Source organism: Sorex fumeus, unplaced genomic scaffold (assembly GCF_029834395.1).
Source record: "Sorex fumeus unplaced genomic scaffold, SorFum_2.1 ptg000017l, whole genome shotgun sequence".
Lineage (NCBI taxonomy): Eukaryota > Metazoa > Chordata > Mammalia > Eulipotyphla > Soricidae > Sorex > Sorex fumeus.
In genome coordinates, this window is record NW_026606074.1 from 1,080,135 (window position 1) to 1,151,911 (window position 71,777).

The 71,777-nt window shown below is 42.5% G+C and overlaps 5 protein-coding genes across 5 annotated transcripts; 2 read left to right on the forward strand and 3 right to left on the reverse strand.

Moving 5' to 3' along the window:
• Positions 1-4,947: 4,947 nt before the first annotated feature.
• LOC130021522 (olfactory receptor 1019-like) lies at positions 4,948-5,874 on the reverse strand. The gene has a single exon (XM_056112281.1). It carries the CDS (start codon positions 5,872-5,874, stop codon positions 4,948-4,950), a length of 927 nt encoding a protein of 308 aa, XP_055968256.1.
• A 13,209-nt stretch (positions 5,875-19,083) lies between these two features.
• Positions 19,084-20,010, reverse strand: LOC130021523 (olfactory receptor 1019-like). Its single transcript, XM_056112282.1, has one exon. It carries the CDS (start codon positions 20,008-20,010, stop codon positions 19,084-19,086), a length of 927 nt encoding a protein of 308 aa, XP_055968257.1.
• Positions 20,011-33,540: 13,530 nt separating this feature from the next.
• Positions 33,541-34,467, reverse strand: LOC130021524 (olfactory receptor 5A2-like). The gene has a single exon (XM_056112283.1). The coding sequence runs from the start codon at positions 34,465-34,467 to the stop codon at positions 33,541-33,543; it is 927 nt and encodes a 308-aa protein (XP_055968258.1).
• A 2,373-nt stretch (positions 34,468-36,840) lies between these two features.
• Positions 36,841-49,415, forward strand: LOC130021570 (olfactory receptor 1052-like). The gene is made up of 4 exons (XM_056112326.1): positions 36,841-36,861; positions 44,318-44,436; positions 46,655-46,715; positions 48,483-49,415. Exons 1-4 carry the CDS (start codon positions 36,841-36,843, stop codon positions 49,413-49,415), a joined length of 1,134 nt encoding a protein of 377 aa, XP_055968301.1.
• An 18,088-nt stretch (positions 49,416-67,503) lies between these two features.
• On the forward strand, positions 67,504-70,603 carry LOC130021571 (olfactory receptor 14A16-like). The gene is made up of 2 exons (XM_056112327.1): positions 67,504-68,129; positions 70,288-70,603. The coding sequence occupies exons 1-2, from the start codon at positions 67,507-67,509 to the stop codon at positions 70,601-70,603; spliced, it is 939 nt and encodes a 312-aa protein (XP_055968302.1). The 5' UTR covers positions 67,504-67,506.
• Positions 70,604-71,777: the final 1,174 nt, after the last annotated feature.

The window sequence follows — 71,777 nt, forward strand, 5'->3', positions numbered from 1 at the left end:
TGTGTAGATGTACCAGAGTTATTTTTTAACCAGTTATCTGTTCTCGGACACTCAGTTTTTTCCAGATTCTGGCTATTTCAAATAGTGCTGCAATAAACATACAAGTGCAGATATCATTTCTACTGAACTTTTTTGCATCTCCAGGATATATTCCCAGAAGTGGTATTGCTGGGTCAAATTGGAGCTCAAGTTCTAATTTTTTTTAGAAACATCCATATTGTTTTCCAAAAGGACTGAACCAGTCAACATTCCCACCAGCAGTGAAGGAGGGTCCCTTTTCTCTCCACATCCACGCCAACACTGGTTGCCTTTGTTCTTTTGGATGTGTGCCAGTCTCTGTGGTGTGAGAGGATATCTCATTGTTGTTTTGTTATGCATCTCCCTGATGATTAGTGATGAAGAACATTTTCTCATGTGCCTTTTGGCCAATCAGATTTCTTCTTTGAGAAACTTTCTGTTCATTTCATGGCCTCATTTTCTGATGGGATTGGATGTTTTCTTTTTGTGCATTGTATATCCTTGATATTAACTTGTTGTCAGAGGGGTACTGGGTGAATATCCTTTCTCATTTAGACTGTCTTTGTATTTTGGTCACTGTATCTTTTGAGGTGCAGAAGCTTCTTAAAATAAGATAGTCCGATTTGTTTATCTCTGGTTGGTCAATGGAGTGTCGTCTTTGAAGATACCATTAGCCTCAATATCGGGGAGGGTTTTGCAGACCTTGTGTTCAATGTACCTTATGGATTCTGATCTTATGTTGAAGCCTTTAATCCATTTTAAACTGACTTTTGTTCATGGTATTAAGTAGAGGCCTGAGCCCATTTTATTTTTGCATGTACCTGTCCAGTTTTGCCAGCACCATTTGTTAAAGAGGCTCTCCTTGCCCCACTTCACATTTCTTGTTCCCATACAAAGATTAGATGATCATATGTTGTGGGTGTGTGTCAGTATATTCAACCCTGTTCCATTGGTCTGTGGCTCTGCCTTTTTTCCAGTACCATGCTGTTTTAATTATTGCTGCTTTGTAGTAGAGTTTGAGGTTGGGAAAGGTGATGCCTCCCATCTTCTTTTCCCCAAGAATTGCTTTAGATATTCATGGGAGTTAGTTGTTCCATATGAATTTCAGGAGTGTTAGATCCATTTCTTTGAAGATTTTAATAGGTATCCTTATAGGGATCGCATTGAATCTATATAATGCTTTCGGGAGTATTGCCATTTTGACAGTGTTAATTCTCTCAATCCATGAGCAAAGGACGTGTTTCCATTTCCTCATGCCCTCTTTTATTTCTTAAAGTAGTGTTTTGTATTTTCTTTTTAAATTTTTATTACTGAAACACCATGAGGTACAGTTGTAGACTTACAAATTTTTGTGCTTGGGTTTCAGTTATACAATGATTGAGTACCTAGCCCGCCACCAGTGCCCATTCTCCACCACGACGAATCCCCGTATCCTTCCCACCCCCATCAAGTCCTTTACCTCCTTAATTAAGGTGATTCCAAGGTATTTGATTTTATGAGGCATGATTGTGAACAGGATTGCTTTCTTTTCATGTCACTTTCTTCTTTCATTATTTGCATATAGGAAAGTCATGGACTTTTGCATATTTATTTTATAGCCTGCAACTTGACTATACATGTCTATTGTTTCTAGGAGCTTCTTCGTAGAGACTTTATGGTTCTCTAAATATAGTATCATGTCATCTGTAAATAGCGAGAGCTTGATTTCTTCCTTTCCTATATGGATTCCCTTCATATATTTTTTGCCTTACCACTATTGCCAGTACTTCCAGTCCTATATTGAATAGATGTGGTGAGAGTGTCCTGTCCCTGATCTTAAAGTTAAGGCTCTTGGTTTTTCCACATTGAGGATAATGCTTGCCATAGGCTTCTGGTAGATGGCTTTGACTATATTGAGGAAAGTTCCTTCAATACCGATTTTGGTGAAGGTTTTCATCATAAACGGGTGCTGGATCTTGTAAAATGCTTTCTCTGCATCTGTTGATAAAAGGATTATATTTTAAGGGCATGTTTAAGGATCCACAAAAGGAAATTACAGCTTGCTACTTTGACAGTTTTGAAGAGAACAGCTAGAAGGGAAGTAATAGGTGACATTTTTTGCATAGCAGGGATTCTGTGCAATAGAATATTTTTAATTTTTGTTTATTTTTGTTTTCTTTGTATCTGATCTTGGAGTTGAATCAGTGAAGACTTTGATCAGCTGCTGCTGGGGAAGGCATTGCTGGTCAGATCAGAGGAGGGAAACATGCTTTAGCATTGATACCCTTGCCTTCCTCTTTAGCTACCTGTCTAGTTATATATGGAGGGCTTCAATGTCAAAGTTGGTTGGGTAAAGAGTTCTTTCAAGAAAAAAAGTGAACTTGGAAATCAACAACTGGACAATTATTCTACTTCACCTAATAAAAGATGTCACAAAACCTCAGACTAAGAAGAGACATCATGTAGATTCAGTAATAGAGTAAGGTATAAATAAGAACCTGGTGAGCATTAATATTGAGAAGGAAAAAGATATAATGCCTATCATTTTTCACAGAGGCATAACCATTCTACATTTGCTTATTGAAACAGGATTCTTTTTTCACCACATTCCTGCCAACACTGGTTATTTTTAGGTTTTTTTCATATGCCATATTCAGTAGTTTGATATCTCACAATCATTTTTATTTCTGTTTGCCAAGTAACAAGTGATGATGAATATTTTTTCATACGCCTATAAGCAGAAAGCATGTCATCTTCAGGGTAGTGTCTATTCATATCCTTTCACAATTTTTTAAAATGATATTGAGGCTTAACTTATATACCACCTCTTTATCTGATGTTTAGTGTGCAAAATTTCTCCCATTCAGTAGCGTGTCTTTTCATTTTAGCCAGTATTTATTTTGCCATGTAAAACACTCTTATTTGAGGTAATACCACTTGTTTGTTTTTATTTTCATTGTCTCTGGTAATGGAGTTGAATCACTGAAGACATCTCTGAGATTGGTATCCTGGAGAGGTCTGCCTGTGTTTTCCTTGATGTATTTCATGGAGTCTGATCTGATCTTTAGGCCCTTAACCTTCTTGAATTAACTTTGTATGTGGTGTAAGATATGTATCCAATTTCAATTTTTACACGTGGTTATCCAATTTCCCACTACCATTTGTTGAAGAGACATTCCTTGTTCCACTTTGTGTACCCAGTTGCTTTATCATAGATTAAATGTACATATATATATATGTATATGGGATATAAGTTCAGTTTCTTTGCGCTGAGATTCTTTTCTTATTCTAGTACTACACTGTTTTGATTTCTACATTTCTATAGTATAATTTAAAATCAGGCAATGTAGTGGCTTCTTTAACAATTAAGAACTTTCTTATGACTCAGAGATTCTGTTTCTTGGCATCTGTCCTAAGGATACAAAACCATTATTTTGAAAAGATGTGTGAACACCAGTGTTCATTGCAGTGGACATAGACACAATCCAAATGTCTAACAACAAATTATCTGATAAATAATTTGTGGTATGGGAAAGGGTCAGGGTAGGGACGATGGCATAATGGTAGAAGGTGTTAAAGTACTGGTGGGGAATTGGAGTAGTAGCTGCGCAACTGTAAAAGAGTGACTTAAAATAGTATTGTAGACGATGGTGCCGTAGTGAAATAAAAATAATACAAAGTACTGCCCCTACAGAAGAAAAAGCTATGGTGTCTGTGTGAGTTTGTGTGTACACAAACTGCGGAATACTCTGAATCTTGCCGATTTCTATACTTGGGTGGAACTGGAGGGCATCATGTTAAGTCAGAGGGAGAAGAACAAATGCCATATGATCTCATTCATTCAGTATCACTGTAGCACTGTAGAACTGTCCTCCCATTGTTCATCGATCCGCTTGAGAAGTTCCAGTAATGTCTCCATTGTGAGACTTGCTGTTGCTGTGTTTGGCATATGAACTACGTCATGTGTAGCTTGCCAGGCTTTGTGGTGCAGGCGAGACACACTCAGTAGCTTGCTGGGCTTTCAGAGAGGGGCAGAGAAATCGAACTCCGGTCGGTCAGGTTGGCCTCATACAAGGTAAACGTGCTACCCGCTGTGCTATCACTCTTGGAAAAAGAGGGCTCTGAAAAAATTAAGAACTGGACAATATTTAGGGAGGACAGACTCTTGAATTTTGAACGCATAACTGGGATCACCAAGTAGTGTGGGGTGGAAAAAGAGGCAATCTAGGACTGACAAAAAGATAGTAGTGGAGGGTCTTTGGCACTTTGGTGGTGGTGATGGTGGAGTAACATTCACCAAACCATGGAAGTTAACACTACTGTAACCATGATAACCTAAACTACTAATTTAAAAAGTTAAAGAAATGGAGGGCCAGGCCATGTGTAGTGAAATGCAAATGAAAACCATATCATAGTAGGGGCAGTGTTGGAAATTTAGCAGTAGGGGGCATTGCACAAGGATGATGATGAACACTTGAGAATTAAAACAGTAACAAGTGAATTCTTCCACATACATTAAAAGGTAAAGGCCCTCCCGTTGATCGTCGATTTGCTCGAGCGGGCCCAGTAACGTCTCCATTGGAGACTTTGTTGTTACTGTGTCTGGCATATCGAATACTCTCGGTAGCTTGCCGGGCTCTCCGAGAGGGGCGGAGGAATCGAACTCGGGTCGGCCATGTTGGCCGCTTGTAAGGCAAACGCCCTACCCGCTGTGCTATCGCTCCACATACATTAAATAGATGAAATGAATAGCATAAAAAAGTTGTGCTGCATTATGAGAATCCATAAGTGCTGAAGGAGAATCTTCTGGATGGAGGGACCTGCAGCTTTGCAGCTGTGGGAGCAAGCCCTGTGATCCCTGGTCAGTAGTGGGGGGAGGAAGGAAGTGCTTTGATTCTGTAAGCTTTCCTTTGGCTTGGTGAAAAAGCCACCCATTGGACCTCTCAGCCCTCAGTGTTTTCTTGGGCAGTATACTCTCTGCAGGGCAGCCTTCATCTCTTTGTTCCTCAGACAGTAGATAATAGGGTTCAAGGTCGGGGTAAGGACAGAGTAAAAGATAGATGCCAGACGTCCCTGGGTTGGGGAATATCGGGAGGCTGGCCTCAGGTACATGAAACTTCCTGTTCCATAAAACAAGAGAACTGTGGTCAGATGAGAGCAGCAGGTGGAGAAGGCCTTCCACCTTCCGTCCACAGAGGGGATCTGTACAATGGTGGAGATGATCCTGGCATAGGAGAGGACTGTGAGGGCAAAGGAGCTCATGATGGTGCAGCTGCTGACAGCAAAGCCCACGACCTCATGGAGGTGGTAGTCAGTACAGGAGAGTCTCATGACAGGAGGACTGTCACAGAAAAAGTGTTCGATGATGTTTGGCCCACTGAGAGGGAGGGAGAAGGTGTTGGCTGTGTGGAAAGCTGAGTAGATGGCACCACTCACCCAGGCCATGACAACCAGCTCACAGCAAAGTTGGTGGTCCATCGTGGCACCATAGAGCAGAGGTCTGTAGATGGCCAAGCAGCGGTCATAGGCCATTGCAGTAAGTAGGAAGCACTCGGCCGAAGCAAGCGTAATGAATATGTAGAGCTGAGCTACACACTCGAGGTAGGAAATGACCCCAGAGCCCATGAGAGATGTGACCAGGGCCTTGGGAATAGTGACTGAGGTATAGCATGTGTCCAGGAAAGACAGATTCTTTAGGAAGAAGTACATGGGCGTGTGGAGACGGCCTTCAGAAATCACAGCTATGATAATGGAAAGGTTTCCCAGGAGGCCAAACAGGTAGACAAACAAGAAAAAGATGACAGACACAATTCTCAGTGCAGGGTCATCTGAAAAGCCTCTGAGGATGAACTGAGTCACACTGGTCTGATTGGACATCTTTGCTGTTTCGAAGTCTCATACAGGTGCAGGAGCTGCAGAGAGCTAAGAAGAAGCAGTTTGAGACATGTCTGTGCAGGCCCCTTGTTTACGAAAGCCCATCTCCTGACCACAGAAAAGGGGTGCCCCTCAAGCATATTTTTAAAATAATAATGCTTCTGTGATTCAGAGCCATGTTCAGCAGCCAGTTTCCATTCATTTCAGGGGGCTGGTATGACCACATTTTTTTCTAAGTGTATTTCTTAGGAAAGAGAGGGACAGGGACAGCAAGAGAGAAAAAGGACCTGCTACAGGATATTTCTTGCTTTCCCTCCTCTTGCTCCTGCCTCTCACCTTCTCCCCAGCCTCTCATCTGTAAATATCGGTGTCTATTCCCTCGCCTTCTTAAAAGCTGACACTGGGAGGGAACTCTCCTTGATAAGTATACTATGGAGAAAAAACATTTTATGAAGGAATATATATATATATGTATATATAACCTAAACCACCTGATTGCTAGAAATGTCTACCCAGTCACTTTTTTTTCTTTTAATCTTCTGTATATTCAAGTGTACAAAATATCATTTGTCTCTTTTTCTTAACATAGTTATTTTTTTCCCCATACACAGTTATTAGCTTTAATTCCTTCTCTTGGGACTTGTCTGCTTACTGATCAGGTCTGCAGATCTTCCCACTCAACATTCATTAGACTGCCATCTCTGTCCCAGTGTTCATAACCCTTGTGTGTTTCCTGACATGCAAACTGCACCCTTCCTCTGCACCCAGTTCTCTCCAGTCCCCACACTTTTTCTTAGATAGTTCCTTCAGTTAACACCCACCACCGCTTTCCTGTGTGTTCTCACAGTCATTGGTGCCAATGTCAAACCAAAGACATTCTGCGAGCTTTCCTGCCAGAGGTGAGGAAATTGCCTCTTTGAACCATTTTGATGCCCGGTTTTCCCCTCCTCACTCCTGACACATCGGGGCCACTCTTTAGATATATTCCAGCTTTTAAAGATACAATGACAGTGTCCCCACTCCTAGATAACATAATGACACATTTTGCCATCCAGCTGCTTTGTTATTTCTGTGTCCATGCCTTTTTGAGCATGAACAGTGCTTTGTGTTTTCTCTCAATGGGCTGTCAGTGGCTCTGTGCACTCAATAGTGAATAAACAGAGGAGTCCAACAGAAAGTGTTAAGTGGTGCTCACACTGTGATGTTCACCTTCAGATATTAATTAGGCCTTGGGAATGATTCTTTCTGAGAGAGGTTCTTAGTCATGCTTTTTTTTTCTTTTTGGGTCACATCTGGCGATTCACAGTGGTTACTCCTGGCTCTGTACTGAGGAATTATTCCTGGCAGTGTTCGGGGAACCATATGGGATGCTGGGAATCAAACCCGGGTAGCCACATGCAAGGCAAACATCCTACCCTCTGTACTGTTGCTTCAGCCCCGGTTCTAGTCATGCTTGCTACCAGCAAGCAGCCTTAAACCATTTCAGCCATCACTGAAACCATCCTGTGTGGTACATTTATGGAAATCTCTTTGTGGTTGAACAAACTGCTCTGAGAACTTCCTGATTGTATCTGCTACTGCAGAGCAGTATCTGCCAACTCAAAACTGCGTCTGCTACCTCGCAGTTGCGGGGCTGGAGAATCAAGCATCACCTATTTCCTAAATGGGATGGAGCTGAGGAGGAGCCCCTTCCTGTGGAGGAGAACAGATTCAGCTGGTCCCAGATACTCCCGGAGTCACCAGGACAGGTGTAGCCCAGACAGACCTGGCCGCTCAGTCCTGCAGCAGTTAGACTGCTGCTTTCACTGTTGAGAGAGCTGGAGAAGGTGACTGGTGGGTGATTATGGTCTCCCATGGTGTTTGGGACTGAAGTCATCTGCAGGATGGGCAGACCTGTTACCAAGGTTACTTACGTAAGTTTATTAACATAGGTTTACCTGTTATAATTTTACTTCCCCAGAGAAATGGCTATTAGAGATACTTGCTGAGATTCTGGTGGTGAATTTATAAATATTTTGATGTAGGCTTGTGAATACTAAACCTTCTAAGAAGAGGTTCTCAAACGTATTTAGTCTGCTACTCCCTTTTCAGAAAATAATTTTGCAACATCCCTGGAAATCCACGTTCTTTGTTTCCTGCTATTTTTTTGCCCCCCACACATGGTGGTGCTTGGCATCTATTCCTCATTTGTGCTAGGGACCCTTCTATGTGCAAGGCAAGCACTTTAACTTTGTACTCTATCTGTGTCCTGGAAATGTACCTTCAAGTGAGAGGACAGAGAGCACTTCTCAATTACACCCAATGATGCAACCCCTGGGTCTGTTCAAAATACCTCCAGGAGCCTGACTGCTCAGGTTAGGAAATTCTAAACAGTGAATGCCACTTCAATAGAAATGTTTGTTGACATTAGCATTTACTAGGTCCCCTCGCAGAAGATCTGTTTAAGGCCAGAGGTATAAAGAATGCCAGGTGTACTCTGAATATTATACTGAAAATGAAAGAAAACCTAGGAATTTGAAAAGTCGAAAGAAAGCCAAATCATTTGGGTAAGCAGGCTGACACTCTTATTTTCTTATTTTCCAAATCTATATAGCATATTACAAGTACATGATGCAAAAGAGGTTTAACCATAAAAATTAATCATGGCACCAAATATGAAAGATGTTCAAATCTTTGGCTGACTGCATAGCTCACAGAAGTAAAAACACCAAGAATGTAACAAATATTCTGTTACACACCTTACTGTGATCTTTAAAGAATCCTCTGGAAGAAAATATGAATAAATGAAGCTGGTGACAGCTGTCCCTGTGTGAGGGTATGTACTTTCAGAGTACAACCCAGTCTCTACCTTGTAGCTTTAATAATTGCCGTAAGTATTTCTAACAAATTATGATATTAGTTTTGTCTGGAAGAAAGCAGACAGAACTGAAAGTCAGTGGGTATTGACAACTGTTCTTTATCACAGATTAACAGATGAAGTGATTCTGAAGTTCCTTACCCCATAAAGAAACCATCTGCCTTTAAAGCAACCTAAAACCAATAAACCAATGAAATAAAATGCTGTTGCTTTATTTTGATTCTGTGTGAAAGGCCATGGTAGATCTTTGATTTCTTCTCTAATAAAATTATTTTAGTGGACTGAAAGTATACCATAAAAAAGTACCAAAATGAGTAGGTATTCTTAAGTTATCTCAGAATGTGTTCACAGCAATACACATAAAATGGAAGGTAGCAGAGGAGAAAACTTTGACTATGAACATTGTAAAGTAGTAGTTGCTTTCAAAAATGCTTAAAATCAATCACCAATGGAAACTCTAACTTCCTCAGATATGATTTTCTTAAAGGCATGTTGTTCAATATACTTAATACTAATTGGATGATTATATTCAATATATTTAACAAACATATTTATCAAAGAAGTTGGAACCCCAGCTGGAGAAATAAACTGTCTTACTCCCTTAATCCAGATGAACCATTTCCCGGGAGAACTGAGGCTCTTCACAGAGCCATGAAGTTCTTTGGCCATGCACTCTCCTGGAGATGGCAGCTGCAAGCTCTGCTTGGATGTCCAGACTCTTCCTCCCTCATTTAACCCTCTATTTTCTGGGCCAGTGACCTGAACCCCTATTACCCACGGATCTCATGTTCAAATTCTCAGAGAAAGTGTCTTTGAGAGGCACACTTTTTGTGTGGTTTGTTTTACTTCATTGTCTTGGAATTATAATGCTGTTAATTATACTTTTCATGCATACCTTATTCCCCAAATACACTCATCACTAGGGTGCCCACTTCCCTCCAGCAGTGACCTAATTTCCTTTCCCATGAAAGCTCAGTTCAGTAGACAAGATTTCCAGTTACAGTCACTTTGGGAAAGAAAGATTTTGTTTTGAATGTTCCTTTTTATTAAGTACAAAAATGTAGTTTCAGTCTCTGGATGCTGGATATGGTGGAACCATTCTTATGTTCAAACAGAAAGAAGATTCTGGCTAGGGATAGATATAGAAAGATTATATTCATCTGGGGAACATAAAGTAACAAAATAGGAGACTAACACCCAAGAATGGCCGAGATAAGTACCAGGAATTTTACTCCATGGCTTCGAGGCCAGACACATGCTAGGGGAAAGGGGAGCTCAGATAGAGAAGGGAGCATCAAATAAAGGGTGTTGGGAGGATCCTCCCAGGATGGGAGAAGCATGCTGAAAGTAGACTATAGACCAAACATGATTGTCACCCAATGCCTCTTTTGCAAACCACAACCCAATAAGAGAGAACAAAAGGGAATGCCCTGCCACAGAGTCAGGGTGGGATGGGAGGGATAAGGGGTGGGAAGTATACTGGGATTCGTGGTGGTGGGAAGTGGGCACTGGTGGAAGGATGGGTATTTGATCATTGTATAATTGAAACCCAAGAACAAAAATTTGTAACTCTATAACTGTATCTCATGGTGTCTCACTAATAAAAATTTTTAAAAAAAGAAAAAAAGAATGTTTTCTTCTTTAAATGGAATAAAAACACCCATTTTATCTGACTAATTCCTGGCCCTGCAAATATTTTAAAATAAACGGAGATGGGACAAGGTAAACATGAGACTTAGAAATAGCTGTTTTATCTCTGTGAACCAGGCAGACTAATCGGCCTGGTAGTCACTCACTCACTTTTTGCATGCAAGCTGGTCCAATGATCAGATGGGAAGAAACCCTCCTTTATTAAGTCACAGGGTCAGCAGCCTGCTGGGAAGGAAAAAGGCAGAGATGTGCATGGTTCTAGCTGATTCTCGACATCTCTAATAAATAGTCTGCTTTGTAGAACGTGGAAGTCCACTGGGGAGAATAGAGCAGTGTGTGCTGCCTCTCTCTCTCTCTCTCTCTCTCTCTCTCTCTCTCTCTCTCTCTCTCTCGCTTGCCCAGGGAATATTTCTTGTACCTGCCACAGGAGAATTTTAGGGGCATTTCTGGATTATTTAAAGAGGCTCTCTAGGGGCCGTAAAAAATGAAAATAATGCCCACAGACAAGACTTACAATACAGAATACTTAGATGCTGCTGTATAAGAGTTCATGGAAGAACTTGGCAGACTGCAGATGTGTTCATCTGGAGGGATTTCAGAAATTCACACACGCACAACACATACACACTCAGGTGACTAATACATATTTGCTTAAATTTTAAGTGAGGTTTCAATTTCTATGCAAGTATGTGTGTGCACAAATGAGAGACTTTAGAACTCAAGAAAGTTTTATGGTATAAAGATGTTCCTGAAACAATGACCCTAATGAAGATAAAGAACAGGAGAGGTTACTTGTGTTCCTCAGTCCTCCTCAGCCCCTTATTCACTGCCCCCAGGAAAACCCTTATCCCCATAGCTATAAATGCATTTTTATCTGCTGCTTTCTTTTTTGACTCACATTTTATATGTGAGATTCATTCCTGTTGTTGTGTGTGTTGTATTTGTACCTTTTTTCTTTATAGAAGTAGCACTGTCCTCCTGTTGTTCATCGATTTGCTTGAGGGGGCACCAGTAATGTCTCACAACAAACCCAGTGTTTTGTTTGTTTGTTTGTTTGTTTGCTTTTTGGGTCTTCTCACCCAGCAATGCAGAGGAGTTACTCCTGGCTCATGCACTCCGGAATTACTCCTGGTGGTCCTCAGGGGATCATATGGGATGCTGGGAATCAAATCCAGGTCACCCGTGTGAAAGTAAGTACCCTGCCTGCTGTGCTATTGCTCCAGCCCCAGAAGTCAGATATTGTTAATAATTTATTGAAATAAGATCCCTCAATTTATGTGCCCATTTTCATGAAATTTTCCCACTTTGAGCTTGTGTGTGGTTAGGAATGTTCTCAAGCCTCTTTTTGTGGTCATATATGCATTCTGTGGGTGGGATATGGAAGAATGTAATTAATAAGTCATGGTAGGTGCTAGATGTGTGTGCTCAGTTTTCGACACACAGTGACATAATTTTCAGTGAAATGGTTGCTGAAAAAGAAGAAGTAGTATATTGTTGAAAACATAAGAGAGCTCATAGTATCATTTAGTTGCTGCAACTTCCCAAACTGTAAAATCTTGGACTTGAAATGATTTTATTGGTTGTTTATGGAGACAAGTAGAGACTTTGCAAATGTTCAAAAGTAAAAACATCTGGGATGATGTTCAAAAGTAAAAATGCAAAGGACTCCTAAGCCACATCTCACTGGTAGGGATCAAGTGTTTGGTGCTCATCTTATTAAAATGACATCCTATTAATTAACCCTGAAAATCCCTGTTACGAATTAGGTATGTGGTGGTGTTAGATCCAGCATTTCACAGCAATAGGAAAGGCTCAGCCTGATGAAACTAGCTCATGGACATATTGTGCATTTATATGTAGGCAGATGTGAGACTTCATCCACTCTGGTGTAGAAGAAATGGGGGCCTAGAGAAATTAACCTGGGGTTCACCCAACTGCTATCAAAGTTGAGGAATGTGCTTACAAGTATTTTTATGGCTTTCTGGGACTCACCTGGATATGTGCAGGGGTTACTCCTGGCTTTTCATTCAGGAATTACCCCTAGCGGTGCTCGGGATTATAAGGGATGCTGGGAATCGAACCCGGGTTGGCTGCGTGCAAGACAAAGACCCTACCTGCTGTACTATTGCTCCAGCCACATCAAGTGTTTTTTAAATGTTTTTTTAAACCTTAGTGGAAATTCAGTAGTTGGCCTTTTTTTCCATATTCTAAAGCTGCAGAAATAAAGCAGGAGGATTTATAGTTGATGAATTGGAGGACTTTGTATTGAGAAATGCTTACGGTGGGAAATTTCGTACATAACTTTGCCCTATTTAAAAATGGTGACCATATATTTGATCATTATATAATTGAAACCCAAGCACAAAAATGTGTAAGACTGCAACTGTGCCTCATGATGTCTCACTATTAAAAATTTTTTAATAAAATAAAAAAAATGGTGACCATAATACTGAGTTGTATGAAATTAAAAAAACCAACAACTTAGTGCAGCCCTGATGTGCAGTCAGAAGTTGCTAAAGGAAGGGACTGATTAAGGAAGGCTGATCATGATTAGAAGGAAGGAAGGCTCAGACTCATGCATGACAGTGGTACCAGGAGTTACAGTCTTCGGGGAACTGACTCTTCACTCTCATTTAAATGAGATGAGGCTGGACCCAGTTGTGTGCCTGCAGGTCATGGCACTGCACGGCTGCCTGAAATATGGTGCCAGACTGTATGTTTGAGTGGAGCTGTGGTGCATATTGAATACAGCCAAGAGACAAAGAGGGATGCCTAAGATGGACAGGCACAAAGTGAGGAATGTTGGAGGAGAGGTGGGCAGGCAGAGGGCAAAAGTATGCCAGAAAGGCGACTTGAGAGTCAGTAAAAGAAGAGCAGAATATAGTTTCTAAAGTGGAGAAATGAAAAAATCTCCACCAGGTTTGAGCGTGTTTTGACAAGCATAGAATAAGAGGCAAGAGTGGTAAAGATGTGGGCAGGAAAACATGGCAGCTATGTAAATACTGCGACGAGGTCAGGACCTTGGAATGAGGATACTGATCTGTCAACATTCTGTAATCTCTCTGTGCAGGAAATTGTTCCACAGGAAGTGCATGATAAATCCTCAGCATGGGGATATCAAAGGGTATTTAAAATTCAAAGTAATGGTTTCCTGAGTTTTCTTTTTTTTCTTATTAATTTTTTATTAGTGAATCACCATGAGTAATAACCACCAGTTACCGTCTTATAAACTTCCGTGCTTGCGTTTTAGTCATACAATGGTGGAGTACACACCCCTTCACCATTTTCCACCACCAGTGGTACCAGAATCCCTTTCACCACCCCTACCCCATCCCCTCTATCCCACCCTGCCTCTGTGACAGGGTATTTCTTTTGCTCTCTTTCTCCTTTTGGGTGTTGTGGTTTGTAGTAGAGGCAGTAAGTTGCCATCATGTTCGGTCTATGGTCTACTTTCAGCTAGCATCTCCCATCCCGAGTGGGCCTTTCTCGCACCCTTTTCTTGGTGTTCCCTTCTCCATCTGAACTGCCTTTTCCGCAAGCATGTGAGGCCAGCTTCTAAGCTGTAATACCAGTAATCCCCCTGGTACTTATCTCTGCTGTTCTTGGGTATTATTAGTCTTCCATTCTGTTACTTTATATGCCGCAAATGAGTGCAGTCCTTCTATGTCAGTCCCTCTCTTTATGACTCACTTCACTTAACATGACACTTTCTATGTTGATCCACCTATATGCAAATTTCATGACTTCATCTTTTCTTTTTTCAGGAGACAAGAGAAAATAGGCCTTTATTAACATAAATAAATCTGCATGCCAGATAAATTTACTCTGTCTTTGTAGTTGTCAGTTCTATGGACCAGGGATTTGAGTCGGGTATTTTTCATTCATTGTTGAAGACAGTATACGTTTGTGTTCTGGCTTTTATTATCACTGAAAAAAAAAGCAAACCTGATTTGATGTATAAATCAAAGAATTATGTCATATGAAAACTTACTACTCTTTTTGAAACCTATTTAGAAACAGTTTTCATGAAAAAATGATGTTTGGTTTTCTTTTTCATTAAAATTTTTATTAATGAATCACCATGAGGTACAGTTGTAGACTTACAAGTTTTTTTGCTTGCGTTTCAGTTATAGAATGATTGAGTACCCATCCCTCCCCAGTGCCCATTCTTCACCACCAATGATCTCAGTATCCTTGCCCCCCATCCCCCCCATGCCGTCCTTCCTCTGTGGCAGGGCATTCCATTTTGTTCTCTCTCTCCTTTTGGGTGCTGTGCTTTGCAGAATAGGCATTGAGTGGCAATCCTCCTCGGTCTATAGTCTACTTTCAGCACGTATCTCCCATCCTCGGAGGATCCTCCCAACACCCTTTACTTGGTGCTCCCTTCTCTATCGGAGCCGCATTTCCCCCTAGCATGTGCTGCTGGCCCCCAAGCCATGGAGTGAGCCTCCTGGTACTTATCTCGACTACTCTTGGATGTTAGTCTCCCATTTTGTAACTTTATATTCCCCAGATGAATGCAGTCTTTCTATGTCTGTTCCTCTCTTTCTGACTCCTTTCACTTAGCATGATACTTTCCATATAGTACCGCTTGTATGTAAATTTCATGACTTCATCTTTCCTAACAGCTGCTTGGTATTCCATTGTGTAGATGTACCAAAGTTTCTTTAACCAGTCATCTGTTCACGGGCACTCGTGTTTTTTCCAGATTCTGGCTATTGTAAACAGTGCTGCAGTGAACATACAAGTGCAGATGTCATTTCTATACAACCTCATACAACTTCTCTGAGGGTCATCCCGATTGCCCCCTGCCATCCTCCAGCGCCACTTCTGGTTTTCTAGAGGAAGAAAAAAAAAACAGATCTCCTTTGTTTTCTGATGAGCCTTTGTCTGTCCTGGAGGAAGTGGCATGTAATCCATGTAGAGGGGAATTTGTTCCATGTAGTATTTATTGTCAGCCATGGAAATAAGAGGTTGTGATGCTTTAAGTGTCTATTTGAGCTAAAACTGAAGGTGAGAGTGCATGGAACTGGGTTTCATGTGCTAAATGTCACCTTTATTTTGGAAGTGGCAGGAGTCACCAGAAGGATTCTATTTTAAGGGTACATGTAAGGATCCACAAAATGAAAGTACAGCTTTCTATTTTGACAGTTTGGACGAGAACAACTAGAAGGGAAATAATAGGTGACATTTATTGTATAGCAAGGATTCTATACAACAGAGTATTTTAAATTTTTGTTTATTTTTGTTTTCTGTGTCTCTGATCATGGAGTTGAGTCACTGAAGACTTTGATCAGCTGCTGCTGGGGAAGGCTTTGCTGCTCAGATCAGAGGAGAGAAGCATGCTTCAGCATTGATACCCTGACCTACCTCTTTAGCTACCTGTCAAGTTGTATATGGAGGGCTACCATGTCAAAGTTGGTTGGGTAAAGAATTCTTTTAAGAAAAAAGGTGAACTTGGAAATCAACTGTAGCACTGTAGCACTGTCCTCCCGTTGTTCATAGATTTGCTCAAGCGGGCACCAGTAACGTCTCCATTGTGAGGCCTTTTGTTACTATTTTTGGCATATCGAATATGCCACGCAGAGCTTGCCAGGCTCTGCCACACAGGTGGGATACTCTCAGTAGCTTGCCGGGCTCTCCGAGAGGGACGGAGGATCGAACCCAGGTTGGCCGCATGCAAGGCAGTCACCTTACCCACTGTGCTATTGCTCCAGTCTGGAAATCAGCTGAACTGGATAATTATTGTACTTCACCCAGAGAAGATGTCACAAATCGCAGACTAAGAAAATACATCATGTTATATTCAGTAATAAACTTAGGGGTTCTTATTTAAGAACCTGGGGAGCAATCATATTGAGAAAGAAAAAGATACAATAGTAACGCCTGTCAATTTTCAGAGAGGCAGAACCATTCTATATCTGCATAGTCAAACAGGATTCCTTTTTCACCACATTCCTGCCAACACTGGTTATTTCCAGTCTTTTTTTGATATATGCCATACTCAGTGGTTTGTGATGATATCTCACTGTCATTTTTACTTGCATTTACAAGTAATGAGTGATGATGATTGTTTTTTCATATGCCGATAAGCAGAAAGTATGTCATCTTCAGGGTAGTGTCTGTTCATCTCTTTCAAAGGTTTTTTGTCGTCTTTTTTTATTTAATGCGATTGAGGTTTTGTGTGTGTGTGTGCCAGCTTATATGCCAGCAGTTTATCTGATGTTTAGTGTGCAAGTATTTTCTCCCATTCAGTAGTGTGTCTTTCAATTTAGCCAGTATTTATTTTGCCATGCAAAATATTCTTAGTTTGATGTTATACCACTTGTTTGTTTTTATTTTCATTGTCTCTGGTAATGGAGTTGAATCACTGAAGACATCTCTGATATCAGTATCCTGGAGAGGTCTGCCTATGTTTCCTCAATGATTTCTTGGAGTCTGATCTGATCTTAAGGCCTTTAATCTGCTTGCATTCATTTTGTATGTGGTGTAAGATATGGATACAATTTCAATTTTTATATGTGCTATCCAGTTTTCCCACTACCACTTGTTGAAGAGACATTCCTTGTTCCACTTTGTGTATGCAGTTGGTTTATCATAGACTAAATATACATATCTAGGGGGATATAAGTTCATTTTCTTTGCTCTGACAGTCTATTCTTATACTAGTATTACACTGTTTTGATTACTGTAGTTCGATAGTATGACTTAAAATTGGGCAATGCCGTGGGGAGGCTTCTGTAACAACTAAGAACTTTCTTATGACTCAGAAATTCTGTTTCTTGGCAGCTGTCCTAAGGACAAAAAAGCATTACTTTGAAACGATGTGTGAATATCTACGTTCATTGCAGTTGACATGGACAAAATTCAAATGTCTAACAGAAAACGACCTGATAAATAATTTGTGGTATGGAAAAGGGCAAGTGGTAAGGACGATGGTATCATGGTGGATAGAGAATTAAAGTACTGGTGGGGAATTAGTGTAGTATCTCTGCATCTGTAAAAGAGTGACTTAAGATAGTATTGTAGACGATGGTGCACTAATTAAATAAAAATAATATAAAGTATTGCCCTTACAGAAAAAAGATGGTGTGTGTGTATATGTCTGTGTGTCTGTGTGTGTTCGTGAGTGTATGCAAACTGTAGACTACTCTGAAACTATTGAATGGTGAAATCTTGCTGTTTTCTATAACTTGGGTGGAACTGGCGGACATCATGTTAAGTCAGAGGGAGAAGAAAAAATGCCAAATGATCTCGTTCATTGAGCATATAGTGAAAAATTAAGGACTGGACAATATTTAGGGAGGACAGACTCTGAATTTTGAACGGAAAACTGGGATCACCACGTAGTGTGGGGTGGAAAAAGAAGCAAGCTAGGGCTGACAGAAAGATCATGGTGGAAGGTCTTTGGCACTTTGGTGGTGGTGATGGTGAAGTAACATTCACCAAAACCATGGAAGTTAACACAAGTGTAACCATGATAACCTAAACAAGTAATTTAAAAAGTTAAAGAAATGGAGGGCCAGGCCATGTGTAGTGAAATGAAAATGAAAGCCATATCATAGTTGGGGCAGTATTGGAAATTTAGCAGTAGGGGGCATTGCACAAGGATGATGATGAACACTTGAGAATTAAAACAGTAACAAGTGAATTCTTCCACATACATTAAATAGATGAAATGAATAGCATAAAAAAAGTTGTGCTGTCAATGGAGTACTATGTAGCAGTTAGAAAAAATGGTAAAGGTAAAGGTAAAGGCCCTCCCGTTGATCGTCGATTTGCTCAAGCGGGCCCAGTAACGTCTCCATTGGAGACTTTGTTGTTACTGTGTCTGGCATATCGAATACTCTCGGTAGCTTGCCCGGCTCTCCGAGAGGGGCGGAGGAATCGAACTCGGGTCGGCCATGTTGGCCGCGTGTAAGGCGAACGCCCTACCGCTGTGCTATCGCTCCAGAAAAAATGAAGTCATGAAATTTACATACAAGTGGTACTACATGGAAAATATTATGCTAAGCGAAATGAGTCAGAAAGAGAGGGACACACATAGAAAGATTGCATTCATCTGGGTAACATAAAGTAACAAAATAAGAGACTAACACCCAAGATCAGCTGTGATAAATATCAGGTTGTTCACTCCATGGCTTAGAGGCCAGCTGCACACTCTAGGGGTAAAGGCAGCTCAAATAGAGAAGGGAGCACCAAATAAAGGGTGCTGGAAAGATCTGCCCAGGATGGGAGATGCCTGCTGAAAGTAGTATATGAATCGAACACGATTGCCACACATTGTCTCTTCTGCAGACCACAGCACCCAAAAGGAGAGATAGAACAAAAGGGAGTGCCCTGCCACAGCGGCAGGGTGGGATGTGGGATGGGGAGTGGGAGGGATACTGGGATTGGTGGGGGTGAGAATGGGCACTGGTGGTGGGATGGATACTCGATCATTGTATAACTGAAACCCAAGCACAACTTGTAAGTCTACACCTGTACCTCATGCTGTTTCACTCATAAACAAAAAAGTTGTGCTGCATTATGAGAATCCATAAGTGCTGAAGGAGAATCTCCTGGAGGGAGTAACCTGCAGCATTGCAGCTGTGGGAGCAAGCCGTGTGATCCTTGGTCAGTAGTGGAGGGAGGAAGGAAGTGCTTTGACTCTGTAAGCTTTCCTTTGGCTTAGTGAAAAAGCCACCCATTGGACCTCTCAGCCCTCAGTGTTTTCTTGGGCAGTATACTCTCTGCAGGGCAGTCTTCATCTCTTTGTTCCTCAGACAGTAGATAACAGGGTTCAAGGTCGGGGTAAGAACAGAGTAAAAGATAGATGCCAGGCGTCCATGAGTTGCGGAATACCGGGAGGCTGGCCTCAGGTACATGAAACTTCCTGTTCCATAAAACAAGAGAACTGTGGTCAGATGAGAGCAGCAGGTGGAGAAGGCCTTCCACCTTCCGTCCACAGAGGGGATCTGTACAATGGTGGAGATGATCCTGGCGTAGGAGAGGACTGTGAGGGCAAAGGAGCTCATGATGGTGCAGCTGCTGACAGCAAAGCCGACGACCTCATGGAGGTGGTAGTCAGTACAGGAGAGTCTCATGACAGGAGGAATGTCACAGAAAAAGTGTTCGATGATGTTGGGCCCACAGAGAGGGAGGGAGAAGGTGTTGGCTGTGTGGAAAGCTGAGTAGATGGCACCACTCACCCAGGCCATGACAACCAGCTCACAGCAAAGTTGGTGGTCCATCATGGCACCATATTGCAGAGGCCTGTAGATGGCCAAGCAGCGGTCATAGGCCATTGCAGTAAGTAAGAAGCACTCGGTCGAACTGAGCATAATGAATGTGTAGAGCTGAGCTACACATTCGAGGTAGGAAATGACCCCAGAGCCCATGAGAGTTGTGACCAGAGCCTTGGGAATAGTGACTGAGGTGTAGCATGTGTCCAGGAAAGACAGATTCTTTAGGAAGAAGTACATGGGCGTGTGGAGACGGCCTTCAGAAATCACAGCTATGATAATGGAAAGGTTTCCCAGGAGGCCAAACAGGTAGACAAACAAGAAAAAGATGACAGACACAATTCTCAGTGCAGGGTCATCTGAAAAGCCTCTGAGGATGAACTGAGTCACACTGGTCTGATTGGACATCTTTGCTGTTTCGAAGTCTCATACAGGTGCAGGAGCTGCAGAGAGCTAAGAAGAAGCAGTTTGAGACATGTCTGTGCAGGCCCCTTGTTTACGAAAGCCCATCTCCTGACCACAGAAAAGGGGTGCCCTTCCAGCAGATTTTTAAAATAGTAATACTTCTGTGATTCAGAGCCATGTTCAGCAGCCAGTTTCCATTCATTTCAGGGGCCTGGTCTGACCACATTTTTTTTCTAAGTGTATTCCTTAGGAAAGAGAGGGACAGGGACAGCAAGAGAGAGAAATGAACTGCTCCCGGAGATTTCTTCCTTTCCCTCCTCTTTCTCCTGCCTCTCATTTATGCCCTAGCCTCTCACCAGTAACAACTTGCGTCTAATCCCCTGCCTTCCTAAAAACTGGCATTGTGAGGGATCTTTCTTTGAGAAAATGCTATATTAAAACAATAGTACTTCCATGAAGCAGTAATTCCTGAGTGCATAGCCAGGAGTAACCCCTGAGCATCGCCAAGTATGACCCAAAAAGCAAAAATAACTAAATAAAAATAATAGAAATAACTACCCAGTCACTTCCATTCTTTTAATTCTGTGTATTCAAGTATCCCAAATACCATTTGTCTTTTTTTCCTAACATAGGTGTTTTTTCCCCACACACACCGTTATTAGCTTTAATTCCTCCTCTTGGGACTTGTCTGCTTACTGATCAAGTCTGCAGTTCTTCCCATTCAACATTCATTAGACTGTGATCTCTGTCCCAGTGTTCATGACCCTTGTGTGTTTCCCTACATGCAATGCAAACTGCACCCTTCCTATGCACCCAGTTCTCTCCAGTCCCCACACTTTTTCTTAGATAGTTCCTTCAGTTAACACCCACCACCGCTTTCCTGTGTCTTCTCATATTCATTGGTGCCACTGTCAAAGTAGAGGCATTCTGCGAGCTTTCCTGCCAGAGGTGAGGAAATTGCCTCTTTGAACCATCTTGATGCCCGGTTTTCCCCTCCTCACTCCTGACACATCAGGGCTGCTCTTTAGATATATTCCAGCTTTTAAAGATACAATGACAGTGTCCTCACTCCTAGATAACATAATGACACATTTTGCCATCCAGCTGCTTTGTTCTTTCTGTGTCCATGCCGTTTTGAGCATGAACAGTGCTTTGTGTTTTCTCTCGATGGGCTGTCAGTGGCTCTGTGCACTCAATAGTGAATAAACAGAGGAGTCCAACAGAAAGTGTTAAGTGGTGTTCACACTGTGATGTTCACCTTCAGATATTAATTAGGCCTTGGGAATGATTCTTTCTGAGAGAGGTTCTTAGTCATGCTTTTTTTTTTCTTTTTGGGTCACATCTGGCGAAACACAGTGGTTATTCCTGGCTCTGCATTGAGGAATTATGCCTGGCAGTGCTCCGGGGACCATATAGCATGCTGGGAATCGACCCCAGGTGGCCGCATGCAAGGAAAACACCCTACCCTCTGTACTATTGCTCCAGCCCCGGTTCTAGTCATGCTTGCTACCAGCAAGCAGCCTTAAACCATTTCAGCAGTCACTGATACCATCCTGTGTGGTACATATATTGAAATCTCTTTGTGGTTAGAGAAACTTGTTCTGAGAACTTCCTGATTGTATCTGCTACTGCAGAGCCATATCTGCCAACTCAGAACTGCGTCTGCTACCTCGCAGTTGCGGGGCTGGAGAATCAAGGCATCACCTATTTCCTAAATGGGATGGAGCTGAGGAGGAGCCTCTTCCTATGGAGGAGAACAGATTCAGCTGGTCCCAGACACTCCAGGAGTCACCAGGACAGGTGTAGCCCAGACAGACCTGGTCCCTCAATCCTGCAGCAGTTAGACTGCTGCTTTCACTGTTGAGAGAGCTGGAGAAGGTGACTGGTGGGTGATTATGGCTCTCCCATGGTGTTTGGGACCGAAGTCATCTGCAGGATGGGCAGACCTGTTACCAAGGTTACTTACGTAAGTTTATTAATATAGGTTTACCTGTTATAATTTTACTTCTCCAGAGAAATGGCTATTAGAGATACTTGCTGAGATTCTGGTGGTGAATTTATAAATATTTTGATGTAGGCTTGTGAATATTAAACCTTCTAAGAAGTTCTCAAACGTATTTAGTCTGCTACTCCCTTTTCAGAAAATAATTTTGCAACATCCCTGGAAATACACTTTGTTTCCTGCTATTTTTTTGCCCTCACACATGGTGGTGCTTGGCATCTATTCCTCATTTGTGCTAGGGACCCTTCTATGTACAGAGCAAGCACTTTAACTTTGTACTGTATCTGTTTCCTGGAAATGTGCCGTCGAGTGAGAGGACAGAGAGCACTTCTCAATTACACCCAATGATACAACCCCTGGGTCTGTTCAAAATACCTCCAAGAGCCTGACTGCTCAGGTTAGGAAATTGTAGACAGTGAATGCCACTTCAATAGAAATGTTTGTTGACATTAGCATTTACTAGGTCCCCTCGCAGAAGATCTGTTTAAGGCCAGAGGTATAAAGAATGCCAGGTGTACTCTGAATATTATACTGAAAATGAAAGAAAACCTAGGAATTTGAAAAGTCGAAAGAAAGCCGAATCATTTGGGTAAGCAGGCTAACACTCTTATTTTCTTATTTTCCAAATCTATATAGCATATTACAAGTACATGCTGCCAAAGAGGTTTAACCATAAAAATTAATCATGGCACCAAATATGAAAGATGTTCAAATCTTTGGCTAACTGCATAGCTCACCGTAGTAAAAACACCAAGAATGTAACAAACATTCTGTTACACACCTTACTGTGATCTTTAAAGAATCCTCTGGAAGAAAATATGAATAAATGAAGCTGGTGACAGCTGTCCCTGTGAGAGGGTATATACTTTCAGAGTACACATTGTTCAATATACTTAATACTAATGGGATGATTATATTCAATATATTTAACAAACATATTTAGCAAAGAAGTTGGAACCCTAGGTGGAGAAATAAACCATCTTACTCCCTTAGTCCAGATGAACCATGTCCCAGAAGAACTGGGGGCTCTTCACAGAGCCATGAAGTCCTCTGGTCATGCCCTCTCCTGGAGATGCAGCTGCAAGCTCTGCTTGGATGTCCAGACTCTGCCTCCCTAATTTAACCCTCTATTTGCTGGGCCAGAGACCTGAACCCCTATTACCCACAGATCTCGTGTTCAAATTCTCAGAGAAACTGCTTTTCTCTTTTAAAGGCACTCGTTTTTTGTGGTTTAAATGTTTTTCTTCATTGCTCTTGGAATTATAATACTGTTAATTATACTTTTATGCATACATTATTCCCCAAATACACTCATCACCAGGGTGCCCACTTCCCTCCAACAGTGACCTAATTTCCTCTGGCATGAAAGCTCAGTTCAGTAGACAAGATCTCCAATTACAGTGACTTTGGGATAGAAAGTTTTTTTTTGAATGATTCCTTTTTATTAAGTTCAAAAATGCAGTTTTGGTCTCTGGATGCTGGATATGGTGGAACCATCCTTATGTTCAAAAAGAAAGAAGAATGTTTTCTTTTTAAAATGGAATAAAAACACCCATTTTATCTGACTAATTCCTGGCCCTGCAAATATTTTAAAATAAACGGAGATGGGACAAGATAAACATGAGACTTAGTAATAGAAATAGATGTTTTATCTCTGTGAACCAGACTGACTGATCGGCCTGGTAGTCACTCACTCACTTTTGGCATGCAAGGTGGTCCAGTGGTCAGATGGGAAGAAACCCTCCTTTATTAAGTCACAGGGTCAGCAGCCTGCTGGGAAGGAAAAAGGCAGAGATGTGCATGGTGCTAGCTGAATTCGCAGCATCTCTATTAAATAGTCTTCTTTGTGGAACGTGGATGTCCACTGGGGAAAATACAGCAGTGTGTGCTGCCTCTCTCTCTCTCTCTCTCTCTCTCGAGAGAACTTGCCCAGGGAATATTTCTTGTACCTGCCACAGGAGAATTTTAGGGGCATTTCTGGATTATTTTAAGAGGCTCTCTAGGGGCCATAAAAATGAAAATAATACCCACTGACAAGGCTTACAAAACAGAATACTTAGATCCTGCTGCATAAGAGTTCATAGAAGAACCTGGCAGACTGCCGATGTGTTCATCTGGAGGGATTTCAGCAATACACATGCACACACACAACACACACCCACACACATTCAGGTGACTGATACATATTTGCTTAAATTTTAAGTGAGGTTTCTGTTTTTTTTTGGAAGTATGTGTGTACACAAATGAGAGACCTTGATCACTTGATCACTTGACATCCCGTTAATTGATTTGCTCGAGTGGCGCCAGTAACGTCTCTATTCGTCCCTGTCACTTGCTAGTGTAACCCAATAGAGTCTGTTCATTCTAGGAACACAAAGAGCCTCAAACCGATTGTTCAGGGTCTTGACGAAGAAGTCTGACCATGTTGTAGGTGGGAAGCCTTGGGGTGTTTTGATGTCCCGTGAAATCCAGTCGTTAATGACCCTAGTCCAGCGGTTATCTCCAAATCTCGTTTCATGTCCAGCCCATCTGATTTTTGATTCCTTGGCAAACGAGACAGCATCTCTGTTAATAGTAATTACAATGGGTCTCATCCCCCTGACCCTGAAGGAGAGATATTAGAACTCAAGAAAGTTTTTATGATATAAAGATGTGAGATTCATTCCTGATGTTGCGAGCATTGTATTTGTACCTTTTCTCTTTTTAGAAGTACAGCTTTTTTTTTCTTTTTGGGTACAACTAGTGATGCACGACGTTACTCTTGGCTCATGCACTCAGGAATTACTCCAGCCGGTGCTTGGGGACAATACGGGATGCTGGGAATCGAAACTAGGTTGGCCGAGTGAAGGCAAGTACCCTATCTGCTGTGCTCTTGCTCCAGCCCCAGAAGAACAGTTATTGTTGACAATATTATTAAAAGAAGATACCTCAATTTATGTACCCATTCTCATGAAGTGTTCCCACTTTGAGATTGTGTATGGTTAGGAATGTCCTCAAGCATCTTTTCGTGGTCATATATGCATTCTGGGGGAGGGATATAAAAGAATGTAATTAATAGGTCATGTTAGATGCTAGATGTGTGTGCTCAGTTTTGATACACGGTGACATAATTTTCTGTGAAGGGCTTGCTGAAAAGAGGAAGTAGTTTGTTAGTGAAAACACAGTAGAGCTCACAGTATCATTTAGTTGCTGTAACTTCCCAAACTGTAAATTCTTGATCTTGAAATGATTTTATTGGTTGTTTATGGAGACAAGTAGAGACTTTGCAAATGTGAGCTCCTGGGATGATGTTCAAAAGTAAAAATGCAAAGGACTTCTAAGCCACATCTGACTTGTGGGGATCAAGTGTTTGGTGCTCATCTTATTAAAATGACATCCTATTAATTAACCCTGAAAATCCTTGTTACGAATTAGGTATGTGGTGGTGATCCAGCATTTCACAGCAATAGGAAAGGTTCAGTCTGATGAAGCAAGCTCAAGGGCACATTGTGCATTGGTATGTAGGCAGATGTGAGACTTCATCCACTCTGGTATAGAAGAAATGGGGGGCCCAGAGAAAATAACTTGGGGTTCACCCAACTGCTGTCAAAGTTGAGAAATGTGCTTACAAGTATTATTTTTTGGCTTTTTGGGTCTCACCTGGCTATGTACAGGGGTTACTCCTGGATCTGCATTCAGGAATTACCCCTGATGGTGCTCAGGGTACCATAAGGGATGCTGGGAATTGAACCCGGGTCGGCTCCGTGCAAGGCAAACGCCCTACGCACTGTGCTATTGCTCCAGCTACCACAAGTAATTTTTTAATGATTTTTTTAACCTTAGTGGAAATTCAGTAGTTGGTCTTTTTTCCATATTCTGAAGTTTCAGGAATCAATCAGGAGGATTTATGGTTGGTGATTTGGAGGACTTGGTATTCACAAATGCCTAAGGTGGGAAATGTCCTACATAACTTTGCCCTATTTAATAATGGTGACCATAATACTCAGTTGTATGAAAAAAAACCCAAGAACTTAGTGCAGCCCTGATGTGCAGTCAGAAGTTACTAAAGGAAGGGACTGATTAAGGAAGGCTGATCATGATTAGAAGGAAGGAAGGCTCAGACTCATGCATGACAGTGGTACCAGGAGTAACAGTCTTCGGGGAACTGACTCTTCATTCTCATTTAAATGAGATGAGGCTGGACCCAGTTGTGTGCCTGCAGGTCATGGCACTGCACGGTTGCCTGAAATATGGTGCCAGACTGTATGTTTGAGTGGAGCTGTGGTGCATATTGAATACAGCCAAGAGACAAAGAGGGATGCCTAAGATGGACAGGCACAAAGTGAGGAATGTTGGAGGAGAGGTGGGCAGGCAGAGGGCAAAAGTATGCCAGAAAGGCGACTTGAGAGTCAGTAAAAGAAGAGCAGAAAATAGTTTCTAAAGTGGAGAAATGAAAAAATCTCCACCAGGTTTGAGCGTGTTTTGACAAGCATAGAATAAGAGGCAAGAGTGGTAAAGATGTGGGCAGGAAAACATGGCAGCTATGTAAATACTGCGACGAGGTCAGGACCTTGGAATGAGGATACTGATCTGTCAACATTCTGTAATCTCTCTGTGCAGGAAATTGTTCCACAGGAAGTGCATGATAAATCCTCAGCATGGGGATATCAAAGGGTATTTAAAATTCAAAGTAATGGTTTCCTGAGTTTTCTTTTTTTTTCTTATTAATTTTTTATTAGTGAATCACCATGAGTAATAACCACCAGTTACCGTCTTATAAACTTCCGTGCTTGCGTTTTAGTCATACAACGGTGGAATACACACCCCTTCACCATTTTCCACCACCAGTGGTACCAGAATCCCTTTCACCACCCCTACCCCATCCCCTCTATCCCACCCTGCCTCTGTGGCAGGGTATTCCTTTTGCTCTCTTTCTCCTTTTGGGTGTTGTGGTTTGTAGTAGAGGCAGTAAGTTGCCATCATGTTCGGTCTATGGTCTACTTTCAGCTAGCATCTCCCATCCCGAGTGGGCCTTTCTCGCACCCTTTTCTTGGTGTTCCCTTCTCCATCTGAACTGCCTTTTCCGCAAGCATGTGAGGCCAGCTTCTAAGCTGTAATACCAGTAATCCCCCTGGTACTTATCTCTGCTGTTCTTGGGTATTATTAGTCTTCCATTCTGTTACTTTATATGCCGCAAATGAGTGCAGTCCTTCTATGTCAGTCCCTCTCTTTATGACTCACTTCACTTAACATGACACTTTCTATGTTGATCCACCTATATGCAAATTTCATGACTTCATCTTTTCTTTTTTCAGGAGACAAGAGAAAATAGGCCTTTATTAACATAAATAAATCTGCATGCCAGATAAATTTACTCTGTCTTTGTAGTTGTCAGTTCTATGGACCAGGGATTTGAGTCGGGTATTTTTCATTCATTGTTGAAGACAGTATACGTTTGTGTTCTGGCTTTTATTATCACTGAAAAAAAAAGCAAACCTGATTTGATGTATAAATCAAAGAATTATGTCATATGAAAGCTTACTACTCTTTTTGAAACCTATTTAGAAACAGTTTTCATGAAAAAATGATGTTTGGTTTTCTTTTTCATTAAAATTTTTATTAATGAATCACCATGAGGTACAGTTGTAGACTTACAAGTTTTTTGCTTGCGTTTCAGTTATAGAATGATTGAGTACCCATCCCTCCCCAGTGCCCATTCTTCACCACCAATGATCTCAGTATCCTTGCCCCCCATCCCCCCCATGCCGTCCTTCCTCTGTGGCAGGGCATTCCATTTTGTTCTCTCTCTCCTTTTGGGTGCTGTGCTTTGCAGAATAGGCATTGAGTGGCAATCCTCCTCGGTCTATAGTCTACTTTCAGCACGTATCTCCCATCCTCGGAGGATCCTCCCAACACCCTTTACTTGGTGCTCCCTTCTCTATCGGAGCCGCATTTCCCCCTAGCATGTGCTGCTGGCCCCCAAGCCATGGAGTGAGCCTCCTGGTACTTATCTTGACTACTCTTGGATGTTAGTCTCCCATTTTGTAACTTTATATTCCCCAGATGAATGCAGTCTTTCTATGTCTGTTCCTCTCTTTCTGACTCCTTTCACTTAGCATGATACTTTCCATATAGTACCGCTTGTATGTAAATTTCATGACTTCATCTTTCCTAACAGCTGCTTGGTATTCCATTGTGTAGATGTACCAAAGTTTCTTTAACCAGTCATCTGTTCACGGGCACTCGTGTTTTTTCCAGATTCTGGCTATTGTAAACAGTGCTGCAGTGAACATACAAGTGCAGATGTCATTTCTATACAACCTCATACAACTTCTCTGAGGGTCATCCCGATTGCCCCCTGCCATCCTCCAGCGCCGCTCCCGGTTTTCTAGAGGTAAGAAAAAAAAAAACAGATCTCCTTTGTTTTCTGATGAGCCTTTGCCTGTCCTGGAGGAAGTGGCATCTAATCCATGCAGAGGGAAAATTGTTCCATGTAATATTTAGTGAAGATAGATGGTTGGCAACTACACCACCTCCGCTTTGCTGATGACATCGTTCTAATAACACCAAACATCAGCCAAGCGGCACAAATGCTGAACGACTTTGACCGTGAATGTGGAAAGGTTGGACTACAGCTGAATCTTACGAAGGCAATGTTTATGAGAAACAGCCTTGTTCCTGACGCTCCATTCGCTCTCAACAGAACCACCATCTCCAAATGCAACAGTTATATATACCTAGGTCGAGAAATCAACATGATGAATGACCTGGCACCTGAGTTGCACAGGAGAAAGAGAGCGGCTTGGAATGCCTTCAAGAGCATTGAAGAAATAACTAAAAGGACAAAGAACCTCCACTATGAGCACATCTCTTTGATTCCACTATTCTTCCTGCATTAACATATGCCTCAGAAACCTGGACCCTACAAAAACTGGATGAGAACACTATTCGGGTCTCTCAAAGAGGAATCGAAAGAACTATGCTTGGAATATCACGATTCACTCAAATGAGAGATAGAATCCGGAGTTCTGATCTTCGTCAATGCTCAAGAATCAGGGACGCTGTCTCATTTGCCAAGACATCAAAAATCAGATGGGCTGGACACGTAGTGAGGTTTACAGACAACCGCTGGACTAGAGCCATTACTGATTGGATTCCACGGGACATCAAAAGATCACGTGGACGCCCACCTATAAGATGGTCATACTTCTTCGTCAAGACCCTAAATGATCAGTTTGAGGCTCTGCATGTTCCTAAAACGAACAGATACCATTGGGCTACGCTAGCACGCAACCGGGATGAATGGAGACGTTACTGGCACCTGCTCGAATAAATCGATGAATAACGGGGATTAAGTGATTAAGTGATTAATATTTATTGTCAGCCATGGAAATAAGAGGTTGCGATGCTTTAAGTGTCTAAGTATTCGTGCTAAAACTGAAGGTGAGAGTGCATGGAACTGGGTTTCATGTGCTAAATGTCACCTTTATTGTGGAAGTGGCAGGAGTCACCAGAAGGATTTTATTTTAAGGGTACATGTAAGGATCCACAAAATGAAAGTACAGCTTGCTATTTTGACAGTTTGGACAAGAACAGCTAGAAGGAAGTAATAGGTGACATTTATTGTATAGCAAGGATTCTAGAGTATTTTAAATTTTTGTTTATTTTTGTTTTCTGTGTCTCTGATCATGGAGTTGAATCAATGAAGACTTTGATCAGCTGCTGCTGGGGAAGGCTTTGCTGCTCAGATCAGAGGAGAGAAACATGTTTCAGCATTGTTACCCTCGCCTTCCTCTTTAGCTACCTGTCTAGTTGTATATGGAGGGCTACCATGTCAAAGTTGGTTGGGTAAAGAATTCTTTTAAGAAAAAAGATGAACCTGGAAATCAACTGTAGCACTGTCCTCCCGTTCTTCATAGACTTGCTCAAGCGGGCAGCAGTAATGTCTCCATTGTGGGCCCTTTTGTTACTGTTTTTGGCATATCGAATACGCCATGCAGAGCTTGCCAGGCTCTCCCACACAGGTGGGATACTCTCAGTCGCTTGCCGGGCTCTCCGAGAGGGACGGAGGATCGAACCCAGGTTGGCCGCATGCAGGGCAGTCACCCTACCCACTGTGCTATCGCTCCAGTCTGGAAATCAACTGAACTGGATAATTATTGTACTTCACCCAGAAAAGATGTCACAAATCGCAGACGAAGAAAAGACATCATGTTAGATTCAGTAATAAACTTAGGGGTTCTTATTTAAGAACCTGGGGAGCAATCATATTGGGAAGGAAAAAGATACAATAGTAACGCCTGTCAATTTTCAGAGAGGCAGAACCATTCTATATCTGCATAGTCAAACAGGATTCCTTTTTCACCACATTCCTGCCAACACTGGTTATTTCCAGTCTTTTTTTGATATATGCCATACTCAGTGGTTTGTGATGATATCTCACTGTCATTTTTACTTGCATTTACAAGTAATGAGTGATGATGATTGTTTTTTCATATGCCTATAAGCAGAAAGTATGTCATCTTCAGGGTAGTGTCTGTTCATCTCTTTCAAAGGTTTTTTGTCGTCTTTTTTTTTTAATGCGATTGAGGTTTTTGTGTGTGTGTGTGCCAGCTTATATGCCAGCAGTTTATCTGATGTTTAGTGTGCAAGTATTTTCTCCCATTCAGTAGTGTGTCTTTCAATTTAGCCAGTATTTATTTTGCCATGCAAAATATTCTTAGTTTGATGTTATACCACTTGTTTGTTTTTATTTTCATTGTCTCTGGTAATGGAGTTGAATCACTGAAGACATCTCTGATATCAGTATCCTGGAGAGGTCTGCCTATGTTTCCTCAATGATTTCTTGGAGTCTGATCTGATCTTAAGGCCTTTAATCTGATTGAATTAATTTTGTATGCGGTGTAAGATACGGATACAATTTCAATTTTTACATGTGCTTACCCAGTTTTCCCACTACCACTTGTTGAAGAGACATTCCTTGTTCCACTTTGTGTACGCAGTTGCTTTATCATAGACTAAATGTACATATCTAGGGGATATAAGTTCAGTTTCTTTGCTCTGACAGTCTATTCTTATTCTAGTATTACACTGTTTTGATTACTATAGTTCGATAGTATGATTTAAAATTGGGCAATGCCGTGGGGAGGCTTCTGTAACAACTAAGAACTTTCTTATGACTCAGAAATTCTGTTTCTTGGCAACTGTCCTAAGGACAAGAAAACATTAGTTTGAAACGATGTGTGAACATCTGTGTTCATTGCAGTGGACATGGACACAATTCAGATGTCTAACAGAAAACGACCTGATAAATAATTTGTGGTATGGAAAAGGGCAAGTGGTAAGGACAATGGTATCATGGCGGATAGAGTATTAAAGTACTGGTGGGGAATTAGTGTAGTATCTCTGCATCTGCAAAAGAGTGACTTAATCATGAAATTTACATACAAGTGGTACAATATGGAAAGTATCATGCTAAGCGAAATGAGTCAGAAAGAGAGGGATAGACATAGAAAGATTGCATTCATCTGGGGGATATAAAGTAGCAAAGTATGAGATTTATACCCAAGAATAGCTGAGATCAGCACCAGGAAGAGTACTCCATAAATTAGAGGCCAGCTGGGTATCCTAGAGGAAAGGGCAGCTCAGATAGAGAAGGGGGCACCAAATAAAGGATGTTTGGAGGATCCTCCCAGGAGGGGAGATGCATGTCGAAAATAGACTATGGACTGAACATGTTTGCCACTCAATGCCTCTTTTGCAGACCACAACACCCAAAAGGAGAGAGAGAACACAGGGGATTGCCCTGCCACAGAGACGGGGGGATTGGGGGATGGGGGTGGGGGGGATATTATCCATGGTGGTGGAAAATGGGCACTGGTGGAGGGATGGGTATCTGATCATTGTATAATTGAAACCAAAGCACAAAAAATTGTAAATCTACAACTGTAAAAATAAATAAATAAATAAATAAATGGAAAAAATAAATTAAAAAAAAATAAGACCTGGTTATCCTAAGTAAATTTGCTGAAGTCATTAAAAAAAAAAAAGAGTGACTTAAGATAGTATTGTAGACGATGGTGCACTAATTAAATAAAAATAATATAAAGTATTGCCCTTACAGAAAAAAGATGGTGTGTGTGTATATGTCTGTGTGTCTGTGTGTGTTCGTGAGTGTATGCAAACTGTAGACTACTCTGAAACTATTGAATGGTGAAATCTTGCTGTTCTCTATAACTTGGGTGGAAATGGAGGGCATCATGTTAAGTCAGAGGGAGAAGAAAAAATGCCAGATGATCTCATTCATTGAGCATATAGTGAAAAATTAAGGACTGGACAATATTTAGGGAGGACAGACTCTTGAATTTTGAACGCAAAACTGGGATCACCACGTAGTGTGGGGTGGAAAAAGAAGCAAGCTAGGGCTGACAGAAAGATCATGGTGGAAGGTCTTTGGCACTTTGGTGGTGGTGATGGTGAAGTAACATTCACCAAAACCATGGAAGTTAACACAAGTGTAACCATGATAACCTAAACAAGTAATTTAAAAAGTTAAAGAAATGGAGGGCCAGGCCATGTGTAGTGAAATGAAAATGAAAGCCATATCACAGTTGGGGCAGTATTGGAAATTTAGCAGTAGGGGGCATTACACAAGGATGATGATGAACACTTGAGAATTAAAATAGTAACAAGTGAATTCTTCCACATACATTAAATAGATGAAATGAATAGCATAAAAAAAAGTTGTGCTGTCAATGGAGTACTATGTAGCAGTTAGAAAAAATGAAGTCATCAAATTTACATACAAGTGGTACTACATGGAAAATATTATGCTAAGCGAAATGAGTCAGAAAGAGAGGGACAGACATAGAAAGATTGCATTCATCTGGGGAACATAAAGTAACAAAATAAGAGACTAACACCCAAGATCAGATGTGATAAATACCAGGTTGTTCACTCCATGGCTTAGAGGCCAGCTGCACACTCTAGGGGTAAAGGCAGCTCAAATAGAGAAGGGAGCACCAAATGATAACCTAAATATATATATAGGTGCTGGAAAGATATGCACAGGATGGGAGATGCCTGCTGAAAGTAGTCTATGGATCGAACGTGATTGCCACCCAGTGTCTCTTCTGCAGACCACAGCACCCAAAAGGAGAGATAGAACAAAAGGGAGTGCCCTGCCACAGCGGCAGGGTGGGATGGGGGATGGGGAGTGGGAGGGATACTGGGATTGGTGGGGGTGAGAATGGGCACTGGTGGTTGGATGGGTACTCGATCATTGTATAACTGAAACCCAAGCACAACAACTTTTAAGTCTACACCTGTACCTCATGGTGTTTCACTAATAAACAAAAAAAAAGTTGTGCTGCATTATGAGAATCCATAAGTGCTGAAGGAGAATCTCCTGGAGGGAGGAACCTGAAGCATTGCAGCTGTGGGAGCAAGCCCTGTGATCCTTGGTCAGTAGTGGAGGGAGGAAGGAAGTGCTTTGATTCTGTAAGCTTTCCTTTGGCTTAGTGAAAAAAGCCACCCATTGGACCTCTCAGCCCTCAGTGTTTTCTTGGGCAGTATACTCTCTGCAGGGCAGTCTTCATCTCTTTGTTCCTCAGACAGTAGATAACAGGGTTCAAGGTCGGGGTAAGAACAGAGTAAAAGATAGATGCCAGGCGTCCATGAGTTGCGGAATACCGGGAGGCTGGCCTCAGGTACATGAAACTTCCTGTTCCATAAAACAAGAGAACTGTGGTCAGATGAGAGCAGCAGGTGGAGAAGGCCTTCCACCTTCCGTCCACAGAGGGGATCTGTACAATGGTGGAGATGATCCTGGCGTAGGAGAGGACTGTGAGGGCAAAGGAGCTCATGATGGTGCAGCTGCTGACAGCAAAGCCGACGACCTCATGGAGGTGGTAGTCAGTACAGGAGAGTCTCATGACAGGAGGAATGTCACAGAAAAAGTGTTCGATGATGTTGGGCCCACAGAGAGGGAGGGAGAAGGTGTTGGCTGTGTGGAAAGCTGAGAAGATAGCACCACTCACCCAGGCCATGACAACCAGCTCACAGCAAAGTTGGTGGTCCATCATGGCACCATAGAGCAGGGGTCTATAGATGGCCAAGCAGCGATCATAGGCCATTGCAGTAAGTAGGAAGCACTCAGTCGAACCAAGCGTTACGAAAGTGTAGAGCTGAACTACGCACTCGAGGTAGGAAATGACCCCAGAGCCCATGAGAGATGTGACCAGGGCCTTGGGAATAGTGACTGAGGTGTAGCATGTGTCCAGGAAAGACAGATTCTTTAGGAAGAAGTACATGGGCGTGTGGAGACGGCCTTCAGAAATCACAGCTATGATAATGGAAAGGTTTCCCAGGAGGCCAAACAGGTAGACAAACAAGAAAAAGATGACAGACACAATTCTCAGTGCAGGGTCATCTGAAAAGCCTCTGAGGATGAACTGAGTCACACTGGTCTGATTGGACATCTTTGCTGTTTCGAAGTCTCGTACAGGTGCAGGAGCTGCAGAGAGCTAAGAAGAATCAGTTTGAGACATGTCTGTGCAGGTCCCTTGTTTACGAAAGCCCATCTCCTGCCACAGAAAAGGGGTGCCCTTCCAGCAGATTTTTAAAATAATAATACTTCTGTGATTCAGAGCCATGTTCAGCAGCCAGTTTCCATTCATTTCAGGAGCCTGGTCTGACCACATTTTTTTTCTCAGTGTATTTCTTAGGAAAGAGAGGGACAGGGACAGCAAGAGAGAGAAATGAACTGCTCCCGGAGATTTCTTCCTTTCCCTCCCCTTTCTCCTGCCTCTCATTTCTCCCCGGCCTCTCACCAGTAAATACTGGTGTCTAATCCCTCGCCTTCCTAAAAACTGGCATTGTGAGGGATCTTTCTTTGAGATAAACGCTTTATTAAAACAACCATACTCCATGAAGCAGTAATTCCTGAGTGCAGAGTCAGGAGTAACCCTTAGCATCGCCAAGTTTGACCCAAAAACCAAAAATAAATAGTCTACTTTCAGCATGCATCTCCCATCCTGGGGGCATCTCCCCAGCACCCTTTATTTGGTGCTCCCTTCTCTATCTGAGCTGCCTTTACCCCTGGAGTGTGCAGCTGGCCTCCAAGCCATGGAGTAAGCCTTCTGGTATGCTGAAAATAAACAATATACGGAAGATGTTTGCCACTCAATTCCTCTTTTGCAAACCACTGCACCCAAAAGGAGAGAAAGAACAAAAGAGAGTACCCTGCCACAGAGTCTGGGTGGGATGGGGGATGGGGTTGGCAGGGATCCAGAGATAATTGGTGCTGGAAAATGGGCACTGGTGGAGGAATGGATACTCGTTCATTGTATAACTGAAACCCAAGCACAAAAATTTGTAAGTCTACAACTCTGCCTCATGGTATTTCACTAATAATTTTTTTAAAGTAATAAAAATGAATAAATAATTAAATAAAAATAATGCAAATAACTACAGTCACTTGCTATTCTTTTAATCTTCTGTATATTCAAGTGTACAAAATATCATTTGTCTCTTTTTCTTAACATGGGTGTTTTTCTCCCCACATGCAGTTATTAGCTTTAATTCCTCCTCTTGGGACTTGTCTGCTTACTGATCAAGTCTGCAGTTCTTCCCATTCAACATTCATTAGACTGTGATCTCTGTCCCAGTGTTCATGACCCTTGTGTGTTTCCCTACATGCAAACTGCACCCTTCCTATGCACCCAGTTCTCTCCAGTCCCCACACTTTTTCTTAGATAGTTCCTTCAGCTAACACCCACCACCGCTTTCCTGTGTCTTCTCATATTCATTGGTGCCACTGTCAAAGTAGAGGCATTCTGCGAGCTTTCCTGCCAGAGGTGAGGAAATTGCCTCTTTGAACCATCTTGATGCCCGGTTTTCCCCTCCTCACTCCTGACACATCAGGGCTGCTCTTTAGATATATTCCAGCTTTTAAAGATACAATGACAGTGTCCTCGCTCCTAGATAACACAGTGTCACATTTTGCCATCCAGCTGCTTTGTTCTTTCTGTGTCCATGCCGTTTTGAGCATGAATAGTGCTTTGTGTTTTCTCTCAATGGGCTATCAGTGGCTCTGTGCACTCAATAGTGAATAAACAGAGGAGTCCAACAGAAAGTGTTAAAAGTGGTGTTCACACTGTGATGTTCACCTTCAGATATTAATTAGGCCTTGGGAATGATTCTGTCTGAGAGCTCTCTGAAAGTTCTTAGTCATGCTTTTTTTTTCTTTTTGGGTCACATCTGGCGATACACAGTGGTTACTCCTGGCTCTGCACTGAGGAATTATTCCTGGCAGTGCTCAGGGGACCATATGGGATGCTGGGAATCGACCCTGGGTGGCCGCATGCAAGGCAAACACCCTACCCTCTGTACTATTGCTCCAGCCCCGGTTCTAGTCATGCTTGCTACCAGCAAGCAGCCTTAAACCATTTCAGCAGTCACTGATACCATTCTGTGTGGTACATTTATTGAAATCTCTTTGTGGTTAGAGAAACTGTTCTGAGAACTTCCCGATTGTATCTGCTACTGCAGAGCAGTATCTGCCAACTCAGAACTGCGTCTGCTACCTCGCAGTTGCGGGGCTGGAGAATCAAGGCATCACCTATTTCCTAAATGGGATGGAGCTGAGGAAGAGCCTCTTCTTATGGAGGAGAACAGATTCAGCTGGTCCCAGACACTCCCGGAGTCACCAGGACAGGTGTAGCCCAGAAAGACCTGGCCGCTCAGTGCTGCAGCAGTTAGGCTGCTGCTTTCACTGTTGAGAGAGCTGGAGAAGGTGACTGGTGGGTGATTATGGCTCTCCCATGGTGTTTGGGACCGAAGTCATCTGCAGGATGGGCAGACCTGTTACCAAGGTCAGTTACATAGGTTTATTTACATAGGTCTACCTGTTATGTAGTTTACTTAATGTGGTTTCACTTCCCGAGAAAATGGATATTAGAGACACTTGCTGAGCTTATGGTGGTGAATTTTTAAATGTTTTGTTTGATTTAGGCTTGTGGATACTTAAACTTTATAAGCCAGAGGTTTGAAAACTTAGTCTACTGCTCTTTTTCAGAAAATATTTTCTCAGCATTCCTGGAAATCCACTTTTCTTTGTTTCTTGTTATCCCCCCATGACCCCCCCCCCATACACACACACTCACGGTGGTGCTTTGGGTCTACTTTTCACTTCGGTAGGGACTCTGCTATGTGCAAGGCAAACACACTGTACTCTTTCTCTAGCCTGGAAATACACCTTAGAATCAGTGGACAGAAAGCATCTTATCAATTGCTCCCAATGATACAACCCCCTGAATCTGTTCAAAATACCCTCCCCCCCCCCCCCCCCCCCGTAACCTGATTGTTCACATTAGGATACTGTAGTCTAAACAGTGAAAACCAGTCAGTAGAAATGTTTGTTGACACAACATTTAATAGGATTCCTAGCAGAAGATCTGTTTAAGGCCAGAAACATAAAAAATGCCAGGTGTACTCTGAATATTGTACTAGAAATGAAAGAAAACCTAGGAAATTGGAAAGTTGAAAGAAAGACAAATCAGTTGGGTAAGCACACTGACACTTATTTTCTTATTTTCAAAATCTATATAGCATATTACAAGTACATGCTGCAAAAGAGGTTTAACCTTAAAAATTAATCATGGCATCAGATATGAAAGATGTTTAAATCTTTGGCTAACTGCATAGCTCACCGTAGTAAAAACACCAAGAATATAACAAACATTCTGTTACGCACCTTTACTATGATCTTTCAAGGATCCTCTGGAAGAAAACATGAGTAAACGAAGCTGGTGACAGCTGTCCCTGTGAGAGGGTATATACTTTCAAGAGTACAACCCAGTCTCTACCTTGTAGTTTTAACAACTGCGATAAGTCTCTCTAACAAATTCTGATGTTGTACAAAGCCATTATGAGTTTTGTCTGGAAGAAAGCAGACAGAACTGAAAGTCAGTGGTTATTGACAACTGTTCTTTATCACAGATCAACAGATGAAGTGATTCTGAAATATTCCTTACACCACAAAGAAACCATCAGCCTTTAAAGCAACCTAAAACCAGTAGCCAATGAAATAAAATGCTGTTGCTTTATTTTGATTCTGTGTGAAAGGCCAAGGTAGATTTGACTTTTTCTTTAATAAAATTATTTTAGCAGACTGAAAGTATACCATAAAAAGTACCAAAATGAGTAGGGATTCTTAAGTTATCTCAGAATGTGTTCACAGTAATCCAGATAAAATGGAAGAAAGCAGAGGAGAAAATCTTGACTAAGAACACTGTAAAGATATAAAGAAGTAGTTGCTTTCAAAATGCTTAAAATCATTCGCCAATGGAAACACTAACTTCCTCAGGTATAATTTCATAAAGGCATGTTGTTCAATATACTTAATAATAATGGGATGATTATATTCAATATATTTAACAAACATATTTATCAAAGAAGTTGGAACCCCAGCTGGAGAAATAAACTGTCTTACTCCCTTAATCCAGATGAACCATTTCCCGGGAGAACTGAGGCTCTTCACAGAGCCATGAAGTCCTCTGGCCATGCACTCTCCTAGAGATGCCAGTTGCAAGCTCTGCTTGGATGTCCAGATTCTGCCTCCCTCATTTAATCCTCTGTTTGCTGGGCCAGAGACCTGAACCCCTATTACCCACAGATCTCATGTTCAAATTCTCAGAGAAAGTGTCTTTGAGAGGCACACTTTTTTGTGGTTTAAGTGTTTTACTTCATTGCTCTTGGAATTATAATACTGTTAATTATGCTTTTCATGCGTACCTTATTCCCCAAATACACTCACCACCAGGGTGCCCACTTCCCTTCAGCAGTGACCTAATTTACTCTCCCATGAAAGCTCAGTTCAGTAGACAAGATCTCCAGTTACAGTGACTTTGGGAAAGAAAGATTTTTTTTAATTTGTATTAGTGAGACACCATGAGGTACAGTTGTAGACTTACAAATTTTTGTGCTTGAATTTCAATTATATAATGATCAAATACCCATCCCTCCACCAGTACCCATTTCCCACCACCACTGACCACAGTATCCCTCCCACCCCCCATTCCCCCTATCCCACCCTGCGTCTGTGGCAGGGCATACCCTTTTGTTCTCTCTCTCCTTTTGGGTGTTATCATTTGCAAAAGAAAGATTTTTTTGAATGTTCCTTTTTATTAAGTGCAAAAATGTAGTTTCGGTCTCTGGATGCTGGATATGGTGGAACCATCCTTATGTTCAAAAAGAAAGAAGAATGTTTTCTTTTTAAAATGGAATAAAAACGCCCATTTTATCTGACTAATTCCTAGCCCTGCAAATATTTTAAAATAAACGGAGATGGGACAAGGTAAACATGAGACTTAGAAATAGAAATAGCTGTTTTATCTCTGTGAACCAGACTGACTGATTGGCCTGGTAGTCACTCACTCACTTTTGGCATGCAAGGTGGTCCAGTGGTCAGATGGGAAGAAACCCTCCTTTATTAAGTCACAGGGTCAGCAGCCTGCTAGGAAGGAAAAAGACAGAGATGTGCATGGTGCTAGCTGAGTACTCGGCATCTCTATTAAATAGTCTGCTTTGTGGAATGTGGAAGTCCACTGGGGAGAATAGGGCAGTGTGTGCTGCCTCTCTCTCTCTCTCTCTCTCTCTCTCTCTCTCGAGAGAGAGAGAGAGAGAGCTTGCCAGGGAATATTTCTTGTACCTGCCTCAGGAGAATTTTAAGGGCGTTTTTGGGATATTTGAAGAGGCTTTCTAGGGGCCGTAAAAATGAAAATAATACCCACAGACAAGGCTTACAATACAGAATACTTAGATGCTGCTGTGGAAGAACTTGGAAGAACTTGGCAGACTGCAGATGTGTTCATCAGGAGGGATTTCAGAAATACACATACACACACACAACACATACACACTCAGGTGACTAACACATATTTGCTTAAATTTTAAGTGAGGTTTCCATTTTTATGCAATTATGTGTGTGCACGGCAGTGTCCTGCCCCCGCGCCTGACTGTCCTCGCCGCCGGGTCCCCTTGGAGGGGAGCGGGTTGAGCTTTCCTCCCTGCCCCGACCAGAGCTCCGGCAGCCAAAGACCTCCAGGACCAGCCACCACCATGCTGAGACCACTCTCCGCACACACGAAGGTACCGGCGGAGGAACAAAGGCATGCGGGTCCCGGGACTGAGATCTCAAAGCCTACTCGGATCGGGGCTGAGCATCCCCCACCAATATCCTCCAAATTCCAGTAGGCGGGGGTCACACCCACCAACTGGCCCCCTGGCGCCGTGTAATCCCATCAACAGCCAAGACTCAGAGACTATAAAAACCAGCTCCCGGTGCAGCTGTGCGACATCTTATTAGTCGTCGATTTGCTCGAGTGGGCGCCAGTAACGTCTCCATTTGTCCCTGTCGCGTGCTAGTGTAGCCCAATGGCATCTTTTCGCTCCGGGAACATGAAGAGCCTCAAACCGATCGTTCATGATCTTGACGAAAAAATCTGACCATCTGGTAGGTGGGTGGCCACGTGGTCTTTTGACATCCCGTGGAATCCAGTCAGTAACAGCTCTAGTCCAGCGGTCGTCTTTAAATCTCATTACGTACACAAGGACTTAATACTGAAATCCAGCCGCTTGGAGCAGAAAAGCGAATGGACTAAGCATTAATCCACGCCATCTTGCCTGCCCGGAGGGGAAAGGGTCTTGCCCCATTCGCCCTCTCCTCTCTGGAAAGAAAGATGGTAGCCGCATGGGAGCCTTGTGGAGAGCAGGTATGAGCTAGGGATGGGGGCGACTAAAACCTCATGGGAAGGGGGGCGTTCTGGTCCGTCCTTCACACCCGACCGAGGTCACCAGTTGCCCCCCATGAGTGACTCTCCGGCACGGCCACGGCCCCAGAAGCACAGAGACCAATCTCTTAATTATCTGACTCTCAGTAGAAATACTTGCAGGGTTAATAAATAAAATAGCAGAAATCCAAGCAGCCGCGTGACATCATTTAATTCTTGAACCCAGCTGTAGAAAGCAGATCATTTCACAATGCTTTTTCAGGATGGCTGAGTTTGGGGGGGAGGGGTAAAGTCTAAATAATAATGGTGCAACTTTTATCAAAACAATGAAGCTAGTCAAAGTAGACAGAGTGTTAACTAGAATTCATCTATCCCACAGACACTGCGGGGGGGGGGGAGGAGCTGGGGAGGGGGGGTTTACTGGGGTTCTTCGTGGTGAAAAATAAGTATTGGTAAAGGGAATTGTGATTGATATTTGCATGACTGAGACCTAAACTTGAAAGCTTTGTAATTTTTCCCACAGCGATTCAATAAATAAATAAATAAATTTTAAAAAAATAAAATAAATAAATCTCATTACGTGACCAGCCCATCTGATTTTTGACACCTTGGCAAATGAGACCGCATCCCTGATTCTTGACCATCGACAGATGTCGGAACTCCGGATTCTTTCTCTCATTTGAGTGAAATGTGATATTCCAAGCATAGCTCTTTCTATTCTTCTTTGGGAGACCTGAATAGCGTTCTCATCCTGTTTGCGTAGGGCCCAGGTCTCTGAGGCATATGTTAATGCAGGAAGAACAGTGGAATCAAAGAGATGTGCCCGGAGCCGGAGGTTCTTCATCCTCTTAGCTATTTCTTCGACGTTCTTGAAGGCGTTCCAAGCCACTCTCTTCCTCCTGCGCAGCTCGGGTGCCAGGTCATTTGTCATGTTGACTTCTCGACCTAGGTACACATAGCTGTTGCATTCGGAGATGGTCGTTCCATTGAGAGCGAATGGGACGTCAGGAACAGGGCTGTTTCTCATAAACATTGTCTTCGTAAGATCCAGCTGTAGTCCTACCTTTCCACACTCACGGTCAAAGTCGGCCAGCATTTGTGCCGCTTGGCTGATGTTTGGTGTTATTAAAACAATGTCATCAGCAAAGTGGAGGTGGTGTAGTTGCCGACCATCTATCTTCACTCCCATTCCTTCTCATTCCAGTTGTCGCATGATGTTCTCGAGGGTGGCACTGAAGAGTTTCGGTGAAATGGTATCACCCTGCCGAACCCCTCTCTTGACATCAACGATCACTTCTTTGTAGAATGGTGAGATCCTGGTAGTGAATCCGCAATACAGCTCACGGAGGATCCTGATGTATTGGGCTTGAATGCCCTGATTGGCTATGGCTTCAATGACCGCTTCCGTCTCAACAGAATCAAAGGCCTTCTTTAAATCAATGAACGTTAAACAGAGCAGCATCTTGAACTCCCGAGAAACCTCAATGAGCTTGGTTATCGTGTGGATATGGTCGATGGTGCTGAATCCTTTGCGGAACCCGGCTTGCTCGCATGGTTGTCCTTCATCTAGTGTTCTGCCAATCCTATTTAGGATGACTCGAGTGAACAACTTGTAGATGACAGACAATAGGCAGATCGGGCGATAGTTGCCAATGTCATGGATGTCTCCCTTCTTGAACAGTAGTACGGTCCTGCTGGTTTTCCATTGGGACGGAACCTTGCATTCAGACAGGTAGCGAGTGAAGAGCCGAGCCAGTGTATTGATGAGTACTGACGGCAGGTTCTTCAGGTGTTCAGGTCTGACCTTGTCTGGGCCGGGTGCTGTTTGTTTCTTTTCCGACGAAATGGCGTGTCGGATTTCGGAAGGGAGAACGTTGGGAACGACATATCCATCCTGTGGAATTTGGTATGTCGGCAAGTGGACATGGCTATCGAAGAGATTTGAGTAGAAGTCATGGATAATCTTCTCCATTGCCATTCTGGAGGATGTGAGGACATCTTTTTATGACATCTTATCTCATTCCTACTTTGGACAAACTTGCAGGCTACTGAATGTAGCCTGCCCACACGGCAGAGTCTGGCAAACTCCCCGTGGCGTACCCAATATGCCAAATACCAGTAACAATGATGGGTCTCATTCTCCTAATGAGCCTTGAATATAATCTCAGGGTAGGATGAAGGAGACGTTACTGGGGCCTGCTCGAGGCAATCGACGGTTAACAGGATGATTTGTGATTTGTGATTGTGATGTGTGTGCACAAATGAGAGACCTTAGAACTCAAGAAAGTTTTATGGTATAAAGATGTTCTTGAAACAGTGACCCTAATGAAGATAAAGAGCAGGAGAGGTTACTTGTGTTCCTCAGTCCTCCTCAGCCTCTTATTCACTGTGCCCCCAGGATAACCCTTATCCCCATAGCTATAAATGCATTTTTATCTGCTGCTTTCTTTTTTGACTCACATTTTATATGTGAGATTCATTCCTGTTGTTGTGTGTGTTGTATTTGTACCTTTTTTCTTTATAGAAGTAGCACTCTCCTCCCATTGTTCATCGGTTTGCTCGATTTGTTCGAGCAGGCATCAGTAATGTCTCACAACAAACCCAGCTCTTTGTTTGTTTGCTTTTTGGATCGTCACACCCAGCAATGCAGAGGAGTTACTCCTGGCTCATGTACTCAGGAATTACTTCTGGCGGTGCTCAGGGGACCATATGGGATGCTGGGAATCGAACCCAGGTTGACCCCATGAAGGCAAATGCCCTACCCACTATGCTATCACTTCAGCCCCAGAAGTACAGCTTTGACTTGTTTATTGTTGATAATTTTATTGAAAGAAGATCCCTCAATTTATGTGCCCATTCTCATGAAGTGTTCCCACTTTGAGCTTGTGTATGGTTAGGAATGTCCTCAAGCATCTTTTTGTGGTCATATATGCATTCTGTGGGAGGGATATGGAAGAATGTAATTAATAGGTCATGGTAGATGCTAGATGTGTGTGCTCAGTTTTGACACACAGTGGAACAATTTTCTATGAAATGGTTGCTGAAAAAGAGGAAGTAGTTTGTTAGTGAAAACACAGTAGAGCTTACAGTATCATTTAGTTGTTGAAACTTCCCAAAATGTAAATTCTTGAACTTGAAATGATTTTGTTGGTTGTTTATGGAGACAAGTAGAGACTTTGCAAATGTGAGCTCCTGGGATGATGTTCAAAAGTAAAAATGCTAACGACTTCTAAGCTACATCTGACTTATAGGGATCAAGTGTTTGGTGCTCATCTTATTAAAATGACATCCTATTAATTAACCCTGAAAATCCGTGTTACAAATTAAGTATGTGGTGGTGTTAGATCCAGCATTTCACAGCAATAGGAAAGGCTCAGCCTGATGAAACTAGCTCATGGGCATATTGTACATCGATATGTAGGCAGATGTAAGACTTCATCTCTGGTGTAGAAGAAATGGGGACCCAGAGAAATTAACCTGGGGTTCACCCAACTGCTGTCAAAGTTGAGGAATGTACTTACTTGTATTTTCTTGTTAGCTCCTCCTTGATGACCAGGAAGCCATGCCAAGACTTCCAATTGTCAGGAGATATGCTAAGAAAATTAGTCAGCAGACCTTGGGAAGAACCGAAGTGTTGCTGAATGTCAGAGTCTTATGGTGACTGCTTAGCTCTTGCTTTCTGCAGCTGTGTCTATGATGATTTGTTTTTGTGTTTTCTGCTGCTGAATGACTTCAAAGATCATATCAACCAAAGCAAATCATCCAGTTACCTGTTTAAATGCTACCTTTTTCTCGGTTTTATTGAAGTTTTATTGATTGCAACGTTGGTATCCGTATAATATAATGATATATGTATATATTGCTGTTTTCATACAGGAAACCCCATGGGGGGCGGGTGAGAACCCTCCCCACACCAAGGGACTCAGCCCCGGCAGCCAACCTCCACTACCCAACCGCCGCTACGCTCCAGGCTGCTTTCCACACACTAGGGCCAAGCCTCACATATGAGTGAACATGTTTCTGGACACATCATAAGATACTTCCTACCCACTGTCACTGTCACTGTCCTCCTGTTATTCATAGATTTGCTCGAGCAGGCCCAGTAACGTCTCCATTGGAGACTTTGTTGTTACTGTGTTTGGCATATCGAATACATCACGGGTAGCTTGCCAGGCTCTGCCGTGCGGGTGAGATACTCTCGGTAGCTTGCCGGGCTCTCTGAGAGGGGCGGAGAAATCGAACTCGGGTCGGCCATTTTGGCTGCGTGCAAGGCAAACGCCCTGCCACTGTGCTATCGCTCCAGCCCCTCCCTACCCACTTTCCATAATTACCACACCATATTTGATGGGATTCATAGAGTAGGCAACAAATCATAGAGGGAAATATATATATGTGTGTGTACATGTGTGTGTGTGTGTGTGTGTGTGTGTGTGTGTGTGTGTATCTCACAGAGCCCAGAAAGCTACTGAGAGTATCCCGCCCACACGACAGAGCCTAGAAAGCTACCCGTGGCATATTCAATATTCCAAAAACAGTAACAATTACATATCTGATTCCCCTGACCCTGAAAGAGCCTCCAGTATGGCAGCGTTGGGAAAGACGAGTAAGGAGAGGCTGCTAAAATCTCAGGGCTGGAATGAATGGAGATGTTACTGGCACCTGCTTGAGTAAATCGATGAACAACGGGATGACAGTGATACAGTGATGTCTATATTGCAATCCTCTGTAGGATTATATGACAGAGTACTAACAGCTTCCATAGCTTTTGGGAGGGTGTTGGACCACACATGGGCCACTTAGCCCCTCTCATGTGTAAATAATGTTAGCAATTGCAGCCACCATGCTGGCAATTTCTTTCCACATACTATCATCATGTGGGCTAGAGCGATAGCACAGCGGGTAAGGCATTTGTCTTGCATGCAGTCAACATGGTTGACCCGAGTTTGATTCCTCTGTCCCTCTCGGAGAGCCCAGCAAGCTACCGAGAATATCTTGCCTCTGTGATGCGTGGCAGCTCCCCATGATGTATTCGATATGCCAAACACAGTAACAAATGTCACAATGTTACTGGGCCGGCCCACTTGAACAAATCGATGAACAACAGAAGGACAGTGACAGTGACAGTGATCATCGTGTAGTTCACACCTTCTTTTTTGAATTGCCCTGCTTATCTCATTTATAATGCATAAATAAATGAGCATCATGGAATGATTGTGCCATGAAGGCATTGTATAACCTATAACTCACATACCTGAGTTCATAGACATTGTGCACCCTCCATCTCAAGCATCTGAGATTGTAGGCATTGTACACCATACATCTTCTATAACTGAGAGGTGTACATGAGCTTCTTCTGAGCAACATGCCTATTCTAGGAAATCAGGGGTACCCTGTTGTATGTTCCTTAAAGGATAGCCCTCCTCCTGGCTCTAGCATCTCGTGAAGCTTCTGGAGCAGCCGAATCCCAGGGCATATATCCTGACCCTTTGAACTTTACCCACATGTGAGCAAGCTCCCAGGTAATCTCTCAGCATGTCTGGTTGGAATGCTTGGTGTGAATTATTAGGAAATTATGATTTTAAAAACCCTGCTATAAAAAACCCTACCATAACAGGCAAGCTCACCTCCCCTAGAGACTGCTGGCACCTTTGACTTGTCCTCCTGGGTTGCACACTAGTTGGTTCCAGTGGGGCTCTTGGTAGCTGCAGAGCTTTGTGGTCTCTGAGGAGCAGAATGAAAGGCACAGCTTCTCGGTACTGGTGCTGGACTTCTGAGCAAGAGCACTCCCTTTTGCCCCCCTAGCCAGCTCCAGCACTTAAATGCTGAAGCAGCTGACTTGATTTCCTCATTTCTGTAATTTTCCCTTGAACATCAGCCCAGTTCCTGAAATCCTGTACCGAATGTTTTCTGAAGCAGAGTACAACTCTTTACTTCAGGTATGCATCTCTAAAGATCTGTTCTGAAAGTCAGATGATAGTCATATATATTCTCGAGTGACAGAAGAGCTTTGATAAATAGTAACCAGATGCCAGCCTCAGATTATAATTTGAGGAAGTAAAATATTGATAGCAATTTATCAAACGTTTTTTAAATTTGAACTTGATATTAAAGTAACTACCAATAGTGATTCTCATTAATTTATCACATAGGTGTATACCAGGTGGAGGGCAGTGCACAGCCAGCAGAGCCCAGTGTTCACCTCTGTCTCTGCACCCAGGAATAACTCCTGGCAGGGCTCAGGGAACCACATGTAGTGCTGGGGATCAAACCTGGGCCTGCCACATGCAAGAGAAGTACACTATTATCTGTTGTCATGCAGTTATTCCTTGTTTGATGTTTTATAAACTATCAGGTAAGGCATAAACTACAATGCATTTTATTGCTAAGAGTTAACATCATAAATGCAAATAGACTTGGTTCAGAGTGACTATTTTCCCCAAAGGAAGTCAAATTTGGGGCAACATGGTCTGTAAAATACTGGAAAATCATTATTTTAACCAATTAAAGCCACTGCTTCTTCCCTTTCTCTTTCCTTCCTGGTGCCATACTAAGGTGTGAGGGAACAGCAGTGACTCTCTGGGCCACAGCAAGTTCAAGTTTGGGGAAGAGAATCAACCATGGGGAACCAAACTATGGTGATGGAAAGAGTACTTGGAGGTTGTTGAGGGTCTCTTCCCCCTTCCCTAGTGTTTCTCTGCACCACCCAGTGCCTTGACCTCTCCTCCTTGAATAAGCTGCACCATGGACCATGTATCCTGTGTCACTGTCCCAGTCCCAAAAGTCAGATCTCCAGTCAGATGGCACATTGTTGCACATCTGCTTAATATCTGACACCTTTGCCTGTATCTATACAGCTTACTCATCATTTGTGGTAGGCTAGAAAAGACTATTTATATCGTAATCCATTGTCATGAATAGAAGACAGGCAAAAATCTTATTCAATTTGAAATACTTCCATTCTGTTGGGGTGGAGTGAATTGCCTTAGGAGGACTGTAGAGAGTGGTAGAATGAATAGAAGCTAATTTCATGGGATTTGAGGAAAGGAAGAATAATGGGTGTCTTCTGGGTCTGAGAGTAGATTATGTGCTGGCTATTCTGAGTGATTTCACGTTGAGGCCTCAGTGGTGGGAAGATGTCTCCAGGATTATTTCTCTCCTAGGCTCCTCCAAGCAGAGTTGAGTTTGTTGTTCTTGTATTCCAGTCTTACGACTTGGTACAGCCTTGAGTAAATCACTTTTGTTAGATTCCGTTAACCAAAACACAGCAGAAATTGATGTCTGTTTCATGTTAGAACAGGCTGTATTTGTCACGTACAGCTTTTGTAATGTCTCCCCACCCCACTGCCTCAACACACACAGTGTACTCAGGAAATGTTAACCTTATATTAATTTTTGATGCTGAATGACTGTTCTTATTTAAAATCATTTTTAAGGAGTGGGCTAATTTTCAGCCCCTTCATAAATTCTTTTTAAATATGTATCACTGTATCACTGTCATCCCGTTGTTCATCAATTTACTTGAGCGCGCAACCGTAATGTCTCCATTCATCCCAGCCCTGTAGGTATAGAGAAAAAATAAATATGTATAGAATCTATTTCTGAAGGGAAGCTACACTTCTCAAGAGCTGCCAAATTAGTCTTTGCGTGTGTACCAGGTAAGCAACATCAGCTCCACTTGCCTTGTTTCTTCCCCTGTTCATTAGATCACCAATCGGAGCATGGTGGCATACTTTATCCTTAAGGGGTTCTCAGACATCCCTGCTGTGAATACTGTGTGCACGGGCATTTTCCTGCTCATCTACACCTTTGGGATCCTGGGGAATTTCTCAGTCATTACTGTGATTACCAAAGACACCCACCTCCACACACCCATGTACTTCTTCCTGAAGAACCTGTCCTTCCTGGACATGTGCTATACCTCAGTCACTCTCCCCAAGGCCATTGTTAATGTCCTAGTGGGTTCAGAAGAAATTTCCTTCCTGGAGTGTGTAATCCAGCTCTATCTGTTTTTCACCCTTGCGGCCACTGAGTGCTTCCTGCTTACTGCCATGGCTTATGACCGCTGTGTGGCCATCTACAGACCCCTGCTCTACGGGGCCTCCATGAGCAGGAACCGCTGCTGGGGTCTGGTTGTCTCTGCCTGGGTCTGTGGGGCTCTGTATGCCATCTTCCATGCCGTCAACACCTTCTCCCTCCCCTTCTGTGGACACAATGTCATCGACCACTTTTTCTGTGACATTCCTCCAGTCATGAGGCTCTCCTGTGTGGACTACCAGGCAAACGAGGCACTGAGTTTCGTCTACAGCAGCTGCATCATCCTGGGAGCCTTTGTCCTCACCCTCGTCTCCTACATCTGCATCATCTCCACGATTGCTCAGATTCAGCACGTGCAGGGCCGCTGGAGAGCCTTCTCCACCTGCTCTTCTCATCTTACCACTGTCCTTCTCTTCTATGGAACTGGGAGTTCCATGTACCTGAGACCCTCCTCTGACTATTCTCCCATCCAAGGCCGGCTGGCAGCCACATTTTACTCTGTCATCACACCCACCTTGAACCCTGTCATCTATTGCCTGAGGAACAAAGAAATGAAAGTCGCTCTTAAGAAAGTGTTCCATCAACTACAAAGACATAAGTGAAAAAATCTCATCTTAATTTTTATCATATATGTAAACACAGTGCTTTCTTAACCATGGAAAACTATTCAGCTGTTAGAAAAGATGAAATCTTGACGTTTGTGACATTGTGCGTATAACTGGAGGATATCTTGCTCGGGAAAATAAGCCAGAAAAAGAAAGACAACTCCCTTTGTCTTATTCTCTTGTAAGCTATAGAGAAGCAAAGGTTTGTGTGTGTGGGACACACACCCAGTGGACAGTGGTAGAAAGATCCTGATATGTGGGCATTAGGTACAGTGTGGTAGTGTATTTTGTAAAGGTGAAATTGTGTTCATAAAACATCCTGTGACGTAAATCAACATCAATTCAATGAAAAAAAAGTAAATTCATCCATAATGTCTAGAATCAGTCCAACTGAAAAGTAAAAGCGGTACAAATAGAGGTGTTGATTCTTTTTACTTAAAATCATTTCTGTTGGGTTGTTTCCAGATATTGGCTATCATGAGTAGTGCTACAATGTATTACACATAGGTGTAATATTCTGAATAGTTGTGGGGAGCCTTGGGGTAGATGCTAAGAAGTCGAATTGTTGGATCACATTGAAGACCAAGTTCTAGTTCTTTTAAAAAAAATATTTTCCAAGAGGGGTGGACCTTTTGGCATTTACACCAGCAGTGAATGTGGGTCTCCCAGAACAAATGAACTGAATAAAGAAACTGTGGTAGAGACACATAATGGGATGCTGCTTTAAAAAGATTAAACCATGTAATTTGCTGCTACATGGGTGGATCTAGAGAGTTCTGTGCTGAATGAAATTGGTCATAAGGAGAGGCACGGACACAGAATGATCTCTCATGTGTGGGATATAAAAACTAAGTAGGGGTGTAACAATTGACCAGAGGCAACAGAATCTGAGAACTGGTCTTTAGTAGGAAGCTTACCACAGGGAGAGGGAAGGGGGGAGCGGAAAAAGGATGGGGGCCAGGGAACAACACTGTGACAAAGGCAAAGGGAAGTGGGGACTCCGGTGGAGGGTAGTAGTGCAGGAATGTGTCTATGCATGAAATGCAAACAGTAGTGGTATTGTAAATCACTGTTCTAAACTTCAAAAAAAGGCACTTGCCCAGCGACTACCCAGGGGCTATGATCTAGCAAGACTGAAGATCTTGCCGTCTGCCTTGCTTCTGTTTGCTGTAGCAAATAAACCTTTCCACTTTTCAAATAAATAAAATCATTTTTGTTGGATGTGACTTATTTGGGTTATATGCATTTGTTAATGAAACCTGGACTTTTGAGCTATAAAACATCTCAAGGAACTTGCACTTAGCTATCAAGTGTAGTGAAGAATTTGATCATGGTTTTAAACTACTGCCCAACTAAAACGACTTGCAGATAAGAGTGTATAAGGTGTCAAGAATTTTGCTTCCATTCTTTCTCAGTGTTGTGGGCAATTTTTCATTTGTGGGGGCACACCCAGCTGTTCTCAGGGTTTGCTCCTGGCTCTGTGCTTAGGGATTATGCCTGATGGTGTTCAGGGGACCATAAATGGTGACAAGGATGGAACATGAGTCAGTTGCTTACAAGACAAGTGCCTAAACCCTGGTGCTATCTCTCTGACCACTCCTCACCATTGTAAAATAAAGGGCCTGTGAAGATATCAGCAAGACTGGGGAATACCTGAAAAGAAAGAGACAGCAATGTTCCAATCTTTTGTAAACTTACCTGTGAGCCTTTTGCAGCTTCTAACACCCAGTGTTGCATTAACACTCATGTTTTATAAGTATGAACCAAAAATTTTTACCATAAATTTTATGAGTTCTAATAAAGTAGCTGCAGAGATGGTTAGGTTTATGTGGCTGATTGTTTGCTCTGTGGATTGTATGTTTGGTAGCATTTCCAAGACCAATGTAAAGAATATTTTCCCAGTTTTTTATGTAGGATTTTATAACTTCAGGTCAGATGCTAAATATTTAATTCATATTGAGATTTTCATGTGTGTGGGTTTTGATTCACTGTGGGTATATTGTATAGCAATATAATTATGATTACCCCCAAAATCAATTAGAGCTAATAAACTTGGTGACGTTGCATGATGCAAAACAAACAGAGTAGTTCTACAGCAATGAACTGTCCAAAAGGGAATTAAGATAACAGTTCTGTTTACAATAGCCTCAAAAGCAATGTTTAGGAATGCATTTTTCCAAAGAGGAAAAAGATCTATATGCACCAAACTGGACATCAATGAATAAGTTGAAGAAGTTCCAAACAAATGGAAGAATAGTCCAAGTTAATGGATCAGAAGAATTAATATTGTCCAAATGTCTGTACTCCAGAGACAATCTGTAGTTTCATTGAAAGCCCTGTGGAAATTCTAATAGCAGTTTTCACAGATAAAGAATAGTTCTGAGGGGCTGGAGCTATGGTACAGCGGGTAGGGTGTTTACATTACAAGCAGCCAACCCTTGTTTGATCCCTGGCAGCCTGTTATGGTCCCCTGAAAGCCACCAGGAGTGATCCCTGAGTGCAAGCTAGGAGTAATCCAGAGCACTGCTAGATGTGACCCAAAAACCAAAGAGAAGGGGAGAGATGGGGAGAGAGGGAGGAGAGGAAGAAGAGACAGAGGAGAGAAAAGAGGGGGGGAGAGAGGAAGAGGCAGGAGAAAGGAAGAGGAGGAAGGGAGAGAGGGGGTGGGGGGGAGAGAGCTGGAGGGAGAAAATGGGAGGGAGAGGAGAGAGGTGGGGGGGAGAGGGAGGGGGAGGGAGAGAAGAGTTGAATAGTTCTGGTTCTGAAATTGTATGAAATCACAGCTGTCGCTGAAGAGCCCCACAGTCTTGAGAAAGCAGAGCTGGGGGAACCGCACTGTTTTCCAATCACGTTATATCAAGACCCCACGTGGTCTGGGGCGACTGTCATGTCCAATGCTTGTGCCTCTTGGTCCTGCCACTCAGTGATCTCTTGGAACAGTGCTCTCTTCTACGCTCTTCCTCATACAATTCTTTCCACTCTGTGTGTCTCCCAGGTTTCTGTCCTGGTGAAATTCCTCTGGATACTGGTTAACAAATCCTCTTATTCAGGTGATGCCACAGAGGGGCTGGCCTGCAGTTGCCACCCAACTGATGAAGAATAAAGCCTTGGGAGCCAGGGTAAAGTACACGCCTCCCCAAAGATTAAAAACCCAGTGTAAAAAATGGTGATACAGTTGGCATTAAGAATTCACTTTGAGTCATTATAGGTTGAGGCCAATTAAGGAAGTCAATAGAGACAAAGGTTCTATTTTCCCTGTGGAATACCATTTGATGAGCTTGAGTTCTTGCACAATTACCTCACACGAGAGACAGGAGCAGAGGTAACATATATGGTCCTGCTCTTCAGGTTCCTCTGTCTACATGCAAATGTGAGTCTAGAGTTCATGGAAATCATGAGTTAATCAAATCAATTAATATGATAAATCATTATTATATCATAATATAATTGGGCTGGAGCAATAGCACAACGGGTAGGGCGTTCGCCTTACAAGCGGCCAACATGGCCGACCCGAGTTCGATTCCTCCGCCCCTCTCAGAGAGCCCGGCAAGCTACCGAGAGTATTCGATATGCCAGACACAGTAACAACAAAGTCTCCAATGGAGACGTTACTGGGCCCGCTCGAGCAAATCGACGATCAACGGGAGGGCCTTTACTTTACTTTTATCATAATAATCTAATTTCCTCTTATTCTTGTGATAAGCAATAATTTCTTTTATTTTTATTAGACACCATGAGGCACAGTTGTAGACTTACAAACTTTTGTGCTTGGGTTTCAATTATATAATGATCAAACACCCATCCCTCCACCAGTGCCCATTTCTCACCACCACAGATCCCAGTATGCCTCCCACCCTCCCATCCCCCCCATCCCACCCTGCCTCTGTGGCGGGGCATTCCCTTTTGTTCTCTCTCTCTCTCCTATTGGGTGTTGTGGTTTGATAAGCAGGAATTTCACCAGCAGCAAACCTAAAAGTGGGAATTTAATATCCCAGGAATGGAGGTATACCAGAAACCGTCTTCCACATGAAAATTTACTTTAGACTTAAAAGATTTTAATTTTCAATTTTATATTTTGGCGTATATACAGCACTTGGGCTGGAGCGATAGCACAGCGGGTAGGGCATTTGCCTTGCACACAGCCAACATGGCTGACCCGGTTCAATTCCTCCGCCCCTCTCTGAGAGCCTGGCAAGCTACTGAGAGTATCTTGCCCGCACGGCAAAGCCTGGCAAGCCACCCGTGATGTATTCGATATGCCAGACACAGTAACAATTGTCACAATGGAGATGTTACTGGGCCCGCTTGAGCAAATTGATGAACAACTGGAGGACAGTGACAGTGATACAGTACTTAAATATCATCAGTTTGAGGAGGGGAGATGGCACAAAGGTCTAGTGGCCTATACTTTGTGTGCCAGAGACCAGGTTTGGTTCTTGGCGCCACATGGTCCCTGTGTATTGCCAGGAGCTACTCTCAAGCACCGAGCAGGGAGGATGTTCCCACCCCAAGCACCACCTGGCTTTTTCCAGATTCTGGCTATTGTAAACAGTGTGGCAATGACTCTTTTGCAAACCACAGCACCCAAAAGGAGAGAGAGAACAAAAGAGAATTCCCTGCCACAAAGGCAGGATGGGATGGGGAGGATGGAGGATGGGAGGGATACTGGGATCAGTGGTGGTGGAAAATGGACACTGGTAGAGGGATGGGTACTTGATCAATGTATAATTGAAACCCAAGCACAATAATTTGTAAGTCTACAACTGTACCTCAAGGTGTTTCACTAATAGGTAAAAGGTAAAGGTAAAGGCCCTCCCGTTGTTCATCGATTTGCTCAAGCGGGCCCAGTAACGTCTCCATTGGAGACTTTGTTGTTACTGTGTTTGGCATATCGAATACGTCACGGGGAGCTTGCCAGGCTCTGCCTGCAGGCAAGATACTCTCGGTAGCTTGCCGGGCTCTCCGAGAAGGGCTGAGGAATCGAGCTCGGGTCGGCCATGTTGACTGCGTGCAAGGCAAATGCCCTACCGCTGCAAAAAAAAAAAAAAAAACAAGCACCACCTGGCATGGCTCTTCTGCCAAAGAATTATTTTGTGGATCCTGAAAACCATTAGTATTTAAAAGTATTTTTGGAAAGAGTGAAATCTAAAGAGAACTTTTTATATGATGCTCAGATTATTCAGAATATATAAGGAAAGATACATTTTGGGGTCTTAATTTGAGGTACGCTATAGAGGATTGTTGATTTTTAATCTTCTGAAAATTGTAATACTCAACAATATGTGTAATGGTTTTTGGGTGTTGTGACCATTAGTGACGTGCTTCAGCATCTGTCACACTAAGCTGGAAGTGTATTAAATATTGACTGAATCGCACACATAAAATGAGAAAAAATTACAAATAACGAAGGTATAAACCCAGTAAAATGAAGTTAGAATGATGTGTGTTTAAAGAGGCAGGTGCTTGCCATCCCCACATGCCACGGCAGGTATTGAGTCAGTCTGAATATTCAGTGGCTCTTTCCCTGGCATGCTTCCCCTCACTTGTGCGCTCTCCTGTTGAAAGCAACAGAAGTGTGGAAATTGGTTTGTTATGGTCACAAACATTTTTCACTCAATAATTTAGGAACTTGAGTGATTTCTTAATCCCTTAAATTTCTTAATTTTAAAATTTTTTAATTTTTAAAAAATTTTGACACCATGAACAATTTACAAAGTTGTTCATAATAGAGTTCCACACATGCAGGGTTCTAATGCCATCTTCCCTCCAACAGTGTCCCTAAGTTCCCTCTCACCCAGCAATCTCTCCTTAACAGACACATTTAAAGGTTGGGTTTGAGGTTGTTGGCTCTGTGATTTATATACATATATCTTGCCTCTACAGCACCGAGGTGACCGAGGCCCCTGACCCCTACCCTGTTACCTCCTGTCCACCTCTTCTTACTTCCCCCCTCAATTTGAGTGATTTTTAAAGAAAGACAGTGATCTGATATAACAGGAACAATGTGTGTATTCAGAAGGTCCGGCAGCTCTCTAACTCTCCTGCCGCCCGCGTTCGGTAGTCTGGAGCCGTTTCTCCCACCTCAGGGACGTCGATGGCGATGGGCAAGCAAAGGAACGAATGAGGGCCAGTTGGTCAGTATCAATTGTAGTTTATTCCAGTCTTCACTCTCACCTCTGATTCTGCCCTCTGGAGCCCAAGCTCCCGAGCCGGAGCCTGCACCTCAGCTTGAGCCTTTGCCCGAGCCTCAGCCTGAGCTTCCATCTCTGCTCCCTAGAGCCCAAGCCCCTTCGAGCTTACAGTCTTAGTTTATATAGCAATCACGTAGCATCCTCCACCCAGATCCTCCAAATTCCAGTAGGCAGGGGTCACACCCACCACCTGGCCCCCTGGCGCCGTGTAATCCCATCAACGGCCAAGACTCAGAGACTATAAAATCCAGCTCCCGGAACCGCGTGGCCGCACAACATCTTATCAGGACATCTTTTTATGACATCTTATTATCTCATTCCTACTTTGGACAAACTTGCAGGCTATCGAATGTAGCCTGCCCACAGGGCAGAGTCTGGCAAACTCCCCGTGGCGTACCAAATATGCCAAACACCAGTAACAATGATGGGTCTCAGTCTCCTAAAGAGCCTTGAATATAATCTCAGGGCTAGGAAGAAAGAGACGTTACTGGGGCCTGCTCGAGGCAATCAACGAATAACAGGATGATGAATGAATGAATGAATGACGTAGGGTGGTGACACAAAGGTGGGTTGAACATTAACAAATCAGCGAAGAGAGGTAAGACCACTCCTGGAGGAGATTAGCTCAAGGATTAAATCTCATCTGAAGAGATTTATTCCAGATTACTAGGAGATCTGCTCAGGGTGGGATCCCAACAAGGGTGTGTTCTTTCCTCAGCTACTAATCTACTTAAATAGTTGTAGTAAGTCTACTTCTACTATTTCTAGCAATGTCATTGTATGAGCACAGTAAGAGATAAACTTACAGTTTGGTTCTTCCTGAGGAAATCAGGCCAGGTTAGTCTTCCTAGCCCAGCAGGGTCCTAGTCTCGTCATTACTTACTTTTGGATCATGAAGCATTTGTCCGTGATCATGACCTCAACTTATAGTTGAGTATCGTGGTGCTTTGGCCTGGCCCATTTCAATGCCAGGGTAGCTCACAGCTTGCCCTGGGTCCATTCAGTTTCTCGTCGGGACCCTGCTTTTGGGGTGCTAGGAACTAAGGGCAACTGAGTCAAGAAAGCAGATGCCCAGAGTAAATATTATTCGGAGTCAATCAAGTCCCAAGCTCCAAACCATAATATTAACTGTCTTCCTGTGTCCATACAGAAAGGACATTGCTTTAAGGTAAACTATGCAAAGGACAGAACTTACAATACAAGTTCAGTGTCCTTAGAAGGATCTGATCTTACAAGCTAACAGAATCTGATTAGGGAGAAAAGGTGATTAGCTGGCTGGGGAGGAGAGCACAGAAAAGAGTTTACAGATAAACAGGAATGGGAGTGACTCAGGAGCACTGTGATGGGTATAACCCGATAAACCTGAGCTCCCTGTGGCAGTGGTATTCTACAGAACAATAGTAGAAAAAAAAACCAAACTTTTTTTTTTTTTTTTTTAGTGAAACACCATGTGGTACGGTTGTAGATTTAAAACCTTTCATGCTTGGGAAAAACCCAAACTTTCCTTTTTTAAAAAATTTTTATTAGTGAAACACCGTGAGGTACAGTTGTAGACTTACAAGTTTTTGTGCTTGTGTTTCAGTTATACAATGATCGAGTACCCATCTCTCCACCAGTGCCCATTCTCCACCACCACTGATTCCAGTATCCCTAACACCCCCATCCCCCCCCCATTCCACCCTGACTCGGTGGCAGGGCATTCCCTTTTGTTCTCTCTCTCCTTTTGGGTGCTGTGAACCCAAACTTTTTTAACCTCTTATAAATCACTCAGACTTTCATCTCTCACATTGGTTGTGTTCTTATTTAATTAATATATATGGAAGTTTTATTCCTAAGTATATTGAATTGTTTTTATATCCCTTCTCTTCCAAATCTAAATGACATTTAGTCAGTGATCTCTCAGCTGTCAATAATCATGCGCTTGGAAAAGCATGCTACTTAGCCCCTCTCTGCACCACAGAAGATGACAGCTTCTCACCAGAAAGAGATGATCATCCAATCTGTTCATGACTCATTTGCCTTGGACATCTGCCTTCTGTGGGGCTCCCTTAATCATATGAGTAGGACAGAGGGCACAGGGCCTAGGAGGGGCTGGACTGACAGCACGTGCTGCCAGATCGAGATTGGGTCTGATAGGATAGTGGGGCAAGCATACTTTTTATCTTAGTGGAGATGCAGTGGAGTGGAAGAGTAGTAGTAGTGAAGTTTGTTCACTGACAAAAAAAAAATTACATCAGTGCTGCAGGACGCTTTTTGTTTTAGGTGATCATACCTGGTGGTACTTTGGGGCTACTCCCGATTTGTGCTCAGGTATTGCTCCCAGTGGCACTAAGGACATGCTGGGATCTAACCTGGGCTCCAATCTGCAAAGCATGGGCTCAGCCTGATTATAGGACTCTCTCTCCAAGCTCTTGGTTACAGGACTTTTCAAACCTGCAGCTGTGGGCAAAATCAGTTATAGTGGTTGATACTTTAGAGTGTCGGAGAGTTTGATAAACTCATTAAAGGTTTAACAGAACACCGATAGATTGGTTTTAGAGAATTGAATAGTTAATAATTTTACAGCGCAAATTTTCTGTCATTCTCCGACTTGCTTGTGACAGTGTTAAAATAGAAGCTATTTAGTCTAGGGTAGGGTTGAGGAGGCCAAGAAAGGTGCACACGTAGGAGCATCATTGATCAATTATGGGGTTATGGAGGAGAATGAAAGATGCTTCAATGCGTGGATTCAGTTAGTTGAGTAAAAATGTTGACTGCTTTCAGTCCTGCGCCAAATATCAGAAGAGGTGTTATAATAAAGCAATAATGGCACGTGTATGTAAGCTGCACTAAACTGTTCGGTTCAACCAAAGCAATTAATTGTGATTGGTGATCCATACACTTAACATGAATTAGATATATTGAACTAAATTTTGTTGCAAGTAGATTACAGGACTGTCAGATCTGAATATTTATCGTACCTTTGGTTTTGATGATCTGACTTTGATCTTTGCCTTGATCTTTGGCCATGTTTCTTTTCACTTTAATCTTTGATCTTTGAGCTTTGTAATACAGATTATGCCTGCAGTGATGTCAAACTTCACATTTGTGAGACAATTCATTCTCTTGTGATTTCTCCCCAGCGAGTCTGACCATTATGCACCCTGGTGTTTTTCTCCTTGATTTTCTCATCCAGCCTAGTGGAGAAAATCCTTATTACAACCATATTTTGGGACCCTCATCTCTATACCTCCATGTATTTCCTCTTGAAGAATTTGTCCTTCTTGGATCTCTGCATGATTTCAGTCACCGTGCCCAAATCCATAGCCCACTCTGTGACTAAGGACCACTCCATCTCCTTTCTTGGCTGTGCCACACAGGTCTCTCTCCTTATTTTGACTGCAGCCACTGAGGTACACCTCCTGGCAGTGATGAGCTTAAATTGCTTTGCAACCATACGTCGTCCTCTGCGCCATGTCAACAGGAATTTGGCTTTTTTGTTTGCTTTATGCTTTTGTTCCATATCCAGAAGTGCTCAGATTTTACTCCTGCCTCTGTGCACAGAGATCACTCCTGGCAGGCTCACTCAGTGGTACATATGGGATGCCAGGGATCGCATTCAGGCCAGACACATACAAGGCAAGAGCCTTAACTGCTCTGCTGTCTCCCCATCCCCAGAACAGGGACTTGTGTGCAGATGACAATTAGGTGATGGTTGAGGTGTTTTCTGGTTTCTGGGATGTACAAAGCTGAGTGATTCCAATGTGGTCCATCAGTTCTGCTCAGAAGGCTTAATGAGAGAAACTGCATCCATTTTCATTAGTGTGCTGATAGACATGTTCATTGTCATTTCCTTTGTCTGTATCTCCATGCTCATTGTTATTTCCTATGTCTACATCTTCTCCACAGTCAGGAAGATTCCATCCTCAGAAGGCCGCTCAAAACCTTCTCTACTTGCATCCCACATCTGATAGGGGCGGACTGTTTCTCTCCACCAGCTTACCTGCTTATCTGAAGCTGCTTCAGAGTCCCCCTCCCTTTCAGGCCTTGTTATTGCTGTTTTCTATACCACAGTGCTGTCTGCTATGAGTGACATCATCTACAGTCTAAGAAACATTACTATGAAGGTGGCAGTGAGGATAATGCTAAAGAGAATAGGTCCTAGAGGGAAAATGTCCTCATTTTCTCTTTTAGTTCATATTATTGAATTTATATAATCACAATACTGTCACTCGTGCTTTCTGTGCATTTAGTACAATAGCCAATATATGGAAACATCCCAAATGCCCATTTATGGATGAATAGATCAAGAAGTTGTGGGATATATATATATACACACATATATATATGAATACTATGCAGATCTAAGAAAGAACAAAATATGTAATTTGCATCATAGATGGAACTAGAGGATATCATGCTTAATGTAGTCATTCATAAAGAAAGGGATAGATGCAGAATGATTTCACTCATACATGGGACCCAAAACTACTCCTTTTCTTTCAGCAACAAATTTGATCAAGAATCATACACACCCATTATTTATATCCTATTCCTTGATTACATTTCTACATCCTATAGTTGCTTCTGAATTTGTTCTCAGTTCTTTGGAAAGAGAACTCTGGTGTGGATACTGACACTCTTTAGGCACATGTGTTTAAATAATTTCCCCCAAATTGTTATTTTTCTTCACATTATTCATTCATTTACTGTTATATTCATTTATGATTACTCTGTGGTCTAGGATAAGGGTCTATATCTTTTCCTTTCTATAAATCAAAAAATAGAATGTAATCTTAATACAGTATGCCCGTGTACAGTAATTAAATGAATACATTCTGTTACTAAGTTAGTACATATACATATCAATATTTTATTTGTAGTCTTTCAAAAATTATAATTTGAAACAGCACCATGAATTATTAGAAATGACTGAATTTGGATTGTTAGAAATATTTGCTTTATTGTTGGTGGGAATGCTGACTGGTCCAGCCTTTTTGGAAAAAATATCAACATTCCTCAAAAAACTAGAAATTGAGCTCTCATTTGACCCAGCAATACCATTTCTGGAAATATGCCCTGGGGATCCCAAAACATAGTAGAACACCATCTGCACTCCTATGTTCATTGCAGAACTATTCACCATAGCCAGAATCTTGAAACAACCTGAGTGCCTGAGAACAGATGAATGGATAAATAATGGACTATGGCACATCTACACAATGAAATACTATGCAGTTGTCAGGAAAAATGAAGTCATGAAGTTTGCCTATAAATGAATGGTGTTGGAGAGAATTATGTTGAGTGAAATGAGAAAGAAAGTGAGGGACAGATATAGAATGACAGCGTTCATTTGTGGGATAAAGGTAAAGGTAAAGGTAAAGGCCCTCCCGTTGATCGTCGATTTGCTCGAGCAGGCCCAGTAACGTCTCCATTGGAGACTTTGTTGTTACTGTGTCTGGCATATCGAATACTCTCGGTAGCTTGCCGGGCTCTCCGAGAGGGGCGGAGGAATCGAACTTGGGTCGGCCATGTTGGCCGCTTGTAAGGCAAACGCCCTACCTGCTGTGCTATCGCTCCAGCCCTTGTGGGATATACAATATATAAATATATAGTAGAAGATGTAGAAATACTATATTTAGTAGGAGGACTGTTCATTGGTTGGAATCAACCATAGGTGTGTGTGGGGTGAAGGTCAGGTAAGATAGAGAAGGGACCAGGATGACAATAATAGCTGGAAATGACACGTTGGACAAGAGCCGAGTGTTAAAAGTAGGTAAAGGGATATACCTGATAACCTTTCAATATCTGTATTGTAAACCACAATACCCAAAGTGGGGAGGAAGGGAAGGAAGGAGGAAGAGAGAGGGATGGAGAGGGAAGAAAAGTGCCTGCCATAGAGGCAGACATGGGGGCGGGGTGATGGGAAGGAAACTGGGGACACTGGTCCTGGGACACATACACAGGTGGAGCAATGGGTGTTGGAACACTGTATGACTGAAACTTACTCATGAACAGCTTTGTAAGGGTCTTTCTTGTAGTGGTTCAGTAATAAAATCTTAAGAACAAACAAAAAACAAAACAATAAAAAAGTATTTGCTTGGTAGAATAATCCTTTCTGTATCACGGTCCTCCCGTTGTTCATCAATTTGCTCGAGCGGGCCCAGTAACATCTCCATCGTGAGACTTCTTGTTACTGTGTTTGGCATATCGAATACATCACGGGTAGCTTGCCAGGCTTTGCCGTGTGGGCAATATACTCTCAGTAGCTTGCCACGCTCTCCGAGAGGGGCAGAGGAATTGAACTCGGGTTGGCCATGTTGGCTGCTTGCAAGGCAAATGCCCTACCACTGTGCTATCGCTCCTGTAGTAATCCTTTCTGTAAGTGTTATATAATCTTTTGTGTATTTGCTATATATTTGTGTAAGGATTTTGTGTAAAATGGCAAACCCAGAACTGTCACTTAAGAAAAGATATGGCCTGTTACCTAACTCCTGAGGATGGGGCAGGCACATTGGTGCAGACTTGAATAGATTACATGAAACTACAAAAGCTATTTTGCACAATTTCCCTTTTGACAGCCTGGTGTATTTTACTACAGATGTATTTACCTGATTCAGAAATTTAAAGAAATTCCAAATCCTCCTTGTAGTGATTTATGTATAATGAGGTCATTCTTATTTTATTAGAAATGCTAGTATTTGTGCATGCAGTATAAAATAGCTCATGCGTCTAGTGCATAGTCAGTGGGATGTTTATTTTAAACAAACACTTAGAGACCAAAGCAGTAGTACAGCGGGTAGGGTGCTTGCCTTGCACACAACCACCCAGGGCTCAATTCCTGCCATCCCTCAGCCACTGCTAGCATTAACCCCTGAGTACAGAACCAGGAGTAACCCCTGAGCATTGCCAGGTTGGCCCCCAAAAAACAACCCCCCACGAAAGCCCCGAAATAAAAAACTACTTAAAATGACTTGAAAACATGATTGTAACAAGAATCTCTGCCCAGTCCTGTAACTCACAAGGAAGCACTGCACGCTCAGGGTTAACCATGAAAATGCCATTTATTGTTTTGTTTTTTCTTCTCACCATCCTTTGACTAATTCATGTTGTTCAAATATAAATAATATTTGATACTTGAATAATTATGTACACCAGTGTACATAATATCCTTAAAATCTAGCTCCTGTTGTGAAAGATAAATAACTTTGAACTTTTGATGACCCATTTCTAGGCATTTGGACCAACCAACATTAAAAAAAATCCTTCTCCCAATGAAGTTACTGTTTTATGACATTAAACCCCATGTAAATGGCCCCAGAGAAAATCATCCAGAAAGATTCTCTGCAACAGGAGGATCTGTTTTTATTTGTAAAGCTCTAAAAATTTCCCTTTGTATCTCTGAATCTTTGTCTCTGTCTCTCTCACACTTGTAATTCAAATATGAATATAGGTTTATAGGTGTAGAACATGGCATTAATGATATTAATGTTATTAGTGGCATTAATGATAATTTTTAAACTGAATTTTAAAATATTATTTATGTATTTATTAGTGAAACACCATAAGGTACAGTTGTAGACTTACATATTTTTGTGTTTGGGTTTCAGTTATATAGTGATCAAGTACCCTAAACTAAAAATTTTTAACATAAAAATTAACATTGTAGTTGCTCCCCTTTGTCCTCCTTTGCCAATGAAATCTATAAATTTCTCTACTTTCTTTCCCACTGTATCCTCTGCCTGCTATCATCCATTTGCTTTCTTTTGGCCATATCTGGTTGTGTATAGGGCTAAATCCTGATTCAGTGCTCTTGGATCACTTCTGACAAGCTGGATGTAACATATGTGGTGCAGGGTATGGAACTTCGATTGGCTGCATGCAAAGCAAGCACCTTTACCCCTTTCTCGTATCTTCAGCCTGCCCCATTTCTGCATTCTCTCGACCTAACAATCTTTTTTTTAATTAAAAAAAATTTAATGAAACACCATGAGATACAATTACAGACTTATACACTTCCGTAATTACATTTCAGTCATGCAATGTCGAGTACCCCGTCCTCCACCAGTGCCCATTCTTCACCACCAGTGTTCCCAATGTCCCTCCCACCACCTCCCACATCCCTTCCCCCCGCCCCCATTCACCCCCTACCTCTGTGGCAGGCACATTCCCTTGTACTCTCTCTCTCTCCTTTTGGGTGTTATGGTTTGTAATGCAGGTAATAAGTGGCGTTCATACTCTGTCTGTAATCTACTTTCAGCATGCATCTCCCATCCCAACTGAGCCCTCCAAGTATCCTATGCTTGGTGTTCCTTCTGTATCTCAGCTGCCTTTCCCCCAGCATGTGACCCTCACAGTCTTAAAACTATTGCATGAAAAGCACAGAATGGGGGTAAAAGTGACCCCATGTCTCCCTTTGTTCCTGAACTCATGCATTGCTTGTCATGAGGTCACAACAGCAAATCATAGTAGACACTCAGTCCATGATGAATGACAGAATTCTGAAACCAGTGACATTCCTGATCTCAGATTATAAATGATTTTTACATGGCTACTCAGCAAGATTAATTAGAAGAATTACCAATGAAGCAAGACATGAAGGAAAACTCAGATTGGTTTCCCACTGAAATAAATCAGCTTGACAAACTGTGTGTCTTGAACAAGATTCAAGTACCCAGGAGACCAGCAGGAGAGGTTAAATATACAGGCTACCCAGCTTCGTTTCTACCAAGTTAGCCACAAAGTCAAGCCATTGAGAATCATTTGTTTCAAAGGGATTCACACAGGTCCTTCCTGAGCTGAGAGTCAAAGTTTTCTTCTGTTCTTGTGGTGGGGGACTTTCATACAAACACTGGTAAGAAGAGTTCTGGAACTTACATGCCCCAGATTGGAGGTATTTCACATGATTTTCAAAGTAAATTTTAAAAAGTTAAACAAAGAACCATGATTTACAAAATTATTGATAGTTAATTTTAGACATACAATATTCTAGTACCAATATTCTAGTGTCAATTTCCCTCCACCAGTGTTTGCTAGCTCCCACCCCTACTCCAGCCTGCCACCTTGGTGCGCACATCAAGTTCCGTGGTTGTAGTTTAGATTTTATGTTTTCAGTATGTTGAGTCTGTGGTTTTGATATCTATATCACATCTCACACCACCAGTGTACCCAGGCACCTGACCCTGTTGCTTCCCTTTCTCCCACACCCCCTGCCCCCGCCCAGTTTCTTTCCTTCTCTGTCCTTTTCTCTGTACTCTGGGGTCAAGGGTGATCTTGGCATCCCCTCTCTACTACATTGCATTCCCTTGTTCAGATATTCTGTATACCATAGATACTTGATATCATTCTGTCACATGATTTCTTAGAAGAAAATTTACTTTGCATGGAAGAGATTTTAACTTTTTAAGTTCATTTTTGTTTTGGAGAAAGTAAATAATTTAAATTGCTTATTTTAAAAAGAAAACTAATATAAAGGGGTTATTTAATTGTTTTTGTAAAATTCTTCAGTTTACTGATGGTAGCCTTTCTAGAGTAAATATCAATAGCAAAATTTAATTTTTCAAAAATTTTTTATTAGTGAATCACCGTGAAGTACAGTTACAGATTTACATATTTTCATGCTTGTCTCAGTCATACAGTGCTCGAGCACCCATCCCTCCACTAGTGCCCACCCTCTACCACCGATGATTTCAGCATCTCTCCCACCCTCACCCCACCCCACCCCCAGCATTCCAAGCCGTGGAGCAAACCTCCTGGTACTTATCTCTACTATTCTTAGGTGTTAGTCTCCCATTCTGTTACTTTATATTCCACAGATGAATGCAATCTTTCTATGTCTGTCCCTACTTTCTGACTCCTTTCACATAGCATAATACTTTCCATGTTGATCCACTTACATGCAAAGTTCATGACTTCGTCTTTTCTAACAGCTGCATATTATTCTATTGTGTAGATAACCAGAGTTTCTTTAACCAGTTATCTGTTCTTGGGCACTTGACAGCAGCAAAATTTAATTTATCTTGTCACCTTGTGATTTTTATAATTAATTCATGGTTTGAAAGGATATCTGACAATTTTCAAATCTTATAGCAGTTGTGTTGTGTTGGACACTTAGATACTGAGCTGAAATAGATTAAATGTGAAATGAAATCAGAATAATTAATGAGAAGTGGATAGTATCTACAGAAGATAGGCTACTAAGATTTTAAAATAATACTGTCATTCAAAAAATATATAAGCTAGACTTTTGGTCCCAAGATGTTAATGATACATAAGGTGTGATACAGGAATTCAAGAAGTCTTTGAGATGATTTTCTAGATCATTTTATTTGTCTCATACTAGAAGTAGTGCACAGATATGTAAATCAGCTTGTGGAAACAACCTTTGAATTATCACTCCACTTCCAGGGGCAGAGAATTATAGTATAAAATTAAGAAGACACAGTATTTGATAGGGGAACAAGGAGATATGTGTTTAATCAAGTGTTATCCTACTAAAAATGTGTTAACTCTGCAGTGATATTCACTCTGAGAATAAAACTGTTAACTTTTTCTCTGCTTTGAGTGTTATTTCCTTTTCTCACTATACTTGACTTCTCTTTTGTGCTCCCCAAACAAGCATTTGTGAACTGTGCCTCACCCCCATGAGAGGCAGGGCATAATCTTTAGAAGAGTCAGGGTGGGGGGAAATAATGGAGAACAGTCTCATACTTTCCTACCTGTACTTGAAGGTTGATGGATAAAATAGGTGACACCAATATGCCCCCTCATCTGAGTGCAGAGCCTGTCTCAGCAGACTGACTCCCCTGTCCCCAGACTAGCACTGATCTCATGGAGGAATGGGGAACAGGGACGCAAAGGTGTTTGAGGCTGTACATTCGTAATTGAGAGCTGAGGTGGGTATGAGGAGAGGAAAGGAACTGAGCAGCACAGTTGTGCCTCTGTGTGTGTGTGTGTGTGTGTGTGTGTGTGTGTGTGTGTGTGTGTGTGTAGGGCGGAGTCAGATGGTGGAGGATGTTGCAGACCAAAGGATCATGCAGGCAGGAGGTGAACCACAATGGCTCTAGAATGCAGAGAGGTGAACAGAGTAGCAGTCAGGCCATTTGTCCTTGAAACCATCAGCTAAGAACACAAGGTAAAGGTAAAGGTAAAGGCCCTCCCGTTGATCGTCGATTTGCTCGAGCGGGCCCAGTAACGTCTCCATTGGAGACTTTGTTGTTACTGTGTTTGGCATATCGAATACGTCACGGGGAGCTTGCCAGGCTCTGCCGTGCGGGCGAGATACTCTCGGTAGCTTGCCGGGCTCTCCGAGAGGGGCGGAGGAATCGAACTCGGGTCGGCCATGTTGGCCACTTTGGACAAATTTTCCAAGTTATAAGAATGAGGCAAAATGTGGAGTTTGTTGATGTTCTAGGAACAATTCACATGTGAAATTTTCTCCAGACTAGGATTTTTGCCATGTATCAGTTGGCACAGGATATTCTTGAGTGCATGAGGGGAATCCTGGCACTGAGTTTTTGAAAACCCATCTCTTTTCAACTCTGTTGAGACTGTCTTGTGCAGAGCTGAGATTGGTGCTCTAAGACAGAATGTAGGAACAGCAGGACAAGAACACTACTTCATAGTTGTTGGCAGGTGCACTGTGTCCAGAGACACTTTGAAGGACGCTACTCAGGGATAAAGCCATATGGAATTTCCAGGTCTTCAGAACCTTGTAAAGGATACCTAGGGACACATTTCAGAGGAACATTCACATGAACCAACATTAAGTTGGACAGCACCGTCAGTAATGAATGGTGGTCAGTGAGGAGTGGATAAGTGGAAGGGAGATGTGAACTCACCAGTTGTGTTTTAAAACAGATGCACATCAAGTATATAGACTTGGAAGTGATGCTTTACCCTTCCCTATATTACAGACCATGCCTCCAATCATGTCCAACCTCACTTTTGTGAGAGAATTCATCCTCATGGGAATTCCCACTGATGAAAATCTGTCCATCTTGAATTCTTTGTTCTTCTCCTTGATTTATTTCTATACCCTGATGGGGAATATCCTCATTATCACTATCACAACTTGGGCCCAGCATCTCCACACCCCCATGTATTTCTTCCTGAAGAATTTGTCCTTCTTGGATCTCTGCATGATTTCAGTCACCGTGCCCAAATCCATAGCCAACTCTGTGACTCAGGACCACTCCATATCCTTTCTTGGCTGTGTCACACAGGTCTTTCTCCTCATTTTGACTGCAACCACTGAGCTACATCTCCTAACAGTGATGAGCTTTGATCGCTATACAACCATATGCCATCCCCTGCACTATGACCTTATCATGATCAGGGGCCTGTGTGTGCAGATGGTGACTGGATCCTGGGTGGGTGGTTTACTGTTTGGCGTGATGCACACAGCTAGCACCTTCTCCTTATCCTTTTGTGGTTCCAGTGTGATCCATCAGTTCTTCTGTGACATCCCCCAGCTATTGGCCATTTCCTGCTCAGAAAGTTTATTAAGAGAAACTGTAACCATTCTCATCAATGTTTTTTTATTTTTTCATATTTATTTATTTTTTAATAGTGAGGCACCATGAGGTACAGTTGTAGACTTACACATTTTTGTGCTTGGGTTTCGATTATACAATGATCAAACACCCATCCCTCCACCAGTGCGCATTTCCCACCACCACGGATCACAGCATCCCCTCCCCCCCCCAGCCCCTATCCCACCCTGCCTCTGTGGCAGGGCATTTCCCTCTCTCCCCTTTTGAGTGCCATGGTCGGCAAAAGAGGCATTGAGTGGCAATCATGCTGGTCGACAGTCTACCCTCAGCATGCTCTCCCATCATGGGCGAATCCTCCCAACACCCTTTATTTGGTGTTCCCTTCTCTTTCTGAGCTCCCCCTTCCCCTAACATGTGTGGTTGTCCTCCGGGTCATTGAGTAAAATTCCTGGTACTAATCTCTGCCATACTTGGGTGTTAGTTTCCTATTTTGTTACTTTATGTTCCCCAGATGAATGCAATCTTTCAATGTCTACCCCTTTCTTTCTGAGTCATTTCGCTTAACATGATACTTTCCATGTAGTACCACTTGTATGTAAACTTAATGACTTCGTCTTTTCTAACAGCTACATAGTACTCCATTGTGTAAATGTGCCAGAGTTTCTTCAACCAGTCATCTGTTCTCGGGCACTCAGGTTTTTTCCAGATTCTGGCTATTGTAAAGAGTGCTGCAATAAACAGACAATTGCAGATGTCACTTCGGCTATACTTTTTTGCCTCTCTGGGATATATTCCCAGGAGTGGTATTGCTGGGTCAAATGGGAGCTCAATTTCTAGTTTTTTGAGAATCATCCATACTGTTTTCCAGAAGGGCTGAACCAGTCGGCATTCCCACCAACAGTGAAGGAGTGTCCCTTTCTCACCACATCCGCGCCAGCACTGGTTGCTTTTGTTCTTGTGGATATGGGCCAGTCTCTGTGGTGTGAGGTGATACCTCATTGTGGTTTTGATCTGCATCTCCCTGATGATTAATGATGTGGAACATTTTCTCATGTGTCTTTTAGCCATTTGGATTTCTTCTTTGTCAAAGTTTCTATTCATTTCATCTCCCCATTTTTTGATGGGGTTGAATGTTTTCTTTTTGTGGAGTTGAACCAGTATTTTGTATATCCTTGAAATTAACCCCTTATCAGATGTGTAGTTGGCGAATATCCTTTCCCATTCAGTTCACTGTCTTTGTATTTTGGTCACTGTTTCTTTTGAGGTGCAGAAGCTTCTTAGTTTAAGATAGTCCCATTTATCTATCTCTGTTTTCACTTGCTTGGCCAGCGGTGTGACATCTTTGAAGACACTATTAGCTTCTATGTCATGAAGGGTTTTGCCAACATTTTCCTCAATGTATCTTATAGATTCCGGTCTGATGTTGAGGTCTTTAATCCACTTAGATCTTACTTTTGTACATGGAGTTAGGCAGAGATCTGAGCCCATTTTTTTGCATATAGCCGTCCAGTTTTGCCAGCATAATTTGTTAAAGAGGCTTTCCCTGCTCCACTTCACTTTTCTTGCCCCCTTATCGAAGATTAGATGCTCGTATACTTGGGGGGGGACGTCAGTATATTCAACCCTGTTCCATTGGTCTACAGCTCTACCTTTGTTCCAGTACCATGCTGTTTTAATTATTACTGCCTTGTAGTAGAGTTTGAAGTTAGGGAGGTTGATTCCTCCCATTTTCTTTTTCCCAAGAATTGCTTTAGCTATTCGTGGGGGTTTATTGTTCCATATGAATTTCAGGAGTGTTTGCTCCAATTCTTTGAAGAATGTCATGGGTATCCTAATAGGGATTGCGTTGAATTTATACAGTGCTTTGGGAAGTATTGCCATTTTGACAATGTTAATTCTCCCGATCCATGAACAGGGGATATTTTTCCATTTTCTTGTATCCTCTTTTATTTCCTGAAGTAGAGTTTTGTAGTTTTCTTTGTACAGGTCCTTTACTTCCTTAGTTAAGGTGATTCCTAGGTACTTAATTTTCTGGGGCACAATTGTGAATGGGATTGTTTTCTTCATGTCTTTTTCTTCTCTTTCACTATTTGCATATAGGAAAGCCATGGACTTTTGGGCATTGATTTTATAACCTGCCACTTTACTATACAAGCCTATTGTTTCTAGAAGTTTCTTGATAGAGGTTTTAGGGTTTTCTTTGACGGATACCTGCTGCTTCATTTTCATTGTCATTTCTTATGTGTATATCTTCTCCACAATCAGGAAGATTCCATCATCAGAAGGCCGCTCAAAATCCTTCTCCACCTGCATCCCACATCTGGAAGTGGTCGTCCTGTTTCTCTCTGCTGCTGTATTTGCTTATCTGAAGCCAATTTCAGAGTCCCCTTCCATCTCTGACTTTGTCATTTCTATGTTCTATACCATGGTGCCCCCTACCTTAAAAACCATCATCTACAGTCTACGAAACAATGCCCTGAAGATGGCAGTGGTAATGTTGTTCAAGAGAATATTCACCTAAAAGGAAAAAATGCCCCTTCTCTCTCAACAGTATCCATGTATAATCAAAGCACGCCTGATATTTAAAGTCTGTCACTTAATTATATTTCTGTATGATGTAGCTGCTTATACATCTATTTCTGTCCATCAGACAACACTGTGGTGTGAATATTAATACTCTATATGTGTGTGTTGTAAATAATTTCTGAGAAAGATTTATATATTATGAAAGACAAGAAAATATCATTTTCTTATTTTTTATTCTTTGATCATTTTATCCATTTATTATTCACTCTGGGTGGAGGATGCTCAGCCCCGATCCGAGCAGGCTTGGAGATCTCAGCCCAGGACCCGCATGCCTTTGTTCCTATGCCGGTACCTTCATGCATGTGGAGAGTGGTCTCAGCGTGGTGGTGGTTGGTTCTGGAGGTCGTAAGCTGCTGGAGCTCTGCTCGGGGCGGGGAGGAAAACTCAACCCACCACCCTCCAAGGGGCCCCGGCGAGGACAGCCAGGCAATATAACTGCTTAATGGCCATGATCCCAGAGACTCAGAGACAAATCTCAGAACCCAGGAGATTTAGCAGAGATGCATCTGGGTTACGGGCACTGGACCACCCCAGGGGGGAAAGGGTGCTGTCCCTCCACCAGCTCTCCCTTGGCAGCTTGGGGGCTACCATCTTCCAGAGGCCATTGGGCAGTCAGGTTTGAGCCCACAGTGACGAGACACACAGGGCCTGATGGGATGGGGTGAAGCCGGCCCTTTCCTCCCCACCCCAACGAGACCCCGAGTTGCTGCCCACGGATGTCCTTTCTGGCTCCTGATCAAGCTGCTTAACGGCCATGATCCCAGAGACTATGTAACCAATCTTGGAACCCAGTAGCTTTTGGCAGAAGTGCTTCCGGACCCTGCAGTAGATCACCGGCATAGGGCCACCCCAGTGGGGAAAGGGTGCTGTCCCTCTGTCTGCTCCCCCTTGGCAGCTCTGTGGTCACCATCTTCCAGAGGCCATTGAACAGTCAGGTTTGGTCCCGCAGTGATGAGACACACAGGGCCTCATGGGATGGGAGCCGGCCCTTTCCTCCCCGCCCCAACAAGACCCCCAAGTCACCACCAATGAACGGCCTGTCTGGATGCTTAACGGCCATGATCCCAGAGACAGAGGAACAAATCTTGGAACCCAGCAGGTTTTGGCAT

Bases quoted from the DNA above. Each gene is read 5' to 3' on its own strand.
- LOC130021522 (XM_056112281.1), bottom strand. From the start codon at position 5,874: ATGTCCAATCAGACCAGTGTGACTCAGTTCATCCTCAGAGGCTTTTCA.
- LOC130021523 (XM_056112282.1), bottom strand. From the start codon at position 20,010: ATGTCCAATCAGACCAGTGTGACTCAGTTCATCCTCAGAGGCTTTTCA.
- LOC130021524 (XM_056112283.1), bottom strand. From the start codon at position 34,467: ATGTCCAATCAGACCAGTGTGACTCAGTTCATCCTCAGAGGCTTTTCA.
- LOC130021570 (XM_056112326.1), top strand. From the start codon at position 36,841: ATGGGCAGACCTGTTACCAAG. The intron at 44,437-46,654 runs GTGACTGCTTAG...CTTGAACATCAG, and splicing joins CTGAATGTCAGAGTCTTATG to CCCAGTTCCTGAAATCCTGT. The intron at 46,716-48,482 runs GTATGCATCTCT...CCTGTTCATTAG, and splicing joins AGTACAACTCTTTACTTCAG to ATCACCAATCGGAGCATGGT.
- LOC130021571 (XM_056112327.1), top strand. From the start codon at position 67,507: ATGCCTCCAATCATGTCCAACCTCACTTTTGTGAGAGAATTCATCCTC. The intron at 68,130-70,287 runs ATTTTTTCATAT...GTTTTCTTTGAC, and splicing joins ATTCTCATCAATGTTTTTTT to GGATACCTGCTGCTTCATTT.